Here is a 72,089-nt window from a genome sequence, read left to right as displayed (position 1 = left end):
TTTGGAGGAGCATTTTGGAACACATTCTGTAACAGTAATGCTTACCATGGAGGCTTCAGAGCTATCATGCATGTTTCTTTCTTTTTTTTTTTTTTTTTCTTAATAAAATTGTGCTAAAATGTGAAATTCTTGGGTGTAGTGTACTCCTGCTGGGGATTTGGGAAAGAGGAGGCTCAGAACTCTAGGTGGTGAGAGACCATATTCAGAGCTAAGAGGGCCCATCCTCTTTGCTGTCGCATTTCTTATTGGCATGATGGGTTGGTGGCATCTTCTGGGTACAGGTTGGGCAGACAGGGCACTTGTGTATTGGGTGTTCTACAAGCACTATATCTCCATACAGATACAGAACAGCCTTGAGAACCCATGTGAGAAATGATTTTATGTGCCCCCCTGTCATCTGTTTCCCCCAAGGGTATTTCAGAGGTGCCTCCCCATCTGGGTCACAGCTGCCACTATACATTTGACTGCACTCACTGTGAGGCCTCTCTACAGACCCCAGCAGCTAGACTTCCAAACTCTGGGCCTAGGTATTCACCCATTGGCATAGATCTTCCAGAAGACTTCACCCAGAATATTTTGCTGCCAGGGGCCTTCCAAGGAACTCTGCTAAAGCTGGCCTTCTTGGAACCTTCTTTCCCTTGGGGTTTTAAAAGTTTCAACTTGAAATTATACTCTGGATTTGAAAACCTTATCAGATACATCCTCAATACTTTTAGATAACAAGATACATCCTCAATAGTTTTTTGTTCTTATTTTGACACATGATGTGGTGCAGTTGCTGAAGCTTGTCTTGAATGTGTAGTCCTTTTGCCTCAGCCTCCTAGGTCACTGAGATTATAAGACTGTACTACCCTGACACATATTGCAAGGTTTATCTTTACAATTAATTTAATATTCAGGGAGCTAGAGTACTGTTTATCAGTGATATTTTACAAAATATCAAAATGGAGCCAAATTTTTGCTCCAATGAAATAACTGAAAAATAACAATCATGTAAAGTAATTTTAATGAATATATGGCAAACGATTCTGCTATGCTAAATGTGCTAAGGCCTTTAGTATCTAACTCTGGGAAGAAAGTGGATTCAATAAGTTGTATAATTATAACATCTATTTGATAAGACTCAAAGCAAGTGATGACATCAATTTGCATCAGAAACATTACACCCTGTAGTGTATAAGAGAATAGAACATCTTGGTTTTAAATCAACACATGAGATGGTATTTCATAGGTTTTTAAGTCCAGATATAAGAGTCTAATCCCTTGGATTGACATTTATGTTTGTATTTGCACTTGGTATTGGTCTCCTGGGTTGAATTTTCACCCTGAGCTCTTTTCATATAGTCATAGTTTCGCATTTTTATTTCATCTCAAAGGGCTCCCTCTCTCCCTCCCTTTCTCCCTTCCTTCATTCCTCCTTCCTTCTTTCCTTCTACCTTTCTTTCTTTCTTTCTTTCTTTTTTCTTTTCAGAAACTGCACACAAGTTTGATAAATCCCAAGCTCCAGGATTACTACTGTGACTTCTATTGCCAATGCAGTTCCAGACACTGACTTCTTCCTGGACTCAAGATAGTTTCTTCTTCTTGAATCTTTTCCTCTGCTACGTTTTCTTCTGGTATTCTAGAGTTCTGTTCAGTAATGTTCTCCGCGCCCCCCCCCCCCCCAAGGTTTCACCCAATTCTGACTGCTGATATGTTCTTGCCTTAAAACTACATGAGTGTTTCTCCTAGAGCAGCAAAGTAATGATGTTTGGGGCAGTGTGAACCTGGAAGTTGGAAAGGAGAGTTCAGATTACACAGGGTATCCAGAGTTCATGACTGTTATGGTGCTAAGTGGAGCCACAAAGAGATGTTATGAGGTCAATTTGAAATCATAATTGAAGATTCAGCAAAACAACAGATTGGGATGAGTAATAGTGAAGAAAAAATGGATGTTAATGACGCAAAGAAGAAACAAAGTACATAAGACTGGATAATGCTCATAATGCTTTTGAACACACTAATTATTGATAATTAGATAGAATCAATGACATTCACCCAAAATTAATTAGAAAAATGCTGAAAATTACAGAACTCTTTTCAAATTCCCTCAGACAAATATATAATATTACTATGCTTCTTTAGTAGGAAAGATAAGGCTAGTCTCACTAATGTTAGACACAAGAAAAGTAAAAGAAACACACATTTAAATGGCATATTAGAAAGTGTTAAGAATTTATTACAGGGTCCAGGAATGTATGTCAGAGTTGGAGCACTTGCCTAGCATGCATGAGTCCCTGGATTTGATTCTGAATTTATAAAAAAGAAGAAGGAATTGTCATTATAACCCATGTCATTAAAAAGTTGGCAAAAATACATTTCTCAATACTGGTTGTTTGAATGAGTTTGGCAGGATAGTTGAATATGCAACATAGCCATGTATACTATCAATTTTAAATATACTGTTTGACACAGGAATTCCACTTTAAAAATATTTTTCCATAGATTCATTCCCAGAAAACAAGAAACTCTATGAACAGCAACAAAAACAAAAATAGTGTTCTTTCATTATACAAGATAAAAAAGATCCACTTAGTTAGAAAAAAGGCAACCTTTAGAAATAAAAATGGAATTGATTGTATAGAGGTTCTAGGTCATATTAAATATCCTTATAAATCCAAGAGGTAGAGAGTATTAGGGATTTCTATATCTATGTACATGTTTATAGTAATGAAAACATGGCTTCCCATTGACATGGAATCATGCAGATTTTAAATCCCTAAACAAAAATAATGATGCTACACAATTTTACAGATTTTGTGTAGGAACTTTAATCTTTCACTTTCATTTCTTTCTGTGTCTTCCTGGAAATTATTCTAGTGAAATGAAATTTAAGTAATGGCTTTTTTAGCAAAATATTTGTAGAATCACAAAAACTACAAAAATATTGAGATTTTTAGTCTGCAAAATGGATGTAAATGATATCAAAAGGAACTCAATTAAGAAGCTTATTAAATTATGAAATAGATGCAAAAGATACTGAAGATTATTAAAAGACAAACTTTTAAACCATACAAAGATTAGTTAAGGTTAGTTAAAGATTAGTTAAGTAAAAGTGTCATAGTACAGTTAAATGGAGTTCTAGTCAGGACATACCTTCTTTTCTTCCTGGTACATTCCCTAACTCAGACTAAAGCACTTGGCCTCTCCCTGTGCTACTTGTCAAAGCTAAGCCTTCCTCAGGCTGAGGAATTGGAAAAGAACCTGTAGCCCTCTGCCCCTTGCAGGGACCCACCCTGAATCTTGGCCCCAGGCACACTTGTAACTTTAGGGATTCATTTCTGCACTGAAAAGGCTATCAATACATTAAATAAAAATCCTTTCCCTATGATTTTAAGTCAAGATGTTAATATTATATATAAGATGATATATTAGGTATGAGAGCTAATTGTTTTCTTTTAGTTTTACAAGAAATGTAAACAATTTTGTAGGCACCTAAAGTAGTATAAGGCCTTAGGTACTTTGCCTAGTGGGTGGGTGAGTCCTGCTTGGTATCCTAGGGATTTGTGTTAGCAGCAGCTGGGGCTCTGTCTCTAGAGAGTTCAAATTATAAACCTACTTCAAAGCAGAATTCACTTGGTCCTGCATGGGTAAGATGAAGCTTTGTAAAGGAGCCTATGCTTCTGTGTGTGTTCTTAGACTCCCAAGGATAAAAACTACTCCTCCTTGGATCTTTGTGACAAAAATTATGACAGTAACATCCACACTGACTTTTTTCTCTCAAACATAGAGATTTCTTCATGTATCATATTTCTTCATGTATCATTTTCAATTCAAAATCATGAGACTCTTGATTGTATTTCAGAAAAACAATACCATAGAGAAAATAAATGTGAACATAATCTCCAAGGAGATTCTTGCCCTAAAATTAAAAAAAAAAAAAGGTGTGGGGGGGGTGCTGGGGTTGTGACTCAGTGATAGAGCACTCACCTATCACATGTGAGGCTCTGGGTTAGATCCTCATCAGCACCTGAAAATAAATAAATAAAAATAAAGGTATTGGGGCTGGGGATGTGGCTCAAGTGGTAACACGCTTGCCTGGCATGCGTGGGGTGCTGGGTTCGATCCTCAGCACCACATAAAATAAAATAAAGATGTTGTGTCCTCCAAAAACTGAAAAATAAATACTAAAAAATTCTCTCTCTCTCTCTCTCTCTCTCTCTCTCTCTCTCTAAACAAATAAAAATAAAAATTAAATTAAATTAAAAATCCTTTCACTATGATTTTAAGACAAGATGTTAATATTGTATATCAGATGTTATATTAGGTATGAGAGTTGTTTTCTTTTAGTTTTACAAGAAATGAAAACAATTTTGTACGCCCCTAAAGTATTATAAGGCCTTAGGCACTTTGTCTAGTGGGTGGGTATGTCCAACTACAACTAAAATATAAATTTTAATTTTTTTAAAAAAGCATAATTCCTTTCAACGTAAGATTTTGAAATAGAGTTAGTGATTGTGAAAGTCAGTCAGCTTTGTGTACTACCTCTATGCAATTGACCATTATCAATCCCTAAAATGTCTGTAATTCCAGCTACCCAGGAGGTTGAGACAAGAGAAACACAAGTTCCAGTCTAGGCTCAGTAATTTAATGAGGCCACAAGCAACTCAGTGAGAGTCTCTTAAAAGATAAAAACAGCAGAGGATGTAACTCAGTGTTAAGGTACCCCAGGTTCATACCCAAGTACCAAGAAAAAAAACACAGTTTAATGTCAGTTTTTCTTTTCTTTTCTATTATTTTATTTTGCCAGCATTATTTTTTGTCATGTGCTATGCTATGTATTTCTTTTCATGATTTTCAATACTGAAAGTATAAGTTGTATAAAGACTTCTAAATAGTTCTGATTTTGTTTTCTGCAAATTTAACCAAAAGAAAGTACATTATGACAATGCTAATTATTTGGCTAGGCAGTGTGTGTGTGGGGGGGTGTAAAACAATGAAAACTTTCTCAAAAATGAAAAGATGTCCTTTTGTACAACTACTTTTGTAAAATATAAAATTTCTCAATGTCTGGAAATGTTGGGAAGTGGCATATGTGGTCACGTCTTATTGTGTTTCTTTTTTTTTCCTTCCCCTTGATGGTGCTGGTGATTGAATCAAGGGCTTCACATATGGTCAACAAGGCCTCTACCCCCCAGCTCTATCTCTAACTTTTTTTTTTTTTTTTTTAGACAGGGACTTCCTTATTTACTGCAGCTGGCCTTGAACTTGTTTCACTCCTCCTTCAAACTCTAAGTTGTGGGAGGCCAACCTTACAGGTGACTGAGTTACACTCCCCAGCTGGGTGCTGAGGCTCTCAGTCACAGAAATGGGTGTGTTTTGCTACAGCCCCATGGTTGAAGCTATGCTCACCTGTTCCTTTGTAATATAAACCCCTTGCCCTGTTTAGGATAGAATCTTCCATGGAAGTGCCTTGTGTGTGTCCCTTCCTCTTACTGTGTGCCCTTGGGTGTGGCCTACCCAGGTGTCAGTCAACCTGCTGACAGTGGACATCATGAAGATAGACTCAGCCCCTGAAACCTGACCCCTTACCTCATTTAAATAGCTTCTCCTCAATAAAAGGGGAGAAGCTATTCAAGCCCTAAAATTAAAAAAAAAAAAAAAAAGGTGGGGGGGGCTGGGGTTGTGACTCAGTGATAGAGCACTCACCTATCACATGTGAGGCTCTGGGTTAGATCCTCATCAGCACCTAAAAATAAATAAATGAAAATAAAGGTATTGGGGCTGGGGATGTGGCTCAAGTGGTAACACGCTTGCCTGGCATGCGTGCGGTGCTCTCGCTCTCTCTTTCTGTGGACCCTTAAGGTCAGAGGAGCCGTCACAGCAATGCCAAAAAAAAAAAAGGTATTTGTGTCTCTTGTGTGGTTATTTCGTGCAGCCCAGTTAGCCCAGTTCAACTAGAGTGACCCCTGAGCCTTTTAGTCACGAGAACAGAAACCCGGCACTAAGTCCTTGGGACTACAGGACTGAGCCACTACACCTAGCCTCCTGCCTTTATTTATTGTGGAGCCTAATCCTCTCATTGTCCCCAAATTTCAAAAAAATCAACAAGGAGAGGGAGAGGAAGAAAAGCCGATTTAGACTTTAAGACTTTAGAAGTAAGGGTGATCACATGGAATGTTCTCTCTATATCTAACCACAAAAACACTCCAACTCCTCTTTGACCCTCTACTCCCATTCCCTGTCATGGACAATTTACACTCAATTAACCTGATGAGAAAAAAAGACAAACAGGACTGATCCCACTATTCAGGAAGACCTAGCACATAAGCCCCTCTAAATCCAAATCCCTTCATCTAAAACCTACTGGATTTCAGGAAACAGGAAAATTCAAAAGTCCATGTCCATGCTAATGAAGGCATTTACATCTCTTGAAGTTTAGCCCAGTGTATAGTAATTTATCTTTTTATTTTTTGAGACAGGATATTGCTCTGTTGCTCAGGGTGGCTTCAAGCAAAGCTCCTGTCTGAGCCTCCTGTGTAGCTTGGACTACTGGTACACATCATGGCACCCTGCTGATGATAGCTGGCTAAAGTAACCTGAGCCAACTGACCCTTGCCATGTGACTCCACTGTCATGATGGGCAAAAGGTGCAACTTATGCAGTCCAGGGGGAGAAATAAATAATGTCCATGTGCTTCTGCCATTTTCAATGCTTTATTCACTCAAATCATTCAATATAATTTTATTCTATAGGTTCTTAATTAAGGAACTGACAATCCTTAATGTTAGCACTTCAATAAACATAATCAACTCACAGCAAACAACTCTAGATTAATTCTAAGCACTAAAATCACACTTAGTCATGACAGGCTCATGATAGAAATTCCCTCTCCATGCTAAGCTTAAGTGTCAGATCAAAAGTCTCAAGCCTTGGGGCTTAGTTTCTGACCATGGTGATCAGGTCAGAAACTAAGGCAGGCTTCTCCTGGGGTGGAGCTGATGGCTGCCTGAGGAGGTGGTCATAGGGAAAAGTCCTTTTCTCACTAGAGTGAAGAGGCTGCTGTAGAATTTGAGAGAGATGAGAACAAGGCAGGGGATCAGGCAGATGAGAAGAGTTGGGATGTCATTCTAGGTCCTCATCAGTCTCTCAGGCTTGTGTGCATCAGGGTCAGCTGGCTGAATGTCTGTTCATTTGCTCCATCATTTATACTAAATTTCCAGGTTTCTTACCACCCTTTCAATCCCTATCAGCTGCCACCAGATTTCTCAGTGACATCATTTGCTCTGGGGTTAAAGCATCTGGTCTGTTTTTCCTAACCCTGATTTTTTTGCTTCTTGATCTCATCAGAGTGAGTGCTACATGGGAGAGACTCAACTCTGAGCTTGTCAGGGTAGGGAGAAGTGACTAGTTTGTGTCTGAGGGCCATACTAGAGGGCTCTGTAGGTAGACATGCCTGGTGAGACTGCAGGTTTCAAGCTGGAGTTTTAAAATGGAGTTGCTTAGGCTAAGGCCTAAGGCCATCCTTACACCCACCACTGGACAGAGCCCACCAGGGCAGTATTCTGTAACTGCCTGGACATGTCTGATCTAAAGCTCATGTCTAGGATTCCTTGGTTGTCAACTCACAAGGCCCAAGACTAGAGATTTCATTTGGTTTTCTTTCCTAGGTAATGTAACTGGAGACATTTAAAGGACACTTATTGATACTGGTTCTCTCCAGAGTTCAAGAAGGTCATATTCAGTTTTGAAGAAACATCAGCAAGTGACCACCAAACTACACACTCTGTTAGCACCCTACCCTCAAATCTTCAGAGATGCCCTTGGGTTCAGCCCACAGCTCTGACCTGGGTAACTGTCTTCTTCTTGCCCCAGACCCACCTATAAAGCTACCCATCCTGATTCACCCCCTCAAAATCAATAGACAACCAGTGAATAAAGGAATGGGTTTAATTATCATGAAAAATTCAATCAGATTAGAAACCATGAGAATTCTCAGTCCATCTAAAAGAAGAGTTCCTTGTCAAAATAATTATACAATTTTTTTTTCTTATTGAAGAACGTTTAATTCATTCAGGAGAGAAAGAACAAAATAAGAATGATCAGCACAGCCAAAGCTCCTATGCATGCAGGGCACAGTCCCAGTGCATGAGTCCACAGAACAGTATGAGTTTCCCCACTGAGTCCTTCAGACTCCTTCCAGGGCATTGGCTGATGGGTATTGTACTGCAAGGCATCCTCCAGGCTGGGGTTCCTTTCTATTCTGGGTTCCTCTGGGATGTAAGCCTCGGTTTTCAGCAGCTTCCAGGGATGAGCTGGGCTCGAAGAGGCAGCCTGAGTGTTTGTCTGTCCAATAGCCCAGGCACTGGCACCTCCTGGGAGGTTCAGGGCCCATTGGGCTGCACTGATGGCAGGGCTTGCCTCTTCTTGAGGTGATTGGAGCTCCTGAGTGGATTCAGCCATTGGCTCCTGGATGCTCAGGTCTAGACCTCGTTTTTGGCCCCTCTCAACTCTCTGCTCCTGTGTAACAACATATTCCGTTAGTACACTACTCTCAGATCTCCAAAGACAGCTCCCTGTTCTGTGTAGGCCCATTGAGATAGTTAGCTTACCAAAAAATTCACATCTCCACAGCTCTGGAGGCACTCGCAGGAGTGGCGGCTCAGAGCAGAAAAATTATCCATTGCCCAGGCCCACTCCTGTTCTGGGTTCTGGCCTGGTGGCATGTTGGTCTCTGGACATGTCCTCCTGGGAGTCAGGGATCCTGAGGTTGACAGAGGGACTGCCATAGTTTCAGCTTCCCTATCAGGCCAAAGTGTGTTCCTGGACTAGGAAAAGGAGCAAATGTTTCAGTCTGGTATGGACTGCACCTTTTTATAATGGTCTGTCTTGTAGCTGACCTCAGAAGACATATCCAATCACTTTCCTGGGACATTCATTTGCATCACAAATTGATTGAAGAACCTGACAGGATTAAGGTGCAAATGGCCTAATCCTGAAGGTATTGTTGAAATTCCTTGGTTTTGATTGAATTAGGTAGTGAAAAGGTGGGTGGGGGTGGGTGGCAAGGCAGGCTCCAGTCCTTGGCAGTTTCAAATCAGAATAAAAATTCTCTCCCTATTTCAGATAAACATAGACAAATTAGCTGGGCATAGTGATGCACCCCTGTAATCCCAGTGTCTTGGGACACTGAGGGAGGAGGATCTTGATTTCAAAGTCAGCCTCAGTAAGGGTGAAGTGCTAAGCAACTCAGTGAGACCCTGTCTCTAATAAAATACCAAAAAAAAAAAAAAAAAAAAAAAATAGGCCTTTTGATGTGGATCCATTCTCAAGCGCCCCTGAGTTCAATTCCTGGTATCCAAAACAAAAACAAACCAACCACATAAAGTAATGACTGTGTTCAATCCTGCATCCCATTTTGTTTTTTCCAATCATGCTTGTGATTGAATCTTAGGCTTTAAACCACTGAGCTTCTTCTTAGCCCTTTTTATTTTCTGTTTTGAGACAAGATCTGGCCATGTTGCCTAGTATGGCCTCAAACATGTGTTTTTCTTCCCTCAGTCTTTTCATTTGCTGGGATTACCTGAATGGTTATTGAACCCAGCTAATTCTCCCCATATGTGCAAGGATTGCCTAGTTTTAGAGACCAGACTCAGTGGTGCTGGATCATAGTGAAACCGCTGTTGACCGGTGACGAGTTCTTGCTTCCCCAATGTTGAAGAATAACACCAGAAAGCACACGCCGAGGCAAGGTCAGAGTAGAAATTAGAAATTTATTAAAGGACAGCAGAAAAGACTTCTCCCGGAGGAAGAAGGGGACCCAAGAGGTGGGAATCCATGGAAGGGCTGTTCTTTCCCCTTTTTATAGTTCTTTCAGTGATGGAATGTAGGTTGGAGGCCTACAGGTGGGCTTAATTATCACCTTTTGGGATGGGCTATCTCCAAGTCTGTTGGGGCTGTTTCCTGGGCTCCATTAACATTTCTTTGAGGTGGACTTTGGCCTAGGGCCTTTTCAGGACTTCATTAACATTCCATGAGTTGTCCTGCGTTTTCCCTGAGTCATTCCCAGCATGGCCTCCATTTTAGATTTCACTCGATATTAGACCCGATTTACCTAACTACACTGACTACCTAACTTTAAATCTGGCTTCAATAGTCTTAAGACCATGAGCTAATTAATTCATCCTGGAACTGGATGGAGAAGCTAAGTTTTAAAGCAGTCATGGCTAAGTAGGGAAATGAGTAAGGGGAGCAGGTTGTATTGAGAAAAGGAGTCCTATGGCTATTTTGAATTGTAATTTTTCTTTTTTAAAAAAAAAATTGTAGATGGACACATTTTCTTTATTTCTTTATTTTTATGTAGTGGTGAGGATCAAATCCAGTGCCTCACACATGCTAGTGAGTGCTCTACCACTGAGACCCAACCCCAGCCCCTAGAATTGTAAATTTTCTAATCTGTGCCTAGATTTTCTGCATTAAAGTGCATCTAAATTTTCTAAAATTTTCCTGTAAAATCAATGGAGTTAATCCACAGTCAGCCCTCCCCCCCCAGAATCCTAACCTTTTCTAATGTAAATAGGAGTATTTTATTCTAAGTTGTTCCTCTTTATCTACTTTCCTTTCTTTTTTTTTAAAGCAATTCATCCCATTTCTATTTTATTTATATGTATATTTAGCCAGCTCTGCTGCAGTTCAGATATAATCTGAGTGACTCTGGAGCCTGCTGCAGGAGGATTTAAAGTTCAAGGCCAGGCTCAGCAATTTAGAGACAACTTTTCCTTTTTCTTTTTGTTGTTGTTTGTTTGTTTATGTTTCTTTTTTGTGCATGTGTGTTTTCATGAGTTTGTGTGCATTTTCTTCTTCTGGTTTAGGAAACAATTCTTTTTCAGTAGGGATCATCTCAATGGGGCAGGGGAATTCATGTATGGGTTAATCTGGCCATGAGCTCTGTAAATGTGACAGTATATCTAGGTTCTTTACTCATTAGATACATTAAATGACAAAAAAACTCATATCCAAATCCTCAAGTTTAGCATTACTCTTCCATATTTAAAGATGTCTGCCAAAATTGAGCACTCTTTTTGGTCTATGGACCCTATGGCAGCTCTCCTCTTTCATTTAGACACACCAATCAACTCTACCATTTTAACAGTGGAATGGCACACATTTTTTTTTTTGTTTGTTTTTGTTTTTTTTTTTGGTTACTGATGACTGAAACCAGGGCTACTTAATTCTTAGTTAATCCCCTGGTCTTTTTAAATTTTCTTTTTTAATACAGGGCCTCACTAAGTAGCATAAACCCTCAGGAGGTTGCTGAGGGTGGCCTTAACTCTGGAATCTCTTGTCTCAGTCTCTATTGCTCCTGGGAATACAGCATGCCAACCCACAGTGTATCTTTAAAGTGACATCTTTCAGACACTTGGTGGCCCCTTTGGATATGCATACCCTTGATGACCTTGGCAGTTTCCTTGTGTTTTAAAAGTGAACACAAAAATTTGAACCTCATTATTTTTAAGATTTTGTGGGGTTTTATGTATCAAGACAATAGTGAACCATTTTCACAGATCACCTTGGACAAGTTATAGGAAGAGAAATGATTCATTCTATAGGTGATTATATTTTCATTTGACGTAAAAAGTTTCAGGAAACATATCTAATTTTATTAAGTATGAATTTTTAACATTTTGTTTTTATTTAGTTAGTTATTTTTTGTTGTAGCATTGGGAAGTATACCCAGGGCCTCATGCATGCCAGGCAAGAACTCTACTACTAATCTGCAATCAAAACCCTTCTTTGTGAGTTACTAAGATCTTTTTCTGTACATTTCACCTGCAGCTCTGAACTCTGACACAGTAGCCTCTGATGTGCCTTAGCACACTCTACCTCTCCATTGTCCTGCAGTGGACATTTGTATTTCTGCTGTCCCCTATCACCACACGTAATTGTCCCTATGCAACTGTGGGAGAATTTACCTAAGGCAGGTGCCCATAAACATAACTGTTTCCTCAAAAGAGTATTACCTGAACTTTTCTGAGAATTACCAGATTGTTTTTTAGGGTGAACGCAGCATTTACTTTCCAACAATAGCGTTGTGCAGTACTGCATGCACACATTTCCCACAAACACTTGAAGTGACCCAGTATTCTGACATTTGCTGGGGCCTTTGTGGCTCTGAAGAGGTTTGCTTTGGGCTTGATGGCCTCCTGATCCAGTTTTTTTTCTAATTTCTTAAAGTTTCTTTTTGTGAGTCTGTTGCTATGTGTTTTTGAGATATTCTCTGATGTTCAGTCTTTAATTTATCTTTGCTTTTTGATCAAATTATGAGTTATCCTCATCCCTCATGCTTAAACTAAGTGTGTTGAGTTTCTGTTCCTAAAAGCAAAAGGAACACAATTGTGCCTTAACATTCCTCTTCCTGCCTTTTAGCCTGTTACAATCCCTTTTATTTTTAACAAGCACAAAAAATGGACTTAGGTTTCATTCATAAAATATACATTTTCTCCATAAAAAAGAATTAAAATATTCTGTTTTCAGGATGCTCTTATCAAGTTAGTTTAACATTTTTATTTCAGCAAAAATAATGCCTTTCAAAATTTTATGGTTTTTTACAGTTTTCCTTTCATATAAGCTTTTCAATCAAGGAATAAATTTTCTAAAAAGACATTTTTATATTTTCTCTATATATTAACTGCATTAACACAGAGATCCAGAAACCAGAAGCAGAAGTTTTGCCCTCTAAAACCTCCTCTCCCTGGGGGGTATTAAACCATATCTAAGTGACATTAGTCTGAATGGAGCCAGTGTCTCAGAGAGGCTGTGCTGGGCAGGGGCAGCTGTGTGAAGGCATTTGAAACTGGAGACTTCCAGGCCCTTCCTTAAGTAGAGGCAGAACAAAAGTACTATCCAAGGAGACACACCTCCCACTTAAGGAACTCCTGCCACACATTCTTTTCTATACTTGGATAGATTTGTTTGAGGCCAACAGCTGCGGCTCTTTTGCATTGTTCACCTGGATACCTTCCATACCTCTGCCCACCAAAGCAAGAGGATCCCTTCCCTAAGGCTCTGATATCAAGTCCATAGCACAACTCAGAATCAGAGCTTTTCCCCCACCCCATGCAGAACTCCTCCATCTCTCTTCTCTCTTTATTCTGACTACTGTTGAACAAGAGAATCAAATATTTTATGAGGGCCTATAAAAACAATATCTCTTGCTTATTAGTAAGTAAACAAAGAGACATGTGTGAGAGAAAAATCTTACATTTGTCTGAAAGGGAGAATACATAGAATCTCTCAGACTGAATACTCAGTACTTGTAGGACTTAGTGATCATGGCCCAGGGTTAAAGATCAGCATGTTTCTGGGAAGCCTCTCTCCAGGAATACATGGATGTGACCAAGAGAAGCTGCCAGATCAGGTGACTTCATAGTTGCTTTGCAGCATGGCACTCTCCTGAAGCTGAATTTGAGTTCTTCTATGCCATGGGCATAGGGTTCCAGGTAGGCAGGCAGGAGGAATTAGGCATGTTTCTTAGTATCTGTGCTGTAGGCAACTGACTGTGTCAAGAACAAGCCCAATATAGCAGCCACCATGGCCTAGAGAGCAGTTCCCAGTAGAAATGTAGGGGAATAGCCATGGCCTAGAATCTTCTGAGCTCAGTATCAAAGCAATTGGGATCTCAGTGTCATCTCTGCAGAATTCAGAACCTGCTTCACACAGGAGTAAATGGTCCATGATTTTGGCCTCTAGATCAGGAGAAACAGTGTTAGGCCTGGGGGAAGTGGCAAAGGATTGAATGGCTGCTAAGCATTCAGATGCTTATATATGGTTCTCTTGCACAATCTTTTTTTTAAAATTTTTTTTTTGTGTGTGTAGTTGGGTACAATACCTACTTTTTATTAATTTATTTTTATGTGGTGCTGAGGATCGAAGCCAGGGCCTCACATTTGCTAGGCAAGCACACTACCACTGAGCTACAACCCTAGCCACTCTTGCACAATCCTAATGTAGAGTTCATTATGTTGGGTGATGATGGTACTCTTGGAGGAAAATTGCTTCAGAAGGCTGGGTCTGATGAACTTCAGTGGAAAAACAATCATCTTCACTTGACTATTCTGCATATCTAAGAAGAACAAATCAAAAAAGCAAAACAAAAAGAAAGGAAAGCAATCATCTTGAATGAAATTATAATAAATCAAAATGGTATCATTCATTACTTACATTAAGGTTAAAATATTTTACAAAGGGTTACTTATTATGAAATGCCAGTCTCTTTGTTTCCTTTACATACGTGATATCCTATGTCACATAGCATTTCTTCAGTGCATGTACCTTCTTCTTCTACAAAGGCTTAATTCACTATTCCAAATCAAACCACAGGCTATGCTCTAGCTGAGAATGAAATTTAGGACCTCTTGGGGAGAACTGTTTTGAGAGAAGATGGAGATCAATTCTTCAGTCTTCACTGGAATTCTCAACTTCCTGTTTTGTTTCTGTACAGATAAATTTCTACATGAAAAGGACTAAGGGGAAGAGTGAGGTGGTGGGAAGGAAGGAAAGGGAGGGAGGGCAAGCTATATATATACAACCAAATAACTAAATATGGTTCAGATTTAAATTCTTGTCTCAATTTATAATAGATTTAAGTGACATTTAAATTTTGTAAGCCACAGGTGGTGGTGATTGATTAACATGTGAGTGAGAACAAAATTGTTCATTTCAAAAAGTAGATTTTAGATATTAAGAAATCATATAGGTCATTCAGGCACAGTTGTCTCATACACCTGTAATCCTAGCTACTAGAGAAGCTAAGGCCGAAAGAGTAAAAGTTTGAGGCCTGACTGAGTAACTGAAAGAGATCCTGTCTCAGAATGATAAAAAAGGCTGGGGATGTATCTTTGTTCTAAAGTGATCCAGCTTTAATGCTCAGTACTGAAGAAGGTAAAAGGAAATGTAAATAAAGTGACAGTTCCTGAGACATAATACAACTAACAACCATTTTTAAGTTATATTTACTTTTATGTGTTGGTACTATTATGCTAAAAACATAACCCCAATGAAGAACAAATGCATAACTGTGGCCCTTTAAACATCTCCCTAGTGTAAGGGGATTTTTCACATTCTTGTACCAGATCCACTTGATATTTATTTTCTTTTTGAGATAGGGTCTTACTAAATTTCTCAGGTTGTCCTAGAACTTGAAATCCTTCCACCTCAATCTCCTGAGTAGATGGGATTACATACATGACTCACTGTTGCCTGGCTATCAGATTCACTTTGAAATTGTCAGAAGTACATATATTTAGCATCTTACAGGACCACAGTCTACTGTGTTTAATGATCCTTTTACTTTCAATGTCATAAACTCTGCATTAGTACTAACTTCAGCATATACAGAGTGCTTACCTTTTGCCACATGTTATGAAAATAGCTATAAGTATGGCATGTTCCCTCTCAAATTTGGAATCTTAAAAAAATTTACTTTAATGTAGAATAGGGATTGTTAGGGCTTGGGAAGGTGTGAAGAGAAGATGGAAGAAGAGTGAATGGATGCGATCAATACACTCCATATCTATATATGGAAAGATGACCAAAATTCCTCCTCAATATGTACAGTTTAATATGTGCCCATAAATAAATCAATTATAAAAGCACTACATAGGCAAAGATGAAAAAATCCATTTTTTTTTCTCTCTCATAGGAGCAGGCACAGAATTGTGCAACTCTAGAGCTCCACATGGAAAGAGTACAGGGTTGGGGGAAATTCCCCAGCTTGGAAAGCCTTGAGGAGACCAGAACCCAATCTAGTTTACTAGGGCTGCTGAGCAGAATTCTTAAAGGCACAGACATGACTTCCACATAGATAGGATTGGAGATTCTGTCTAAGCACCTGCCTGGTCGTAGATTAATAGATGCAAAAGAAGAGAAAGAAAGAAGAACCTGTTGGAGGCCATAAGTGTCCCCAGAGGAATTCCCACAGCATGCTCCTTCTTCCTTGGTCTCTGAAACTCATTTCTGTTTCTGATCCACTGTCCCATGCTGCCATCCCCACACAGGAGCCCTGCAGATTCTCAACTTCCTCAGTTGGGTTGGAAAGGCACAGGGTGGAATGGTGCCCAGATCTTGAGCCTAGAATATGCCTTGGCACAGGAACACTTTTCTTTTGGTGTCTTTCCTTTTCTAGACATTTAAGAAGTTTTGCAAACTAAATCAACCTTATTTGGTCTATAATAACATAATGATATTTGTCTTAATTGGCTTTATGGATTGTGAGGGAATATTTCTTGATGACATTTTATCCTCACTTCAAATAAAGAAAAAAATAAGTAGTCATTTCATGAGTTAATTCAGTTAGTTGTTAAATAGGAGAGTAAAACACTCAGTGAATGGGAAAACATAAGACCTTTTTTTGTCCATTTGCCTTTAGGTTAAGCCTTGACTTTTGCCTTCCCATTCTGAACTTATCTGTTACCAGCACTAGCTTCTGCCTTGGGCCCTGGCTTCAGTCCTATCCCTATCTTTCAGAATCCCTTAAGTGAGTTCATGCCACACCTATCATTGAAAGTACATAATTTGTTATGGAAAATTGAGATTTCCCATTTACCTTGTTTTATTTAGAGTGAGAAAACTAGAGGGCCATTATGAAAGGCAGAGGGTGGAACATGACAAAGAGCCCCTCTCAAGAATGAAGGAACTTACTTCCATGCAAGGATACAAGGTGGCTGCATCCCTGCTCTATGTATGCATGGTCCACTCCCCTGCCATTTGCCACAGTGGAGCTCTGGACTGTTCTGATGCTGAATGCCCTTAACTGTCCACACCCCATCAAATAGAGAACAAGGACTTTGGGTTACTTCCCCCTTTCAGCAGAAAGTAGCTTGGAGATGTCATTGCCCACTTTCCATAGAAATGGAGGCTAGAAATTGACAGTGGAAAAATGTAACAGGGGTTCATTTGATGCTTTGACTATATCCCTTGGAGCTTTGAAATTTACATGTTGTTTATTCTTTTTCCCAACCTTCTTCCCCCTGATTTTCTCCCTAGTCTTTTCCCTTACCTTCTTTTCCCTGATCTTCTCCTTGCTGATCTCTCCTCCCTAATCTCATTTTCTCTGAATCACCTCTTAAAAAGCTCCCTGTTCCTGCTGATGGGCAGGATTACAGTCTTTGGGATAGGAGTCCCCTGTGTTTCTCCTTTGCTAGCACAGCAATAAACCTTCTTTTCCCTTTTTCTAAAAAAAAAAAAAAAAAAAAAAAAAAAGGAGGAGAGACAATTTTGATCCTCAATTGAATCATTTGGATAAATGGACTCTACTCTTTCCCTGCCATTAGATGTGAAAAGACAAAGACTCTTGATCTCCCATTGCTAATTACTGTTCTAGATTTATGAAAAGGTGTTTTAGAAAATAGAGAAAAATATCTTAAGCCATGGATAAAGTAGGAGATAGTGAAAAATCATAAAGGGTATCTTTTAATCACTAAAGGCCACTGAAATTAAAATGATGTTACTGAGAGGGAAGTTTTCACTGCCTAAAATAATACTTTATTTCTCAAGTATATCCAAGCATTTGAAAGGGCAGATGTTGGAGCACCAGGATACTGACAACAAGCATTTCTGACTGATCCAAAGCAGAAATCAAGAACACAGAGTTTCCTTCATACTTCTCTTCCCTTTTTTATAGTGGGGGTTGGTGTGCTGCAGCAACCAACTGCAGGGTCTAGTTTGTGAAAAGAAAATAGAAAAAGCTTTGCCCTGTAGGCCCTGGTCGTGTTGGCTGTGGTTTTTAGTCTGCCAGTACTCTGTGCTGTGGTCCCTTTCTGTGGGCTTCACCAGAGGACTGGTTAGAACTGCACTCAGGTTCCACCTACTGATTCAGAATCTATTTTTAAAGTATGGGCTGGAGATTCCTTTTTGCATTATAGTTTGAGGAGCACTCTGAAAAAACGGGTCCTGGGAGTTCAGGAACTATTTTCCAAGGGTGCGAGGTGAGGGGAACCTGGCTCAGTACCTCCAAAGCAGAGGGCATCCTCACTGCTCCGCCCAGAAGGATTCTGTCAGCCAGAGTGCAGCCCCCTGCTCAATAGCTGCCCAACTGCCCTGAAGACTGGGGCCAACTGAAGCCAGTGTGGCCTCCTGGAGACACAGTAATCTCAGGAGACTGTGTGAAGTACAAAGAGGTGACCATGTTCGCAGTTCCTGAGGCTGCTGAAGTCCAGGACCGCATCTAAGATCTAGGAAAGCTGTGCTCCTCCTGCCACAGCCCAGTGGCAGTCGGGGAAATCTGTGGTCCCAGATCAACCACTACAACTATGTGGCTTGGGCAGAGCCCTAGGACCACCTCCTGCCACCCCACTGCCCAATGCCTGCCTGCGACCTGATGGCGGGCTTCCTCCAGCCACTAGGGCGCAGCCAACTGGAGGCACATAGATCCTTGTGTGAAAATTAAAAAAAAAATTAATATGAATGAATATCAGGTTGTTGTTTGCTTGTTTGTTTTTTGTGGTACTTGTCCTAATGGGGAATGTGGTTCTCTACCACAGAGCTACACATCTTGCCCCCTCTTCCTTTTAATATTGAGGCAAGGCCTATGTTTCCCAGGCTGACCTAGAACTGGCCATCCTCCTGCTTTACTCCTTCCAGCAGATGGGATTACAGGCCTCTGTGCCACTGTGTCCATCTATATGAATTTCTTTTACATAATTCACATCTGTTATCTTCACTTCAGACCAAGGAATTTCTCTAACTCACTTCTTTATTTATATCTGCAAGTTTATGGCACAAACAAACCAAAACCAAAGTGCTCAGCATGGATTGTCTACCATGTGCTTTTCAAATAGCTGAGGGGCAGAGATTAGACACTTAGCTCTCTTATCAGGATTGTCTGTATTCTGCCATTCATATACACTAACAAATCATTTAACAGCACTGTGATAATTACTAAGAAAAAATGGAACACTCCACACATAGAGTTCTGCCCTCAGGCAGTTTACTCTCTCACCTACCACCATCCCTTGAAATTTTTACTTCCTGTAAGGCATAAGGATCCCCTTTCCAAGTCCTTTTTTTTTCTGATGGCTGCATTGGCATCAGAGGATGATGTTATATCCACAGGCTCTTGTTCTATATTACCCTACCTGGCTCCCCATTTATTATCTCATTTCTAACATAAAAATCAAGGTGTGGGAGGAAGCTGGGAATGAGGTGAGGCACTGGAGTTAAATGAGGTCATTAGGGCTGTGGTCCTAGTGATGGAACTCAGATGCCGCAGCTTTTTTATCCTTTACCAAAGAGCAGGGGTAGGATTGAGCTGAGATGCAAGAGCAAGTTGGGAGCTGGGATCAGCACCATTCTCCCAGTCCTTGGCCATCCTAACAGTGTGTGTGTGTATTGGAGTTGGGAGAACTTAATTAAGCCTATTGAGGATGTGTGGGGCTGGGATGGGGGAGGCAGTCAGGGACTGCTGTTGTATTGGCTCCAGGCTTGTCTTCAATATAGATGGTTTGAGAACATAGGAAGAGAATCTAACCTTGTAGGAGAGTTGTAGGAGCTTCTAGGAAAAGGAACACAGAAAACAAAGGTAGAAAAATAGAAAGTTGGAAAACATGGGGGGAGTAAGGAGACTCAGAACTCACTACATTTTCCTGGAGCAGTATTTTCAGCCCTTCCTATCATCAGAATCATTTGGGGAGCTGAAGAAGAACAACAAACAACCCAAAACCCCAGAAAATTCAAAACTTAAGACATTGGTTGGGGTGAGAGTTGTAATATTTTGGGTAAATTTTAATGAACTCTTGTGAGCACATTTTCTCATTTGATACACTAGGATTACAGATTTCTTCCGAGTGAGGGTTAAATAACAGCATATGCAAGGAAGTTCTCACATTCAGTTATGATTCAGTGTAAAACTGAATGCTAGCACAGCAGCCTGAATCCAACACTTACTACAGGGTTGTGTTATTATATAGATTTACCACTGGCTCACATACCAGTGACTGGAGCTCTGCCATATGCCTGCATATGCTGGAGAGAAGCAGACCCTACACCCTGCATCTGCTTCTTGCCCCCAATGGTGATGATGCTGTCACCTTGTTTTTCAGGTGACACCTTCTCTCTGCTGGCTTCCAAAGGGTGAATCCAAAGGCTTCCACAGATTCCATGCATCCTAGGTGGGTTCAGCTGAGAGACTGCAATTGTTATCTGGGAACCCAGTGAAGTTCACTCCCTCTGGCCTGCTTACTGTGATCAGATGGGAGTGGCTCCTCCTGGATATGTGGCTGGCAGTACAGGTGTTGGGTAAGCAGGTGGGCAGCCTTAGTAAAGGAGCAGAAGGCCTTGGGTGAGTGGGGAGCCAGACCACATCCACAGGTGAACCATCCCAGAGAAGATGAAACCCGCCTTTCGCCTTTTGGATACAGTGGCCCTAGGGGAAGAAGAGACTGTGCTCAGGGTGGGTCTTCAGGTGTAAGCCTGGGCAACAGGGCAGGCTTTGCCCCTGCACCTGCCTCCTTCCTAAGAGCAGCTCTTTAAGCTGTGTTCTCCAGTTTCATTTGCCTCAGTTTACCTTTTGACCATTCTGATGCCTGATGCAACCGGTTTTTCTTTCCACAGGGGCCCACGGAGACTTCAGCAGCACCCTTCAGTAGCTAAAGGAAAAGAGAAAGGACTCTTTTAGGTGTCTTAGCGCTTTCCCCTCCCAAAGCAGTCCGGAGTATACGACCTTCTGATGCCGCCTAGTGGACAGCTAACGTCAAAGCACCGGGAGGCCAGAGGCTCTGTGGAGCAGGTGAAAAGCACACCAGGAATGTGGATTTTCTAAGCGGGGATATTGTCGCTCAGCCTGATGACAGTTTCCAACTGAAACAAAGTTCTGAGGGATCTTAAAATACTTGCCTTCTTCCTCTCCATCATTTCCTTTATCCTTCCAATGCAATTGTGTAGGGCTCTGACCATGGATGGGAAATGAACATTCAGGTAGTTCAACAGTTAGAGAATGCAGTAGGAGGAAAGTTCCCTATAAAACTAATCAGTCTAATAAAGTTAATGAACCCTCAGAGCTTCAGAGAAAGCCCATAGCCATGTGTTTTTGTAACTTACATACTTAATGTTTTTCAGTCTTCCTTAAATAGATTCCTCTAACCCTCTCCCAATTGCAGAGCTTCCTCCTCCACAAAATCTGGATACACCTCTAGCTGGATTGGTGAGTATCACAAGTGGATCTGGGAACTTTGAAGGATATGGCTGTCAAAAAGGTGCTAGGGAGAGGGGAAAGAGAAAGAAGGAACTATAAAGACCTGATGGGGAAGGAGGAGGACTGGGTTGGCTTTGGGCTAAAACTCAGAGCTTATTAAGACCTGAGAAATTGCCCCTGTGCCTCAGGCTCTCCTTTCTGTCTCTTCCTGCTTCTGGATTTGCCCACTTGATCTTCTTGTGCCTACCCAGGGCCACTACAATGGTGCCCTCATGGGTAATGTTGAGTTGCAAGAGATTTGGCTGGTGGCCCAGAGTAAGTAATCTGGGACTAGGTTATTGTTTTCATTTCTTCTTTAATTATTTTTGATGCTAGGGATTGAACTCAGGGGCACTCCACCATTGAGCCACATCCTTAGCCCTATTTTGCAATTTAATTAGAGAGAAGATCTCACTGAATTGCTTAGCACCTCACTTTTCTGAGGCTGGCTTTGAGCTCATGGCCTCCTGCCTCAGCCTCCTGAGCTACTGGGATTATAGGCATGTGCCACTGTGCCTGGCTCATTTCCTCTCTTTTGACTTAAATTGTTTGTTATAAACATTTACTGACACTTAATAAATTAAGCTCAACAAAGTCAATTTTTTTTCTTTAATCTGCAAACTTTAGAACTTTAAAAATATACATATGCTTTATTATGTATTCTGTATATTTGTCTTTTGCTACTATGTTTTCTCCAAAAGTAATGCCAGTTTTAACTTACCTCTTGTATTTGATCAACAGATGTAGACAGTTCAATAAGGTTAAATGCCTCATTTTTTCCAATGACATCTACTTTATAATATCTGATTTCCAAAATTTGTTGAAGAAATTTTGTCTGGCTGGGCATGTTGGTAGACACCTGTAATCCCAGCAGCTCAGGAGGCTGAGGCATGAGGATAGAGAGTTCAAAGGTAGGCTCAGCAATTTAGCAAGGCCCTAATAAACTTAGTGAGACCCTGTCTCTAAATGAAATACAAAAAATGGCTGGGGATGTAGCTCAGTGGTTGAGTGTCCCTGGATTCACTCTCCAGTATAAACAAAGAAAAAAAAATTCTATGTGATTGCAATGTCATAGATATTCTGTGTTTTCTTATAGTGAAATTTAAATTTTCATATTTAGGTCCTTATTTTTTTGCTTATATTACTTTTGGGTATGAGGTAGAGATGTTCACAATTTCATCTCTATATGAAAATTAAAAATCCCAATATTATTTCACTTATTGATATGAAATGTCTCCATTTTACACAAAATATTTATATTTGTGTCTGCTTAAGCCCATATAATATTTCTCCTAATTAATTGTCTTGCCAAAAAGAATAGAAACACTGATTAAAGGGGATGGATTCCATATTTGCTACTCACTCTCTTGGAGTGGGCACATCATAGGTCAGGTGTCATTTCTGATGTCATCATTTGTCTCCACACCTGTCTCACTGATCTGACTAAAGGGCAGTGATGTCCTTCACCTCCACATTGCCAGCATCTGGCAAAATGCCTGGAGCTTCACCATGTGCACAGTTTGTTGAAGAGCAGAGAAGTTGGCATGGTAATAATGGAGATGATTCCTCAGCTGATGTCTACTGATCCCAATGGAGCTAGACACTGACTACCACTGCGCTCTCCTCTACTGCCCCTCTACTTTGTGATTTTTTTTTAAAGAGAGAGAGAGACAGAGAGAGAGAGAATTTTTTTTAATATTTATTTTTTTAGTTTTCGGTGAACACAACATCTTTATTTTATTTGTATGTGGTGCTGAGGCTCGAATCCAGTGCCCCGTGTATCCAGGCAAGTGCATTACCGCTTGAGTCACATCCCCAGCCCATGTGATTTTTAAGTCTGAATTCTAAGACCTTCCTTGAATCATCTCCAAGTGTAGAACCAAACCCATCTTGGAAGCCCTGAGGTCTTGACTATAGCTTAAAGATCCTGGTTCATTTTTCAGCCCTTCTTTGATGAATTGGCTCAATACCATTTTCTCACTATCAGTGTCCTGTTTCTTGTAAACAAAATTGGATTTGGCCATTTGCTCTGCATTGACTGCTGTGAGGATTTGTGGGTAACTATAACTAATATCTTGAGCTAGGGAAACAAGCATATTGGAAGAGCACTTACATGGGTGAGTACCTGAGTTCAACCCCATCACTGCAAGAAAGAAAAAAAGAGAGTGCATTCTCTGATTGGTTTATGGAAGATTGAAAAATTCACTTTCATTCAGAAAAGTGAAATGGATTCTAGAAGCATGAAAGACTAGTCAAAGTGAAGCCAGAATTAGACAGGTAGTCAATATAGATAGGTAAATTGAGTTAGGTCACACCAAGGAGACTAATTTTGAGTGAGTCTGAGCAGTTGGACACTGCCTCCTGAGGGATTGAAATGTTAATTCCTTCAGAGCCCTTCCTCCACCCTTATCAAGAACCTACCCCTGCTCCATCCTGTTGCCAAGGTAACCTGTCCCAGTAATTGCTCCTCCCTACAGGGAACTATAAGGTTGTTAATGTGTCCTTGGCTACTCTATCCTGCACTTCCCCCTTCAGTCCACCTGTTTCCCATCTTTGGGCCATCCCATCAAACATTCCTAGACCTAGTCACAAAGGCAGGAAGGAGAAAAATAGGGGGCGGGGGCGCAAGCAGGGGAACAGGGCTGGGGTTGTGGCTAGCATGTTCAGGATTCTGGGTTTGATCCTCAGCACCACATAAAAATAAATAAATAAATAAAATAAAGGTATTGTGTCGAGCTATAACTCAAAGATAAATTTTTAAAAAAAGGCAGGAGAACAAAGGAAGCCTAGGACATACAAAAATGGCAGAACACCTCACTTCTTTGAATACCAGGATACCAGCTATGGCCCCCTTCTCTCTTGAAGGAGAAATCTGTGTTACACAGATTTTTAAATAAACCCTTCTTTATATCCTTGCCTTGATGTGAAAGGCGAGTGACTCACTGGAGACAGAGATTCAACCAAGAGATTTTATTGGGAGGCTGCCTGAAGAAAAGGAGAGGCAGAGAGCAGAGAGAGGAGAAGAGGAGGGCCAAGAGAAAGAGAGCAGAGAGCAGAGGATGAAAGCAGAGACTGCAGCAGAAGAAGATAGTGAGAAACTGATGTGACTCCATTTTTTAAAACAGCTTCTACCTCAAGGCCTGTCCAGAGGGAGGGGGCTTGACCCTTGTCTTTGGAAAAACCCACAGAGTGCTCCTAGGCACATACCCACCCTGCTGCATTGTTTGTCTGCAAATAACAGGAGAGATCTGTGGTGCCAGGTGTCCCTGACTCAGGCTAGGTGAGGACCCATAGCAACCCCCTAGCAACCACCAATCAGCATGAGACAGGGAAAATACTTGGGATGCAAGATGACTCCCCAGTCATCTCAGTGGTTGATAACATGTTAGGAAAACATCGTTTAGCATATATAACCCTCACAGATTAAACAAATCAGTTCAAATGAATCCCCCTCTTGTACTAACCAATACCCTTCCCCAACTTGTTCCTGCCAGTGAATGTGCTAATCAATGTTAAAAGTTGTTGTTTGACTTTCCCGTGGTGTGGAATGATTTGCTATGTGATGTTGTGACACATAGAGTATCCCCCCAAAACCTATAAAATCTCACTGAACAAAGGACAGGGCTCACTCCTCAGGATTGCTGCATTGGAGAAATGGTTCTAAGTCCAGGCTCGAGCTTGCAATAAAGACTCTTGTGTGATTGCATCAGATTCAGCTTCTGGAGGTCTGTCAGGGTCCCATGAATCTGGCATCACAAGGCAGAGAGAAAGAAAGTAGAAGATAGGAGAGAAAGAAGAGGAAGAGGGCAGAGAGGAAGAGGAAGAGGGCAGAGAGTGTGAGCTTGCAAGCTTTGGCTTAAGAAGGGTTACGTACGTGATGTGGTGGGTGCTGATTGGAAGGGTGACTCAGGAAAAGAGAGTGGACACTGTGTCCAGTGTGGATTGGTCAAGAAAAACCTTTGAATTTGGTGCTCTTCAGCTTGGCACCCTTCAGAGAGGAGGGGAAGGGTTAAGTGATTCTGTAATGTTCTCTGGAGACTTAACTTCAGCAGGGAGTCTCCTACACACCCAAAATGATGTGCTTCTCTAATGTTCAAACTTCAACATGTGAGGAAGCAGAACTTGTCACTAGTAACTTGCAATATCACAAGGACAGGCTACAACTGGTAAAGAATTTTTTTAAAATATATTTTTAGTTGTCAATAGGCATTTATTGATTTATATATGGTGCCAAGAATCGAACTAGTGCCTCACACATACTATGCAAGTGCTCTGCCACTGAGGCACAACCCCAGCTCTGGTAAAGAATTTTTAAGAAGCAGCAGCAATCATTGGTAATAGCCAAAGTAGGGAATATTTGGTCATTTTTTTGTGGTTAGGACAATACTCAGGATTTTGTCTGTGTTCACAAGTGATTATAGAGTTGTCTTGTATTCATGTTGACTCACTATTGGCACAAAGGGTCTTGTCTGATGTTGATGTTCTGTGAAATTTTTCAGTAGGAGAGCACCAAGGGCTAGCTCCTTGCCATACATTTGAGCATAGTTGAGTAGCACCCAGCTAATGGATCTCAGGACTGCTTTTTTCCTTTTAATGTGGTCTGCCATTATGTTTCTTAAGGTAAGCCTGAGTGTACACATTGGAGAATGAACTCATTTTGTGTCTGAAGTAGCAAAAATAACATGCTGTGGTCATAATGTGAGTTAAAAGTACAAAGCTTTAGAGACTTTAAAGAGTCTTAGAAACTTTATGCTTGTGACAGAGGTCACTTAGTTTACAGTCTACACAGGTCATAGATGCTGCCCTGTAATAGATGCTACTCCAGTCATAAGATTTATTCAGGTCATAGGGGATACTCAGCTCATAGAGTCTACAAAGTTTATGGAATATATGGCTATTTGGGCCATTGAGGCTACACAGTTAGTAGAGGCTACTCAGGACACAGAAGATATGCAAAATATTTGGGAGATTCAGTTTATAGAGGGTATGAAAGATATGAAAGTAGTATTCAGGCCACAGATATGGGTACATCCTAAAAGCTACACAAGTCATAGAGGCCATTCAGGAAATTGAGATTACTTGGTCCCTTGAGAGAGCAGATCACAGGTTTTACTCAGTTGTGTTAGACCACTCAAGAGATAAATGATATACAGTTATACAGGGTACTCAGGACACAGAAACTATGCAGATCATCCAAACTATGCAAAAAATAGAGGAAACACAGGTGATCAGGGTTACTAAGATTCTTTAGGCTGCACAGGTAAAAGAGTGTTTTCTTGGTCATAGAAGCTACACATGTCAAAGTGGCTATCAGTAGAGGCTAAAGGGGTCATTTAGGCCACTGAAGCCATAAAGGCAACATAGGTCATAGAATTACACAGAACACAGATGCTATCCAGGTCATACAAAATAAGCAGGTCATAGATATTACTTGGTCATAGAGCCTATACTGGCCATGGTGGCTATGGACATCTTAGAGGCTACACAGGTGATAGGAGCTTCACAATAGGAGCTATGCTTGTCATTGAAGATTCATGGGTCATAGAAGTTACTCAGATCATAAAGGCTACATAGGCCATGGAGGCATCGTAAATATAGAAGATACTGACATCAAAGAGCAAGCCATGTAGGCCATAAAGTCTATGAAGGTCACAGAATAAACACAGGAAAAATAATCTACATGATAAAGACTACACAAGCCTTAGATGTCTCAGCTCATAGATCCTACACAGGTCTATTCAGGTCTTTAAGGCCATACAGGCATAAAACTTACACAAGTCTTAGAGGTCCACAATGGCATAGAGGTTATGCTTATCATAGAGGCTATGCAGATGTTAGAGGCTTTTTAGATTACAGAGTTGATGAAGGACATGCAAGGTACAAAGATCATAGGGGCTATTAAGTGAATGAAGTCTAATAAGGCCATACAGGCCAGGAAGGTCAAGTGGGCTACACACATTACAAAAGACACACAGATATTAGAGGATATGTAGGTCTTAGTGGGTACAAAGATCATAATTGTTACTGAGGTTATGTAGTCTATTCAGGTCATTTAGGCAATTCAGGTCATAGATACTACAGAGGTCATAAAAGCTATACAGGATGTAGAAGCTACTCAGGCATAGAGATGAAATTGATTAAAGGGGTTTCTCAGGTCATAGGGATTATGTATGTCCTAAAAGTTAGGCTAGCAATAGAAGAATTTCAGTTCCATAGAGCTATATCCAGAGCTATATTCAGAGGCAATAGAGACTACTCCAGTCAAACTCAGGCCATAGAGGCTTTGTAGATCACAGAAACTAAGCAAGTCATAGAGGTGATGCAGATCATAGATACAACACAGGCTATAGAATCTACTCAAGATATTGAGGCTACTTGGATAATAACTAAACAGGTCAAAGACTCTCAGAACATTAAGACTACTCAGGCCATAAAGGCTATGCAGGTCACGAAGGATTAACAGTTCATAGAGGCTACTCAGTCATCGAGGCAATGCAAGTCATAGTGGCTGTTAAGTCATAGAGGCTACTATATTGTTTAGGATCTCCAAATCATGAAGGTGGTTCTTGGAAGCAGAACAGACAATAGAGGCTACTCAGGGTCTAGAGCCTACAAAAACTTTATAAACTATTAGGTCATTTAGACTACCCAAGCCATAGAAATGTTTCAGGTAATAGAAGCTATGAAAATAACAGATGATTTGCCTGTCATAGAGGCTACACAGATCATAGGGCTAAGCAGGGCAGAGTCTTCTCAGACCATAAAGCCTATGCAAGTCATAGAGGCTATTCAGGTCATCATGGCTGCTAGGTCATACAGTTTACTCAGAACATTTAATCTATGCAAGAATATTCAGAGGTTAGATGATTAGATTATTAGAGCTTTAACACAATTATGGATTAATCCACTAATATGAAATAATTGGGTGATAACTGTAGGAACATAGGACATGGCTAGAAAATGTGGGTCATTGGGAAGTGTGTCTTAGGGTTTACATTTTGTCTCCTGCACAGACCTCTCTCTGTTTTCTGGTGATTATGGCCTGAGAAGATTTCCTCTGACAAGGGATTCCACCATGATATTCTGCCTCTCCTGGAGCCCCAGAATTATTGAGTCAGCTGTCTATGGACTGAGACCACTGAAATAATGAACCCCCAAATAAACTTGTCCTCTACATTGTTCTTGTCAAATCTTTTGGTTACAGCATTGAAAACACTGACTAAAGTGGAAATTTTTACTGAGAAATAAGATTATGTCTGTGAAAAACCTGATCATGTGTTCAAAAGCCTTTAGAGATGGTTTGTGTTGGGAAGAATTTTGAAAACTTTAGAGATATACGAGCTGGAAAAGTTTCAGAATGTTGTAAGTAGATCTTAATGCGTGATTGTGGTGTGAGCTCCAAAACTGGAATGCCAATAGAATGCTGAACAATAAAGACTGAGCTCAATTATGGTATTATGTAAAAATGTGGATGTGTAACCGATGTGATTCTGAAATCTTTGTAATGTTTTAAATAACCAATAAAAAAAAAAAAAAGACTGAGCTCACAAGGTTTCAGGGGAAGAGGAGTCAATTGGAAATTGGACTAGGGGCCATTCATGTCATTTCTGGTTAAGAAGTTGGCTATATTTTGCTTCTTTGCTGAGTCTTTTTGCCAGGCTAAATTTAAAAGTGATATACTTATTAATCTCATGGAGGTAATTTCAAATCTGTACAGCATTTAGATGGTGGTATGGTTATTGCTGGACACTTTTAATCAAGTTTACTGTGTGTTAATCAGGAGCAGAAAGCAGAGCAGAAAGATTTGAAAAACTTGGAGTTTGGCCATGAAAGTTTGACTAAATTTGTGTTATTAAAGAAACACTTTAGTCTCTAAAGAAATATTAAGTATTTTACGCAGGAACAATGGAAGATGTGACTTGAGGGGTTCTCAGAAATTACTAAGACAATACCCATCTCAGGCTTAAGGTTGTAAAGGTAAACATTTCTTTAAGAATAGGTAATAGAGACCCTACTTGCATATGGAGGCAGGTTAAGAAGTTTTTTCACCATACTCTGTTGTCCAGGCACTCAGCAAGAGCTGCCACAGGGATCTCAGAAGGCTTGTCTATTGCTCAAAATGGTGGTAGAATTTGGTGTCAACCACAGAGTGATGGTTCTAAGGGAATGCATGGGGCTGTGGTTTGGGAGTCATAGAGGCAGGCAATGAAATTTCAAAAGAAGGCTTGGGAGGCGCCAAGCAAAATGAAAGAGAGTTCTGATTGGCTGCCCTGATATGGTGATGCCTGAAGATATGAAAAGGAAGATATACAAAGGAAGCCAAGATTCACTCAGAGAAACCTGAGATTAAAAGATGCCAGTAAAGAGGGACATCTGCCTAGGAAAGCTACTGTAATTGAGCAGAAACAAGACTAGACTGAGGTCATGTGGGTTGCTACCAGCAAGGCCATAGGAGTGGAGCTACACGAGCACTTTGAAGGAAACATCACAATGACATATGCCCCAGATGCTGGATATGGAGATACAAACTTGCTTGCCCAGCTGGGTTTTAGTGTTGTTCTGGTCCCATCCTTCTCTATAGAAAGAAGTCTCCTTTGTGACACTGAAATATTTATTCTGTGCCATTATATATTGGATATATGCAATTTGCCTTTTTTTAAGGAGCTGAGAGTTTGCCTTCTTTCAGTAGACTTTGGACTGTACATTTTGGTAATTCTTGAGATGGTAAGCTCATGGAGACTCTTGGAAATGAACTAAATATATTTTGCATTGTGAGATGGGGATGAGGTATTGGGGACCAAGGGCAGCATGTTATACTTTAGATGTTGGGTGTCCCCCTAAAGCTCCTGTGTGAGACAACCTGGGAATGGTCAAATGTAACTAAATGAGTACTTAAATACACTTATGTATCAACTGGGTATTAACTGTAAGAATATAGACTGGCTAGAAAAGGTATGTCACTGGGGGTATGACTGTGGGATTTATATTTTGTTTCTGATGAGAAAATCTCTTTTTCTTCTTCCTGGTGGACATGTCCTGAGCTGCTTTCCTCCACCATTAGATGCTACCATAATATTCTGCCTCACCTAGAGCCCAGAGCCTTGAAATCAACCATGACTAAGTCTGAATTCATTGGCTCCAAGTAAACTTTTTGTACTTTATGTTGTTCTTCTCAGGTCTTTTGATCACAGTGTTGAAAAAGATGAAAAAAAGGGTTTCTGACACTGGCACTTTTATTTTGTTAGCTTCCCCTATGATGGGTTAAAATTTTACTTTTGCTTACTCTGCCTACCCCAGAAATTCCCACAGACATAGTTTCATTAGGGCCCTACCAGCCAGCTCTGAACAATCCATCTATTCCTCAATCTGACCAGCCAAAAATAATCCTCATGACCCAATGTGGCGTCCAATGAACCCTAAGGAATGAAAAGGACAAAGACCATGGATGGGCATTGTGCAGGTATCCATGCATGTACTCTGGAAATCCTGAGAAATGACTATGGACAAGGCAAACTCACTGCCTGAGATATATAGTATTGGTTTTTCCACAAATTTCTCCCCTTTGTTCTTTTTGTTTCTTTCTTATTGTGATGCTTAGAATCAAACCCATAACCTCATGCATTCAGTCAAGCACTCTAACACTGATCTACATTCCCAGCCTTGTTCCCCCTTATCAGGAATGGTGTAAAGCTACCTATAATTGGAAAATTTACATTGTGATTGCCCTCTCCTTTATGGTTAAACTTTACCTCAGGCTTTTCTATGTCTTTCAACAGTTCCAGATGAGAATGTGAATTGTATATCCTAGCCCATCCTGGGGACAATTCTTGCCCCAAACCAGAAAGTATTTCCTTTTTACTGAAATGTCTTGCTCACTGTGATGCCAGGAAGACCCTTAGACTACATGGATTACACAAATTTTCATCCTGAGTGTCCTCTGCTTCATTGTAGAAATGTTTAATCTCGTTTCCCTTCAATTCTCCTTGCATCAAGACCAGGGCATGGCCTTTTGCATCCTCTCTGCCTCACTAACTGTGGTAAATCATTCTCATTACTCTAGCTAGAAGGAGATTCATAGAAGGCTTTTGTATAGCAACAAAGTGCCCAAGATATTTCTGACATTTTTCGAAATCTGGGGCAGGTATTCATGCATGCATAATTCTGCTATCAGACTCAACTCGGGTCCAGACATATTCATAACCTGAGAGAAAATTTTTTTCAGTAATACTATACTCCTTTTTTGTGTCACAAAGAGCCTCAGGTAGCATATACCAGGACCTTTGCCTCTGTATTTCCTACTGATGGGATAAACCATGAAGTATGGATTACCACTCTGCTTATAGCATTAGCCACATGGCAAGGAACTTGCCTCAGCATTCAGCTTCCATGATTTGCACATATGATCTCCTCCTAATTATTACAAGGGAGGTTAATTACAAGGGAGGTTAATTCCAGCCATCCAGAATTGTCCAAGAAGTAGTATTGTGTACATTTTGGACATTAAACATAGTATAGAGATTTGCAAATTTATACTACATATCATACCACAAACCTGGGATCAGGAAAGAGGATTTCCATTGTCTCATCATTGAGGCAGATGAACCCTAAGCATTGTAGAAGTCTAGGACTCTATCTACACATATTAACCCAAAATCCTGAAAATTTCCCATGACCAAGGAAACCAACTCCCTGGAATATAGTTATGTCCAGGAATTTATTTCTCCCTACTTCTGTTATGAATGGCCTCAGACTGCCTACAGATGACAAATTTTTATTTGGATTGTCCCCTGCTCCTTGGGTAAAACTTACTTGAGCTTTCCTTATTTATTCAGCATTTGAAGAAGAGACATTCTCTTATTGGGGACATTCATCCACAGTTTGACCAATTTATTTAGTCCCTCTTTAAGCTTAACTTGGGTGTCTTCAATACCCAAATAGTGGGCCAGAAAAGCCCTCAGAAATGTTGGATTCTGGATGGAAAGCCTGAAAGGGGAAAAGCTCCGAGCCTGTGCACTTTGAATCATATTTACCTGAGGGTCAGATCATCCATCCACTGAGAAAAGCAGCTCTCCCCCTGGAAAATTCTCCTCCCTGTTTCTGTCTGGAGTTTTTTCAGGCACTGTACAACTGATCATTTTGATACTGGTGTCTTTTTACTTCTTTGTGATACATTTATGTCAGATTTATCAATTATACTCTGTTGTTGCTACAGGTGAAGGCTGTCATGTGGCTCTGGGTTCCCCAGAGAGATCATTAAATCTGAGTCTGTCCAAGAAAGGGTATTTTCAATGCAATTATGTTGAAGTAGGGGGAGCCAGAGCATGTGGTGACATGGGACCCTGTTACCAACATCTCAGTCTTTGTCCCTAATGCCAATCCAATAATGAGAACACAACTTGAGAAAAGGAAAAAGAACTATGATTGCTTTCCTTGAAAAGAAGAAAGGGGACTCATGTCTCAGAGGCTGGGATTCTGACTGACAAGGAGATCAGAGAAGTTTTCAAAAGATTATTGAAGTCTAAATTCCAAGTGTGCCTAGTCAGGGGTCATGATTTACTTGTAGTATTGAGAGAGCTGTTTCTTAGGGTTTCTGGTGCCATCCCTGACATCTTAATAACTTCATTCCTGTTCCATGTGTGCTTAACTCAGCCTATGATGGGAAAAAGAATAATCTTGCTTCACCCAAGATTAGAGATAGGGGAGGAAGAAGAGAAAGGGAAATAAACTATGTTAGTTTGAATATAAACTGCAGCCGAAGAGCACAGTGATTATCTTCAAAGTCTAAAATGGACACCTTCTACTTTCCCCACTGTCAACTTCTGCCTCCCATTTCTATGAAAATATAGGGGACTGCATCTCCAAATTTCTTCCTGCTAAATCTTAGTGAACTATATGTTCTTAAAATGAAAATTTTCAGGCTTCCAGGCTACTCTGCAACAGAATTTAAACTGGTGATTTTGTATGATTTGGGAAACTCACAGAAATCTGGGTAAGAAATGTTTAAATTGCCAAGACACTTATTAATTATCAAAATAGAAACTCCAGCTGGGTGTGTTCTTACATGCCTGTAATCCTATCAGCGTAAGAGGCTAAGGCAGGAGGATCAAATTCAAAGCCAGCTCAGCAACTTAGCAAGGCTCTTAGTAACTCAGTGAGACCCTGTCACTAAATCAAATATTAAAAAAATGGCGGGGGGAGGGGGTCTGGGGATGTGGCTCAAAGTGGTAGCGCGTTCGCCTGGCAAGCGTGCGCCCCGGGTTCGATCCTCAGCACCACATACAAACATCTTGTGTCCGCCAATAAGTAAATATTAAAATTTAAAAAAAAAAAATGGTTGGGAATGTGGCTTAGTTAAGTGCCTCTGGGTTCAACCCCTAAAATGAAAAAAAAAAATAGAAATTTTATTGTGGAGGGTCTGGGGCTATAGCTCAGTGACAGAGTGCTTGCCTGGCATATGTTAGGGACTGGATTCGATCTTCAGCACCACATAAAAATAAACAAATAAAATAAAAGCTGTCCGTATACCACTACAAATATATATGTGTGTGTGTGTGTGTGTATACACACACACAAACACACATATATTTTAAGAAAAAGAAATTTTATTGTGGAAAGAAAAAGAGACAGTGTAGCTGAATGCAATGAACATATCTTTTGAATGTTGTATGCTGTGAAACACACAAGCCATCCACTGTCCTGGTGCAGAATGAGGACTTTAAGAAATACTACCATAAGTGGTTCTCTTTAAGAAAAGTTTATTATTTGTCACACCAGTTTCTTGAAGGAGCCTATGGTGAGGGAATAAATACTGGCAGTTCCAATTTACCTGAAAATATCTGTGAACTTAATACCATATATTATTCAGAATTTGCAATACAAGTTTGTCTAGTATGTCATAGAAAAAATTGAGATGTTATAGTGCATTTGTTATTTGTGGGAGCCCAGATCAGTGTGGAAGACAGACCAGCTCAGGGGATGAGATTTATGTTGCTGGGTGCTTATAGATCTTCAAGTGATCTCTGTTAATATTTTGGAGTGAAGCTGGGACCAGGCCAGAAAGAAAATAAATTTGAAAATGTAAAATTCACTTGAATTTCAGGCAGAGTGGCCCAAAACTATAAGTTTAAACTCTTTTGTCTGCTTCTGGCTAACTCTATGTAACTTGGAATCAGCCTCGCCTTGCAAGAATAAGAGGTTGATGGGAAACTTCTGGAAGGCAGGGGTCACCAGAAGTGCTTTGTCTGATTGGAAGAACAATGGAAAAGGGAGAAATCCTGAGGAAAAACATTCAATTCATTTGTTTATATAGTTTTTGTATGATTTTGTTGCATTGATTTCTAATTTCATTCCCTTGTAATCTAATAAATGCAAGGAATTATTCAGTTTTTGTATTTCCTAAGGGTTAGTTTGTGGTCTAAAATATGTTCTATTTTTTGGAGAAGGTTCCAGGAGCCACTGAAAAGAAAGTACATTCAGGTCTTTTTGGAGGAAATATTCTATAGATGTCTGTTAAGACCATTTCATTTATAGTATTTTTCAGACCCAAAGAGTCTTTTCATAGTTTATGTCAAGATGACTTATCTAATGGTGAGAGAGGTGTGTTGAAATCTCAAATTTACTGTACTGGCATCTATCTGAGACTTCTATGTAGTTTCTCTTTTATGTAATTAGTTGAACCCACATTTGAAGTATAAACATTTCTAATTTTTAAATCTGCTTGTTGTATTGTTCCCTTTACCAATGTGAATTAACCTTTGTCTCTTATTATTTGGGGGTTGAAGTCTGCTTTGTCAGATATTAGAGTGGCTACTTCTATCTCTTTTGGGCCTCCATTCCAACAGTACATCAATTTCTATTATTTAATTTCAGCCTGTGACTGTCTGCCTATAGTGTGAATTTTTTGCAAACAACATATTGTTGGTTCATTTTAAATCCATTCTGCCATCCTTTCTCTTTTAATGGGAGAGGTTTATTATGTATTACATTCGAATATTTTTATTTATTTCTAATGTTTAACTTGGTTTTGCTTGTCATTTGCTTAACTAACCTTAAAATGGGATTTGTTTATTTGTAATCTCTGTTTTTTTTTTCTGTGCTGTATGAAGTTTCTCTTTAACTGTCTTCTGTATTGCCACTTTAGTAGTCATATATTCTTTTAGTTTCTGCTCATCTTGGAAGGATTTTATTTCTGCATTGATATCAAAGTATATCTTTGCTGGATACCTCAAATTTTGTAGACAGTTATTTTCTTTCAGTTCTTAGAATACATCATTCCAAGTATCCTGCTTTCTAGAGTTTTGTTGAGAAATTAAAAGTGATTGGCTTGGTGAAGTTAATTTTTTTCAAATTTATTTAATCCTTTAAGGCTTGCTTTTAAGCACTGTTGTGTGGGATCAGATGGATTTCAGACGAACAATATTTTATCTCCAAACCAAGGTGCTCCTTTCCTAAGAAATTTGTGGTATGTATCAATGGAACTCATGGTAGCATCCCTTTTGTGGCCTGGAAAGTATTTTTATATATTGAAAAAAATGCATGAAGAAGATGATAGGAGCAGGGGAACGCTTTGCAGTGTGTTAGTGCTAGACACACAGCACTATCTTGTCCTATCAAACCCTGGTAAGTGTTTCAGCACATTATGTACTGAAAACATGAAGATAAGCTTTACACATAGGGTGACTGCATCTGGGAGTAGAAACTCCAATTATGAAGAAGGGCAATGGCATGGGAGGCCAAGCCTAGGCCTTGATTTGTTTTTCATTTTTATTCTTCTATTCTGTTTCACTGGTCTCCATGTCTATTGTGGTACCAATACCATGCCATTTTTGTTACTATAGCTTTATAGTATAATTTAAGAAGAATGCCTCCTTCTTGACTTTTGTCACTTGCTTTGGCTCTTCAGAGCCTCTAATTTTTCCAAATAAGTTTCATGACTGATTTTTTATTTCTATAAAGAACATGATTGAAACTTTAATAGGAATTGCATTAAATCACTATAGTGCTTTTAGTTATATGGCCACTTTGAAAATACAAATCCCAAGGGGCTGAAAGGCACTTTGGCATGGTCTTACTTCAGAAGAGGTTCAAGTAATTGAAGAGGTGACCTCAATTTCTTGGCATTAGAACCTGACAGAACTAGAACTCTGGTAACCATTGTATACATTCTAGAGGTAGTACCTTCTTCTAGTTCATGTGAAGGGAGATACTTTAAAGAGCAAAATGTTTTCTTGATGATTCCAAATTTTCCAAGCTTGTAGCACAAAAATTTCCAGAGAATTTCCAAGAATGACTGGAACAGGTTATCCATGTTGAAATTTTGACCCAGCTGTTACATTTGTACCACTGGACATGGCTGTCAGGGTGGACATGTAAATATTGGATAATACTTTTTCTACTCAGATATTTATTCAAAGACCTCATTCTATAATCTGGTGTCATCACTGGATGGAGGTCTATGAACACATTTATGTATATTTGATCTGGGACTAAAAGTTTTCAATGGGAGTCAGCTGGAATAGACAGCATTAAAGATTGTCCCCACATGTCAGACAATCTCTCTGAAGAGTTCCAAGTAGATCATCAGGGATTATTTATTAAATCTGCCTCAATGGGGAAAGATCAAGTACACAACACAACCAATAATGATATCTCTGTTTTTAAGTAAGAAGAGTCTCCAGAAGGAACTCTATAAGTAGAAAGTTGAGATATAATACAGAATGGGGCCAGGACAGATACCAAGTTTGGGAACTTCTCTAAACTCTGTCCTAACTCTTTACCTCTGAAGGACCTATATTCCTATTCCCAAAGGATTCTAGACTCTATTACTCCTCTGGAAATCTAACAGGTGAAAATCTCCAGTTCACATACTTGTAGAAAGATTAGAAAATATATTCTTGCATGGTTTTCAATTTAAATGGGTAAGGCATATTTCTTCACTGTTGCTATTATTTTTGTTTTGGATAACTGTCCCAGGTAGCCCATGTAGCAGTCAACTCCACTGTACTTTTAGTCCTTTTATAAGACTTCAATACCAGAAAAGTATTTACCAAAAAAAAAAAAAAAAAAAAAAAAAAAAAAAAAGAATGATGGTTTCACAAACTCTTGTACATATTGTTGAAAATGTACCATATCATAAAACAAATCACTATGGGCCCACCATGTAACATGCTGTGTTCTCACATGTTTTTATGCTATTCCAGTAACAAATGCCATTTCTTGCAGCAGTTGGGCATTATGCTGGTAGAATCATGTGATTCAATTGCACTTTCATTTAGCCATTCTTCAGAGATAGAAAATGTATGTCCTAGTAAGCTGCATCACTGTAATGGCCTGTCATAAGTCAAAGCCACAAAGGGGGTTAAAGGAGAAAAATTTGTTGGTCCTAATTCTAGAGGCTATATATCAAAGTGCTTGCTGGGATGATTTCCTTTGTGGCCCACTCTTTGTCATGTAGATCGCTTTCTTCTTTCTCTATGTTTGAGTGTCATTTTTCTGTGCTTCTCTTATCTTTATTGCAACTCTTATAAGAAGAAAAACTTAACTAGATTGAATCTCACATAAATTAATTAGGTTAACATTAATCCTGTTTTTAAGAAACCTATATTCAAATGGAGTCACAGTCTGAGGTACTGAGTATCTAGAACAACAACATATGAGATTAGGGAGAGGACACAAGTCAGCCCATACCATAAAATAGTCTTCTTCTTCCAAAGACAGGCTCCTGGGAAAAAGAATACTGAGCAAAGGGATATGCACATGTAATATTATAATATAGTCAGATTATATCACATAGTGCTGTTAAAGTTGCATTGCCACCAGAAATCTCTGATGGTAGCTGTTTCTCTGCAGCCACAATCCCCTGGGTGTTGGCATTAAAAACATAATTTTGTTTGGATTAATCTCTTGTCCATGTGGCAAATACAATCACCTTGTGCCATTTTTTTTTCAATTTCCCAACTGACAAGCTTGAGTTACCTTTCAGTTGATTATGAGCCATTTAGACTTCTTTCTTTCCTGAATTATACTCAGATTCTGGGTCCTGTGATACGCTCTCTTGCACCTTGTATTCTCCAAGCATTTGTTCCTATGAGGAACCTGGGTTGACACTGCTTAGGTTCTGAAGACTTTCTATAACATCAAAGGACAAACAATTTTGTCTCAATACAAAGGGACCTACTGGGGTATCTTATTTAGGCTCTTTCTTTAAAGTGGGGAATGAATAATATTTCTCCACACTGATAGTTCCTAGCAGGAGCAAACCAGACTTCTAGGAGCTTCTAGGAGGAATTTCATACAGTTATGTCTGTGGGCAATTCTCAGTTCTGACACATGCTGCTGAGAAGCCATTGATATCTAGAAGTCTCTCTTTTCTCATGTCTAAAATGTGGTGTTTTTTAGAGGATATAGGTGGGTAATGGCTTAATGGATGGTATTGATATAAGTAGATGCTTTGGCTTCACAGCTGAAATCTACACAGTAACTTCCACATCTTGGAAGTTACTGTGTAGATTCTGCTTAAACATTGTCTGACACCTATACCAATTTTCTTTCAGAAGCTTACAACTTTGTCATCATGGGCATTCCTGTCATTCACCTGCCCAAGTACATCACCTCTTCCTTGCCTAAACTCGTGATTCCAATTCTCCAATGATTCATGGTACCGCCAATATGTCCCTTTTTTACCTTCTTTTACTCCATGCCTCAAATAAAAAAGTTTTCTGCTACATGCCTCTATAGCCTGTGTTCATTTGTGTTTAAAAACATGGAACTTGGTGGTCCATTACATACCTCAAGAGAAGCTTGTTCTATAATTGATAAACTCTTTTGAAACTAAAGTATACCAGGATCAATCTATATTTTTTATGTTTAAAGGGGAGTTGAGATGAATTCTAGCTGGTGTTTGCCAATGATGTTAACTGAACTCTGATTCTCTGGATCTTGGAATGGGAGCCCTAAGATGACTCAGATGTATGAAAAGGTTATGTCTGTGTTTTAATATGTAATACATGGTTCTGAATTTTATGTACATGCATCATAAATCCTGATATTTAAAAATAATCATTATTTTTCAAGTATGAAGAGAATATAAGGAATGTTGCAAGAGTCTTATGGTCTGTTGGAGGTATTTTGGCTTTGAATTGAGACTGAGTTCATACTTCAGGATACCCAGCTGCTTGTTAGTTGTGGGGCTTTGATCACAGGAGGAAGCAGATATCATACCCTGGCCTAAGGTCTAAGGCCAAACTGCCAATGCAAAGTTCACTTTAAATGCAGTAGAGTTAAGGATGTGGAAATATTGAAGGATATGTGTCCCCCACATTTGGGACCCCATCTGCCTTTGTTTGTTCTCTGATATCTGCATGGAAAAGAACCATGACCAACATCTAGTGGGCTTATGCCTTCTATGGATTCTGCCCCTGTGTAGTCCTGGATGGGTGCCCAAGGAGCCTCCAATGCTTACCCAGAAGGATGTTGACCCCCTGAGCATAACCATCTTCTGGACTTGGTGATACTAGAGACTGGGGGATGCCCTACCTCTATCCTCACCTTCTACATCTCACCATGGGTGGCTCCTTATCCATTCCTTCTCATCCTCTAGGCTTCCTCCTGGCTTACTAGGTCTCTTTTCCTGGACCCAACCAACAAAAAACATATCCATTTGTGCAATAAGACCTGGTCTCAATATCCTTTGGATAACAACTATGAATGGCCATTTATTGGCACTCTAGATCCCACTATTATCAGGGATCTTTTCAACTATTGTGAGCATTAGGAAAATGGAAGAAGATATCATATGTTCAGATCTTCTCCTGTCTTCTAAGTCCTCTCTGCAACTCTTGCTCTCCCACAAAATTCCTCTTAGCTCTCACATCCCCTTTCTTCCTAATGAAGTTGCCACATCAACTGTCCCCTTGGCCCCTCTGCCCTTCTTTTCTCCTGCCCCATGTTCACAGGCTGCTTCTGCCCACCCGTATCTCTGTGTCCCTCTCAAGGTGCCTGGGATCAATGGTTTAATCTGGGTTTACGTACCTTTCTCTTCGTCAGATCTTCCACAGATAGAAAAGTGGCTTAGGTCCTATACTTCAAGTCCTACCACATTATATGCCCTTATGACCTTGTCTAACACCCTCCTGTCAGAGGAGTACAGGAAAGTTTTGGAGCAAGCTAGAAATTATGCTGATGAGGTACAAGAGATCTCTCTGAAGCCAAACCTGATTGAAACCCTAACTGGAATTATAATTTGGAATAGTAACTAGTAAAAATCCAATGCATTGGGGCTGAGGATGTGGCTCAAGCGGTAGCGCGCTCGCCTGGCATGCATGCGGCCCGGGTTCGATCCTCAGCACCACATACAAAACAAAGATGTTGTATCTGCCGATAACTAAAAAATAAATATTAAAATTCTCTCTCTCTCTCTCTCTCTCTCTCTCTCTCTCTCTCTCTCTCTCTCTCTCCCCTCTCTCACTCTCTCTTAAAAAAAAATGCATTACTTGCTTCAAGGCATGACTTAGAAAGACAGCCCATAAGGCTATCAATTATGAAAAGCTCCAGGAAGTCATCCAAGATAAAAATGAAAACATTCCAGCATTTTTAGGTCACCTGATGAAGACTTTATTTCAATATATTAATCAGGCCCCTGAGACTCCAGATGGAAGACAACTACTAATGACTTACTTTTTCTCCCAGAGTGTCCCCAATATTAAGGCCAAACTAAGGTGCCTCAAGAAGGGGTCTATAACTCCCAAAGCTGATGTTCTCAGAGTGGACTTTAATGTTTATAACAGGAGAGATGAGAAGGCCCAGAAGCAAAAATATCAGATGCTCGCTCAAGCCATCCAGCCAGCCTCAGCATCTGTCTCTGTATCCACTGGCCCATGGAAGAATCCCATGGGACTGCCTGGACCCTGTTCTAAATGTGGTCAGATGGGTCATTGGGCTCGTAAATGTCCTAAGCCTTGCAAGCCTCCAGGCCCTTGTCCTAAATGCCATCAAGAAGGGACACTGGGCCATTGACTGTCCCTAAGCCCATAGAGGCCCCCAGCCATCCAGCCCAAAGACAGCTTTGTTTGTGCCTTAGGCTCTCTAGTTTTCACCCATGCCTTTTGGTCATTCCACAGTGCCCTGTTCCCCTTGTGGGTAGGGACATCCTCACAAAGTTGAAAGATATGCTTTCCTTCTCTCCTCATATATACTTCCACCCAGACTTGCCTGCTGCTCCCCTGATCCTCACCCTTACCTTAGGACCATCCCCTATTCTGTCTGCCAGTGACTTCCCATTACCTTCTTCTAAGGTGGTCCCTACTTGTCTGGGATGTTTCAAGTTTTGTATTGTCTCACACCACAAGACCATTCACCTTCATCTCAAAACATTTTGCAGAGCAGCTTTTATCACATTCTCCCATCAGTCTTGCTCTCCCCTCTAGGAATATGAGCTGATTTGGGATCCTGACCTGAGGGCCCAGGACAATTACCTATCTTCCATTCACCTAGCACTGTTTTTCTTCACCCACACTCAGCCTCATTTGGGTACAAGACTTCTCTCTAGAACTTAGATCTTGGCCCAGCACCAAGGTTCTCGCCCATCTTTTCTGTTGGGTATGTGGGAGACTTCCCAGTGAAGTTAGTTTTCCATCTTGCGAGAACATCACAGAATCCCTTACTCCTCCCTCTCCTCTCCGAAGCACACACCAAGCTGAAGAGTGCCAAATTCAAAAGTTTTCTTGACCAATCTCCACAGAACACAGTGTCCACTTGCTGTTCCTGAGTCATGCTGCCAATTGGCACCTACCATGCCACCTACGCAATCCTTCTTAAGCTGAAGATTGCAAGCTCACACTCTGCCCTCACACTCTGCTCTCTTCCTCTTCTTTCTCTTCTCTCTCTACTCTATTTCTCTTTCTCTTCACTCTCTTCCTCTGCTCTCTTTCTATCTGCCATTGAAAGGAAAGTCACCACAACACTCGGATCAACCAAAAGATCTTTATTACAGCAGTGCAACAAAGAGAAAAGAAAGAAGGAAAGAGAGAGAGAGAAAGAAGAGAAGAGATGAGCAGAGAGAGAGCAAGAGCAAGAGAGAGAGACAGAGAGCACATGCAAGAAAGACAGAGAGCAAGAGATAGAGCGAGAGAGACAGAGAGAGAGCAAGAGAGAGAGAGCAAGAGAGAGGGGGGCCTGGCAGGAGGGAGTTTTTATAGCCCAAATCTAATGGGACCTCTGGGTCTGCAAGCTGCCTTGTTGGCCCAAGGGGGGTTGAGTGCTCAGCCTTGAGCGGGACTTGACACAAACAGGTGATAAAGGACCAGATAGAGGGGGGTTTGAGTGTGTGGGCTATCTTGCAGCCAAAATCTGTTCAGCCTGCCATGCAGACAACACAGTTCAGCCTGCTCTGCACACAACAGCCATCCTTCTCTCCCCTCTCTGCTCTCTACCTCTCCTTTTCTTCCCCTTCAGGCAGCCCCCCAATAAAATCTCTTGGTTGAATCTCGGGTGAGTCACTCACCTTTCACCTTCTCCTTGGCTAGTTCACTCTTTGGTCTTGGTTCTCAACTGCTCACCAGAGCTCATGAAAGCCCTGGCCAGGCAACCAAGACTCTCTACAGGCAAAGCCCAGGACTAGGGAAGTAGCAAGGTGACTCCCTCTCTCAGTCCCAGACACTGGGTCTTGAGGGGATTGGTTGAAAAAACCATTGAATTTGGCACACTCTTTGGCTTGAAGTCCTTCAGAGAGGAGGGTGAGGGGTAAGGGATTCTGTGATATTTTCAATAGAAGGAACATTAACTTCAGTGAAGAGCCTCCCACACACACCCAACAATGGAGAACTCTCAAATCCTATCTGATTCATGGCTACTTTCTTGCCCACCTAGTCCCACTCCATTTGGCTCCTGATCTAAAGGTCCATTGACCAATTCAACCTTCCAATCTTCATAACTTTTGCTAGCTCTCAGAAAAATGAAAGAAAATCCCTTATGTGCAGGCTTTCTCCTTCCTCCATTCAAAGCCTTCCTTTGCTCCCCTTGCTTCCCTCCTCAACTTCTACCTGCCACTAAAACTCTGGATTCCTCCAGAGACCCTATTTCTAGACAAACAAAGGACCTAGAATTCACCTACATTGTAAAACCCTAGGCACAATATTCCTGGCCAAGGCCACACTGAAGCTAACATTGAAATACAAAGGACAGACTCAGTAGGCTCAATAGGAGGCATAGGGGGAAAAAGCATTTAACTTTACCCTTGCCTAGCAAGGTAGACTACAGCCTCTTATTAACAAGTCAAAGAAACTCACCTTTGGGGCCTCACTCACCATCCTGTTTCCCCATTGCCTAAAGGGACTTCTCACCTACAAGGGTTTACATGTCTCACACCCTGTTGCATTTTATCTCTGCAGGTTTCCCTAGTGGAAGATCCCAGTATTACTTTCCACTTGTGTTCATCTTTAAAATCCGCTGCTCTCTACCCTCACTCCTCAGGACTCTTTCTACCTCTTCTCCTCTTACCCTTTCATGCATTGAAACTCTGGAGGAGTTTCTTACACATTTCTCCCACATACAGGTAGGTCTCTTGTTCCTGGCAACATACACATGGTTAACAGTTGGCTTCTCCTTTCTTCAGGAGGGAGTCCCTTGGGCAGGGTGTGCTATAGTCTCTCTAACCTTGGTTGGTTGTGGAAGCAGCTCCCCTCCCCAATAATACATCCAGTCAGCAGGCTGAACTCATTGCCCTCATCAGAACCTTCACTTTGGCAAAGGGAGTCTTCCTCATTGTCTACACTCAAAGTCCACTTTCCACATACTCCTCTCCAATGTTGCTATTTGAAAGTAGCACGGATTCCTTATCACCAAGGGAACTTCAATTACTAATGCCCCTTTTATTGCTGATCTCCTTCAGGCCTCCAACCTTCCCACTGCCATTGGAACTGAAGGATGGCAGTTAAGTAACCCCCTTCTCCAGTGGGCACTTCCTTCCTGACCTCTTTCCTTGTCATTTACCAATGCTTGCCCCCTGCATCATTAGATTTATTCAAGACCAGGTTCAAAGGATCTCTAACCAAACCATGAACCAGCTTCTGTTACAAGACTTTCAACCCCTCAAAAAAAATTGAGCTGTCCAGTGCAGCATTGCCCAGCACCACCTGACCAGCACCACCATTGCCTCAATGACACCCTGCACCCCTAACAAGGGTCCATATGCTGCCCCTTCCCAGCAGAAAGAAGCTATAGAAGGTTGATCTATGACCCTGTCCCTTAAGGGACCCAATAACAAACAGAAAAGTGGGGAATATAAGGTTCTTGCTTAGAATCTAAGTGGCCATCTTAAGTGACAGCTGCCATCTGAAGAAAAATTTTCACTTTCCACCCAAAGGCCTTTCTGAGAAAGGCTCACCACTCCCTCATACCAACCCCACCCTTAACTGCCTACATTAGGACCCACCTGGCTCTAACCCCTGGCCACCCCCATAAAAGTCTCTAACCCCAAGCCTGTGTTGGCTATCTCCCTCTATGGAGAGATGGACTTTGTCAGCTCTGACAAATAAACTCTGTGTGTATCTCTACCTGATCTCCATCTTTCATTTCTCACTAGCCTGTCCCCCGGTTCCTTGCTTTCCTTTCAATGTCAATGCACTGTCAGTTGATTTTATTTGCACAAAATGTCATTTGTGAATGGAACAGAGACTGCCAGCTATATTCTTTCATCCTGGGCATACTACTCTATTATATTTATCAAGCTGCCTTGTAGTTAGTTCTAATCATATGATTAAGCTTTCTAAAACTAAAAATGAATGGAAGAAATATGTGCCACTGCCAGGAATGTGCATACAAAAATTCCATTTTTTTCATGCTACTTTTTTTTCTAGCTTTCTGGAATGTTTTAACTCAAGGTTGCCAACATAGTTCCATGCTCTTGATGACAAAATTTTCTTCCATTCCAGTCTATGAATCGCGAACCATTTCTACCTGCTTCTATGTTCTAAATTTTGACTTAAGAGATTCCTGTTAGTGAATATTGTCTCAGCTGCTGATATGAAGTCATTGTGTACATTTCTTTTGTAAGTGCAAATAATCTTACTAGATATAAAATAGGTGGGCAATTATGGTAGATGCAAATATTTATCTTTTTCCTGCCTACTTATGTGTCTTATGTGTTTGTATCCACATGGATGTCAATAGGCATATGTTCTTGGCATGTCTCAGTTTATACTCAGTAGCATCTTGAGCATCTTGAACATGTATTGATTTTATTGAAGGTGCCAAAGTCAGCTTTACTCTCCATGCCTCTGCAAGTGACCATTAGGAAATACACAAGTCCAAAATATCATTGAAAATATCAGATCATCCTCAGAAGTTTTTGTAGGAAATATCAGATAGTTTTCAGAAATATGTGCTGCAATTTTGTATGTTGTGATTGGCTCCAATCTGTCTCCTACCACCACTGAAGAATAATACTATCACATAAGCATGATTTGTTTAAACTTATTCTGTATATTTATCATCATTATCTCATATCCCTTAAAAAGCCAAATCATATCTCAATTTATCCATCAGAGCCAAACAGTGTTTGTGTGTTTCTCCTTTTTTTCCTTTACATTTCACATAGGTTCTCCAGGTTTCTATCTTAGAGTCTGAGACAAAACAGTTTTTACTCCTGAATATATAAAGTCTATATAATTTCAAATACATCCCTGCATGGCCAGTTTTAAATTGTTTAAATTTCTTTCAGGATTTACTTCATTCATATGAGCCACTGTTAGTGAAGACTAAAAGGAAAAATTACTATTAGAAAATATATAACATTATTTTCCCTCAGTTTAAGTAGAAAGAGTCTAACAAAAGAACATTGACAGATACACTCTGACTTTGGTTAGGTAACCTGGATCCAAAGCCCCAGAGACAAAATCGGGATCATTGAATGTTTTCTTTTTTTTTTTTTTAAATATTTATTTATTTATTTTTTAGTTATTGGCGGACACAACATCTTTGTTTGTATGTGGTGCTGAGGATCGAACCCGGGCCGCATGCATGCCAGGTGAGCGCGCTACCGCTTGAGCCACATCCCCAGCCCTGAATGTTTTCTTTACTATCAAAAACATTGGTCCTGGGCTGGGGTTGTAGCTCAGCGGTAGTGCATTTGCCTAGCATGTGCAAGGCACTGGATTCAAGTCTCAGCACCACATATAAATAAATAAAATAAAGGTTTATCAACAACTAAAAAATTTTTTTAAAAAATTTTTTAAATTGGCCCTCAGGATAATCTCAGACAGTAGAATAATACTGCTTTCTCCTTTCTTTCCTCTTTCAGTCTCTTCTTTTGTCTTTTAATTTCTCTCTCATCTCCTCCTTTTCTACTGATTAAAAATGTTCTTCTGATTATCATAGGTCCAAAGAATATGCCAACACTTACCCCTTGACTTATTAGCAGGCTGGGGAATGAGTATCTTCCTAGATGTTACCTCTTTTGCCTTCTTTTCATGGTTCAACTCTTTGGAGGTTTACTCAGATCAGGTAAATTTTTCTCAGAAGCTCAATTCTCCAAAATTTAGCTAACGATGACTAAGAATGAAATCCATACCTGAAGGAAAAAAATGGAGTGATGCTATGTGTTCACTAAATCTCTGTACTGAGCAGAGCCCAACACAATATCTGGGTTGTTATGAGACCAGCTATCACTAAGGCCTCAACTATGTATTGTGACCTATTGATGACATCACAAAGTCCAAGAACCCAGCCAATATTCATAGTACTACAGCATTGATAAAGCTCATCAGCTAATGTGATACACTTTATATAGTGAAAATGCTGTCATTAAGTTGAACTTTCATACTTCGCACTTGATACCAAAAATAGAAGTGACATGAATTAAACATTTGTATCTTTTGGACACTGAACTGCTTAATCTCCCCAGTGGTGTAAATATGGCAGTACACAAGAGGGTCAGGCTTAGCACCATGTTAGGGAAGTAAAGGCTGTGTCTCATAAGTACAATCTTTAGAAACCTAGGTGACAGGCATGCTGGAATGTGGGTGTGAGTCTGAAAATATCTCATCTGACCATACCCACCCCCCAGATACATAGAAAATAGTTATTCTAATTGTATCAGTTTCCTACTGCTTTCATAGAAATTTACCAAAATTTTATCACTTAAATATAAACATATCACCTTCTAATCCTGAGGTCAAAAGCCCGGTATGGGACTTGAGGCCTAAAATCAAGGTTTGAGCAGGCTGCTCCTATCTGGTGTCTCAACTTGAAAAGCTTTTCATCCCCACCCCCCAACCCCCACAGGTTTGAAAGCTGCCTGCAATACTTAGCTCTTGTTCTTGTTCTTCAACAGGCATTAGTCTTATATCTGCTTCCCTGGTTACAGGTCCATTCTGATTGTACCTCCTTAGCTGCCTTTCATAAAGGACATTGTGATGGCCCTGGCTATATGCAGATAATCTAGGAAAATCTTCTCTTTTAAAATTTATGACTTCATCTCATCTGTAAAGTCTCTTTTAACATGCAAGGTCACATATTCATAGGTTTCATGGATTAGGAGGTGGAAATTTCCAGGGCAACTGTTGAAAGAGAGGTTTTTTTCTTTAACCTGTGTTACCAGAATAAAATCACAGGATTTCAGAGAGAATTCACCTATATTCAAATATAATAGTTTGAAAATGGAAACTAAAAATTTAATAAAAGTTTGTAATGAGTGACACAGCAAAGACATAAACATATTGAATAAAACAAAGCAGAATACAAAGAAACAAAATGCATTTGAAAACTAAAAGTTAACAAGAGGAATAAAATGACAATTACAATTTTTTTTCATGCTATAAACTTAGGCAAACTATTTAATTAAAAAAATTCCAAGACAGATAAGAGGTCAATGTAAATAAAAGAATATAGAGAGTTTTGAGCTCTGGAAAATAGAGATGCTAAACAAGTCCCTAACTGAATATAAAACCTAATTAGAATCTGAAAGATAGAAGGGAGCATAAAGTCTAATATTTGGTAAATAAACTTAGATAAAGTAAGGTGATAAAAAGAAACAAAAATATAATTTAAAGAAATCTTTCTCCATTTTTTTTGTATTAAGAATTGAACCCAAGGGGACTTAAACACTGAGCCACATCCTCAACATATTTTATATTTTATTTAGAGACAGAGTCTTGCTAAATTGCTTAGGGCCTTGCTAAATGGCTGAGTCTGGATTTGAACTTGTGATCTTCCTCCCTTAGGCTCCTGGAGTTACCAAGATACACCATTTTGTCTGACCAAAAAAATAAATAAATAAATAAATACACAAGTCATGGATAGAACAAAGAATAATTATTTTTCTGATCAAAATAGGTTAAAAACTTACCTTTGTAATATAGGCAACTCAAAAATAAATGGAAAAGTCAAGAAAGAATGTGAGTTAAAATTTCAGTGCAGAAGACAAGTGAACTTGGACTAGAATTATCATGGAATGCAGGTAGAAATGGGACAGGGTGGGAGTTGATGTATCCAATTACATTATACAGTTTTCTAGGAATAGTGTTCCAACTTCAGGTCCTTTAAGCCCTGGTCAGACATGAACCTTCAGACTCTTCTTCAATCTTACAAGGTACTCCAGGACTATGCCAATTCCCCTGTTATATCCACATGATGTATCTTGGCTTTTATTTCATTTTTTCTCCTATCTTGAAAACTCAATCCTGGGATGAAATATTATTGTGTTGAGTGTGTGTATTATCACTTGTTCAGCTTAAAAGTGTCAGAAATTTGGAGGAATGTATATGTGTATATCTGATCTCACATGATACTGGGTTCCCAGTGTTTTTTCCAACCCAAAGCCCATACATGGATAATCATAAGATTTTTAAGAGCTAACACAATTATCAATACTTTAGTGTCTATGAACTGTATTTGAAAATGCATCCAAAATAATCAACTTGATCATGAAATTCAGTAAACTAAGAAATGACTTAGAGAGTCTACTATATAAGTACAGTAAATGACTGGAATGATCACTAAATACTTTATATATTAAAAATGAGAGGAGAGTATGGAAATTATGAATAGAGAAAAAAATAAATTTTCAAAGGTTTTAGAAAATGAAAATAGCTACAAAAACCTGGAGGTGTGCACAGAGGAGGAGATTAAGATATGTTAATATCTTCATTGCAAATCTCAGGATTAAATTTATGCTTCCTTGAATGATGTAAAACCACACTCTTTTCAATACCTTAAAACTTTTTATCTTAATTACATGGAGAATTTTAAATATTAATACACTAGTGTTTATTGTTAGATTCCTTCCAGTTTCTGTTTTTCCAACAAATTCAAGAATTATTAAATTCAATTTGTAATTTAAAATATTATCATTCAATTTTAGAAAATAAATTCTGTTTCACTTTCCATCATCTCTTTTTCTCACATGCATTAAAGAACTTTACTGATATATAATTGATATGCATTAAAGAAGCATATTTAATTATACAATTGAATGAGTCTGATTCATCTACCCATTTTGCCTTCTATTTATAGGTAGGGATAGATACAGTATTCCTTTGTGATAACATCTAATTCATGTTGAGCATGGTTACATTTGAGTATTAAACACAATAACAAGTTGAAAGCCAGCCTCATCATCTTAGGGAGGCTCTAAGCAACTTACTGAGACCCTGTCTCTAAATAAAATATTAAAAATGTTGAAATGTGTTTTAGTGCACCCCGAGTTAATCCCTGGGGGGGGGGGAGAAATTCTTTGAATTATGTTTTTCTTTCTTTTCTTCATCTTATATTATATAACTTTATTTGCCAAATATTAAATTTTATGCTCCCTTCTATTTGTAAAAAAAAAATCATTTTTATTTTAATTTGTTATATTTGAAAACAGAATGCATTACAATTCATATTACACATATAAAGTACAATTTTTTGGTATCTCTGGTTGTACACAAAGTAGAGTCACATCATTCTTACATGTACTTAGGGTTACGATGACCATTGCATTCCACTATCTTTCCTATCCCTATGCCCCCTTCTCTTCCCCTCCCTCCCCTTTTCCATTCTAGATAGGGCAAAGGGGAAAAGGGCTTCCTTTTATTTCTTTTAAACTTTAATTAGGCTATTTATTCAATTATGCACTTGTTTAGTATCAGAGCTCTAAACTCTGAAATTTTTTTTACATTGATTTTCCATTTTTTCTAGGAGTTTTTTATTAAATTTTTTGCATGATTTGTATGGCACAAAACATTATTTTGTAATTGTGATTTCATTCCTTCTATTAATGTTTAATTTTTAAGTGACATTTTGTTTCTTATATTCTTCTTTGTTTTATTCATTATGTTTATATCGCTGTGTCAATTCATTCCAAACTTTTGCTCAAATTCAGGTTTCTGCTCTCACAATATTATATTTTATTAGAAATGAATTCTCTCTGAAACACTGCTATTTTATCTCAGCATAGCAGGATGAAGATAGAACCCTCTACTCTGACAGCCACTCCTCTTAGAACCCATGAATTGTGGACTGGCATGGCAGAAGAGACTTTGCTACCATTGGTCTATAAGTCTATTTTGGTGGCAGTACCATGCTGTTTTTTGTTACTAATGGTCATAGTATAGTTTAAGGTCTGGTATAGTGATACCACGTGTTTCATTTTTTTTTTTTGCTAAGAGCTGCTTTAACTATTCTGGATCTCTTAATTTTCTATATAAATTTCATGAATACTTTTTCTACTTCTATAAGGAATATAAGGGATTTTGATTGGAAGTGCATTAAATCTGTATAGTGTTTTTGGTAGTATGGTCACTTTGGCAATTTTAATTCTGTCTGTCCAAGAACAAGGTAGATCTTTCCATCTTCTAAGGTCTTCTCTCATTTCTTTCTTTAGCATTCTGTGGTTTTTATTGTAGAGGTCTTTTACCTCTTTCATTAATTGCCAAGTATTTTATTTATTTTTTGATGCTATTGTAAATGGGTAGTTTCCCTTCAGAGGATTTGTCACTGATATACAGAAATGCCTTTGATTTATGGGTGTTGATTTTGTTACTTTGCTAAATTTATTTACTAGTTCTAAAAGTTTTTTGTGGAATTTTTTTGGTATAGGTATAGAATCATATCATTAGCAAATAGTGCTAATTTGAGTTCTTATTTACATATCCATATCCCTTTAATTTATTTCATCTAATAGCTCTGGGCAGTGTTTTAAGAACTATGTTAAATCAAAGTGGTGAAAGAACTATGTTAAATCAAAGTGGCATCCCTGTCTTTTCCAGTTTTTAGAGGGAATTTTTTCAATTTTTCTCCATTTAGAATGATGTTGGCCTGGGGCTTAGCATAGTTATATTTAAGTTGATTGATGTGATGAATTACATATTAAAAATAAACACAAAAATTACACATAATAAATAAATAAATGTATGTGTCTATCTACAACTAAAAATATTTTTTAAAAGGAATGTTTGCAGGAAATCTAAAGTCAAATTTAATCATGTATATTATTTCTCCTCTTCATTGTTATTTGTTACCCTAATACTGAACATTATACCTTCAATACATTTGAATGTATTCTAATGTTCTAAAACATTAATTAGAATCATTCTTCATCTCTTTATTTTCCCACTCTTAGATTATACTTGTTCCTCTTAACTCCTAGTCTCCTTCTTACATTATATTATCTGCTGCTAGTGCAAGTACATCTCTTTTTTTTTTTTTATTCTTCATCTTGGTGTATATTATTTCTTTCCATCTTTTCTTTCTTCTTTCCTTTCTTTTGCCCAATTCTTCTTTTTGCCCTTTTCAGTCCTTGTTCAATGTTTTAACAGTTTATTATATTCAATAACTAATTTTTCAATTTTTTTCAGAACTCTACTATAATATTATACCTGGATTACAGAACATTGAAGAACAATATCAACAAGTTTTTCTTTTTATTAAGGATAAAAAGTACATGGCTTGACTCACAGTGACTGTAGTAAATAGGGTTCAATGTTTCCTCAAATGATTTTTAATTTGTTATACATGAAAACAGAATGCATTACAATTCATATTACACATATAGAGGATAGTAAAACACACACATTGAATTCAGGTATCAGTATTGAGTTATTTGTCCAACCCAGGGCACTTAAGAAAAATCTTACAAAGTAATCCCTTCCTTAATTGAAGAAGCAATAACTATCTCAATGGGGTAGATATGGAATAAATATGAAGAAGACTTCAAATGGTCTATAGCACTTCAGCAACTGACTCCATTGAACAAAGGTTGAGAAAATTTTAGAGAAAAATATTAAGAATTTTATAGTTAAATTTGTTCAATGAGATAAAAGATGATGTGAGGAGTAAAATTAGAAAACACAGAAAGAGTCGGATCAAAACAATAGAAATGGAGATCTGAAAAAGAACCAAATGGAATTCAAGTCAAAATTCTTTAGAAGAGACAAAGAAAATCACCTCATATTGGTTGAGGACATCATCCAAAAACAACATATACCGATTATAAATATTTATGCCTCAATAGTGCATCTATGTACATAAAAAACTCTTCTTGATACTAAGAATCAAATAGACCACAATTCAATAATACTAGGTGAAGTTAGCACAACTCTCTCACCACAGTTTGATTATACTGACATAACCTAGTATAGTATAATGAAATTTAACTCCTCTTACCCTGCACAAAACTCAAATTGAATCAAACACCTAGGAATTAGAACAGAAATTTTGCAACTGCAAGAAGAAAATGTAGGCCCAACACTCCAATATGTCAACACAGGATGCGACTTTCTTAACAAGACTCCTAGAAGGGCTAGAAATAAAATTAAATTCAATAGGTGGATGGCATCAAATTAAAAAGCTTCTGCACAGGGCTGGGGTTGTTTCTCAGCTGTAAAGTGCTTGCCTAGCACATGCGAGGCCCTGGGTTCAATCCTCAGCACCACATAAAAATAAATAAGTAAAATAAAGATATTGTGTCCAACTACAAATATATATACATATATACATACATATATATATATATATATATATATATATATATATATATATATATGCGTGTGTGTGTGTGTGTGTGTGTGTGTGTGTCCAACTGCAAATATATATATATGCTTCTGCACAGTAAAGGAACAGAATCATTAAGAGAGCCGAAAGAATGGAAGAAATCTTCACTTCCTGCTCTTCAGGTAGGATGGTAATATCCAGAATATAGAAAAAAAAAACTTAATAGCAAAAAACAAATGACACAATTAATAAATGGGTAGAACTAAATGACACTTATCAAAAGAAGAAATGCAGACAACAGATGCATGAAAAAAAATGTTAAACATCTCTAAGAATTAGACAAATACAAATCAAAACTACACTGAAATATTTCACCCCAATCAGAATGGTAATTATCAAAAATACTAGCATTAGGAGCTGAGGCTGTGGCTCAGAGGTAGAGCACTCACCTACCATGCATGAGGCATTGGGTTCGATCCTCAGCACCACATAAAAATAAAATAAAGATATTGTATCCACCTATAACTAAAAATAAATATTTTAAAAAATACTAGCAACAATAAATGTTGACCAGGATGTGGGGAAATGATACACTCACAATTGCTGGTGGGACTGCAAATTGGTACAACCACTATGGAAAGCAGTATGGAGATTTCTTCAGAAAACTTGGAATGGAACCACAATTTGATTCAGTTATCCCACTCCTTGATTTATATAAAAAGGACATAAAATCAGCATACTACAGTGATGCAGCCATATCGATGTTTACAGCAGCTCAATTCACAATAGCTAAACTTTGAAGTCAACCTAAGTGCCCTTCAACAGATGAATAGATAAAGAAAATGTCATATATATACACAATAGAATGTTACTCAGCCTTAAAGAAGAATGAAATTATGTAATTTCTCAGTAATAGGATAAAGATGGAGAATATCATGCTAAATGAAATAAGTCAATCCCAAAAAACCAAAGGCTGAATGTTTTCTCTGATATGCTAATGAACTCTCAATAAGGAGGGGGATAGAAGTAATTCAGATTAGACAAAGGCAATGAAGGGAAGGGTGGGGGAATGGAAATGGGAAATATAGTAGAATGAATTGGACATTACTATCCTATGTGCATATGGTATTACATAACCAATGTAATTCTACTTCATGTACAACCAGAAGAATAAGAGGTTATACTCCACATATATATAATATGTAAAAATACATTGATATTGGGGCTGAGGTTGTATCTCAGTGGGGTAGATTGCTTGCCTATCCTGTGTGAGGCACTTGGTTTGATCCTCAGCACCACATAAATAAACAAACAAATAAATAAATAAACAATTAAAAATACATTGATATCAATTCATGAATATACATTCATTGATATCATTTTATCATATAAATTTTGATATAGATTAATCAATATCAACTCATTGACGTAGATTGATATAGACTTGATATATATTAACTGAAATAGATTCATTGATATTATTTCATAGATACAGATTCATTAATTTCTATTAATCAAAATAGATTCATTGATATTTTATTGATGTAGATTCATCAATAAAGGTTAATCAATGTCAATTTATAGATATTGATTCATTGACTTAAATTCATTGATATCAATTCATCAATTAGATCCATCAATGTAAATTCATATATATCAAGTCATTGATTTAAATTCACTAATATGGATTCATTGATAGCACCTCACTGATATTGGATTATTGACATAGATTCATTGATGTAAATTTATTGATACTGATTTATCAATTAAGAAATGGGGAAAATTTAAGTGACTGATTATCAGCCTTTAAAGATTCAACCTCACTAATGAAATAAATACATGAGCTGGGCATGAGGGTGCACATCTGTAGTAACAGTGACTCTGGAGGTCAAGGCAGGAGGATAGCAAGTTCAAGCCCAGCCTGGGCAATTTAGCAAGACCCTGACTCTCAAATACTTTTACCTAATTCTGAAGATAGGGCAACCCAGTGTGAGAGAACTGGTATAAAACCGACTTTTGTTATTGTTTACACCTGGAGCATGGGCTCTGTGAACTTCAGGGATCTCTGAACTCTCAGGCAATTTAAACATGTGTTTGTGTTTATGGGCTTCCTTTTCTTTTTGTTTTTGGGGAGATCACCTGAAGGTTTCCAAAGGGGTCTAATATTCATGATTATAAGATTATTTAAGGGGTATGGAAAAGTTGAATAAACCTATGTCAATTGAAGCTTGAGGATCATGAAATTAAAGATGTGCCTTTGAAGTATTTTACTTTGGAAGAGAATCGAGTCAGGTCTGCCTGGAGAGTTATAGCAAAACTAGACAGGAAAACTGGAGAATAGCTGAGAATTCAATTGATACAGGCCCACAATATAAAATAGGGTAACATTCAAGTATAGAATATTTAAAAATATTAAAAGTTACTTAGCAAAATAAAAGTTTTTTTCTCATTCACATAAAGATCAGTGTGGAAATTCCTAGTCAGTAGGCAGTCTTGTCTGCCATCATTCAGAGAACCAGGCTCCTTGCATCCTGCCTGCCTCTGTCTTCTTGTATGGTCTTGGAGCCCTCTATTAGAACCCTGTATCTAGACAATCCACAGGGGAAGAGAGAGAAGGTGTGGGGTCAAACAAAGGAAGGACATCATTTCTTCCCACATTCCTTTAGATGGATTTCAGGGACATGACCAAATCTAAATGTAAGGGAAGTAAGAACATGTAGTCTAACTCTACACTCAACAAGGCAGAAGAAATGAGTTTTGGTTAACACATAGCATCTCTACCCACTTAAATGAAACAACAGTATCAGGAAGCAGCTGGAGGTAAAAAAAGACACCCTGCTTTAAACACCAAGATAAAGTCCAATGTCATTGGCAGACAAGATAGTCCACAGATGAGGCAGAGTAGGCAGTCTTATAGGAATAGGAAAGTGTACAAAGGACAGGATGGTCACAATGACATTACAACCTATGAGCAAAGTGCTCAGAGTTTCAGGCATGGAAGAAGGAGGAGTTTTGGGAATCAGTCACAACTAGTGGAGACCTAGTGACCCAATAGGTATTTAGGAAGATTAGGAGTAGGAGTAGGGAAGAGGAACAGGGTAAAGCAGGAGCTGGGATGGAATAACCAAGCTCTGGAAAGATCACAGACATGGGGAACAGAGCACAAGTGTGGATAGTCAGGACAGGTTATCTGTGAGATGGCTTATTCATGAATAGCATGTCAGACAAGAGCTGGTCAGGTTCCTTTTGCCCAGAATCAGCATCAGTCCTGGAGTAACACAGAGCCTATTGACAGGAGTCAGCTGTAAGGATAGGCATAAGGGAACAGGTAAGACCTGATAAAATCCATCAAGTGTTACAGTAAGTTTTCTCAGCTTCTTGGTAACCAAAAACAGCCCTAAATAACCCTAACTTCCTCCCAAATGTCCTGGGATGAAACAGCATCATTGAGTCTGTTCAAACCCTCTAGAGCACAAAGCAAATGCCCATTAAGAGGATGGAGGACCTGGGGTGGTTTATTTTCTTAGAAGAAACAATAATAAAAATAATGTTCAATATGTGCAAGGCAAATTCTTAGGCTTTTGACATGTTTAAGCATTTAATCTTGATTAAAAACCTATGATTAAGGTTCCTTTATTACCCCAATATTACAGATTAAACACTGAGCAATGGAGGTTTAAGTGATTTATCAAAGCAAGCATTAGAGCTGGGATTCAAAGACAAGTTACTCCAGAGTGGATGATTTTAGAAAGGCCACATTTGACCAAAGTTTCATGGGAACCTTTACTCACTCAGTGATGAAGATGCATCCTGAAACTCTTTCCCAAGTATCTGATCTAACATTTTGTTGTCAGAAACCTACCCCATCTTTGTGCAATGAAGACTGAGTCTCCCACCTCCAAAAAGAAGATATTAACAGTTTCCTGATGAGGCCATACTCTCAAATAATTTAAGCTATCTGCACTAAAAAGTTTTGAAGTAAAATATGTCACAAAGGAATGATTGCAGAAAGTCAGGGTTAGAATGAATTTCAGACTGATCTACCTGCACTAGGAAACCACATTACTCAGCATAACTGAGTCAAGAGGGTTATGACTCAGAAACCTGACAATGATACAACTGCTCTAGTTCTTAAATGGCTAAGAGACAATGATAAAATGGCTCAATTTCATAGGATTTACTTTTTATGAATTGAGGAGTCTAGTATCTTGTCTAGCTAATCAAGAATTATGTAGTAATTCCATCCATCCATCTATCCATTTATCTGTCCATGTATTTATTCATTTGCTAAAATATTCACTCACTCAAAAATATCTACTGAACCAAAACTTGTTCTAGATCCTATGTGTTTCTAATTCTTTCAAACAGGATTCTTTCTTATGCCTCATTTTTGAGATTTTGTTAAGCTCAGAGCATGGGTTACAATTATAAGTTAATAAAGTTTATATTAAATAAGTTTCGGGAATCATAATCAGAAGTCATTAATCATGGCACAGTTTGGAGGTTCCTGCCACTAATCCAAAGTAAAGCATTTGCTTTTTACGTTGGAATTCTAAGAGGATTTCTTAGAACCTAATTATGCTTCAAGATGTCTTTTCCATGCTACATGCAAGCAAAATATGAACAAGGCTCGGTCAACAGTATGTTGTTTTCAGAATGAAATAAGTACACAGTTTTCTTTCTTTTTTAAAATCTTTATCATTTTGTTTTCTTATTTTTATGTGGTGATGAAGATCAAACCCAGTACCTCACATGTGTGAAGCAATGCTCTGCCACTGAGCTACACCCCCAGCCCCAGTACTCAGTTTTCTACAAACAGGGTCTACAAGAGTTATAAGGTTCTTGCTGTCCTCAGTGAAAAGTGCGTCCCCCATGACAAAGACATTTATTCTGAATTACGACTGTAGGCTTGCAGGAGAACAGAAAAAAAGCCTAGAGAATGTCTCATGGCCTTAAATACTGACTGGCTTGAAAGGCTTTTTACTATCTGATCATCAAAGTTATATGCATAGCCATGAAGAACTCACTTGGCTAGCAGCATGTCAATCCTACAAAGACTGGACAAACAGAATTCCAGGATGCTATTTCCATTTTGGTTTTCCAAGTCATATAGTTCTAATGGATGATCTTCTAATGTTACATGATTTACTTGTTTTCCACTGAAGACCATGCACACCACAGTGTTGACACAGCCAATTTTTACTTGGGCTATAATTGATGGAAAAATAAAAGTTTTCTAGCAGGTTAGAAAAGAGTCAACTCATTGCTCTTGACTAGATTGTTTAAACAATCAAAGCAAGGTGACAACTCTTCTTCTTGGGTACTTGAGCCACTGTCAGTTGAAATGTGATGTTTTTATTATAGTATATACTTAATTAGAATCCTGAAATTGAGCTCAGACATTCTCTTGTGCAAGAACACTGTAAAACAAAACTGGCTGAAAAGAGGCAAGAGATGACTCTAGGCCTTTTTCCTGCTCTCCTGCTAGGCCTAGATGTCTCTAGGCCTTTTTCCTGCTTTCCTGCTAGCTAGGGTGGTAAAGAGGCAAGGCATCCAGTTAATTCTGCAGAGGGGTTCTGGGCCAGTGTTTTGTGGGGAATATACTGCCCTCCAGGGAGAGCTTGGAAACTTGCAGGAGCAGTTTATGGTTATCATAATATCTGAGGTTGCCAAAGGAACATAGTGCTGAATTGTTTTCTTTTTCTTTTGGTACCAGAGATTGAACCCAGGGTCCTTTAACTACTGAGCCACATTCCCAGTCCTTTTTATTATTATTATTTTTTTTTTTTTGAGACAGAGTCTTGCTAAGTTGCTTATGGCCTCATTAAGTTGCTAAGGGTGGCATGAACTTGTGATTCTCCTGCCTTAACCTCCTGCACCACCATATCTGGTTGATATTTATGTAGGTGAAAACAACACCTTTTTATCATTTTCTGAGTCTAGATAACAACTCTGACTTACACATTAAGAATCATTTGCATGGTGCAGACATACACTGAGTATACTAGTTTTAGTTCTATCATCCACTGGCACTCTTCCTTATTTTTTGTCTTTTGCACATGGAATAGCTTCTAACATTCTTACTTGTCTCACATCCAATATTTCATTATCTGTATAAGCATCTGACAATTTTTATATATTTTCTCATGAAGATGTGCATAATTGTTATATTGAAAGTCATATTATTAAAAATTGCTTTCTTCTTATTTCTCCAGTCTCAAACTAGTCCCTGAAGCAAGATTTATCTGTCCTACAATAATCTTTCTGCTCAGTCCTCCTGCCCACACTTGTTGTGTTTTTTTTTAAATATTGTTAAATTCTGAGAAATGCTAGCATTGTTATTGTGTAAGAGGTAGCTTACAAACATCTGCCTGGGCTTAAAGAAATAAAACAATTCAGTAATATTACTGAAGTAAAAGTAAATTTTAAACCATAATATATAAAAACTGTATATTCATATTATATAAAGGATCCCAGGATAACTTCTTCCAGAAGGACCTTAAATTTATATTTCTTTAAACAATTTGAAAAATTATTGTTATTCTGATCTCACTCTGAATTTTAATCTATATAATATACCATATTTATTTTAGTTAATGTGCATATTATTTGTCTACAAGTTTTGCTTAATTTCTAATTAAATTTAATTTAATAGGCACAGTCCCTAATAGAACTACATTTTTTCAACAGCTTATGAAAGCAGTGTGGATAAAAAAAAAACCTAAAATATCTAAAATGAGCCATAGAAGACTTGAAAGTATCTTAATATTGATTTCAATTATGCAGACAATTTGCACAATAAACATTTTTTGGCCTTAGTATTATACTTTTGCCGAGTCATGTATTCAAGAAAAAAAACAATTATTGTTATGTAAGATGTAGAAAACTTGAACATATTCTGGAATATGAATTGGTGAGAAATTTTTGGCTATGATTTGAGAGACTTTTACTAGCTACCTGTGCCCTTCCTTCTACTCAGCAAGTCTATTCATCTAAAGTCATGCTCACACAGTAGCTTGAAAATACATGTTCAAGTCTTTTCATTGTACCTTTGTTTATAAAAAAAGGAAATTGTAAAAAATATAAACCTAGCCTCAATTATATATAATTAAGATATGAAAGTCCTTTATTTCAATCTTAACTTTTACCCTACTCAAGTAATTCCTCAAGGCCCTCTCTCCATGCAGTGCCTCAGAGGGAATGTGAGCCAGATCAGCAAAGCCACACACACCAGCAGTCTTACCCAGGGCTCAGGTGTCTGAATCTTCTCATCTTCAGAAAAGTGGGCTTTTAGAAATCTTCCCTCCCAACTTATCTTAATGAGAAAGATTTTCTTGAGCTCATTCCTGCCTTAAATTTCATCTGATACTTTTTTTCATGCCATGTATTCACAGAGAGTAGAGAGAATGCATCAGACCTTGATTCTTACCTGTGTGTATTAATTTATTTCAGAGACATCCAGGTCCTAGTATAGGCTCACATAGAGAAAATATTTACATGCTGACATGATTTTAATTATACCAGGTTTTGAACAGAGGCTCTGAAATTCCATGCCAGCTTTGAGTCCTGGGAAAGCAGAGTGGCCACCTGTAGCAACTTCCTTGAATGGTGATATCACACTTGTACAGCTTGGTTCTGTATCGTAGCAAACTCAGATTCAGGGTTTGATAAGTAGAAGAAAATGCAAGGCATGGTGGGAATATAGGCCATCTTTTATTCAGAGGCAGCCATAGCAATTAGCCAGTCCCCCCACTTCAGCTTCAGCCCCTAGCCAGTTCCATTTTAGGCCCTCCTCACACTCATTTCCATAGGCCCTTTTTATATGCAGTCGAAACAAAGAAGGCACATTGCCAACAGGTTACATGGGGTGGGAAGGGGATGCTTCCAAGTTCATGTTTATGACCTTGAGTCTATATGCTGAATCACAGTGTTTCTGACCTTGATTAACCATAACAGCCAATTCCTAGCCCAGTCTATATAACATAGCCCACCAGAAATCTCAGCAAGGCAGCCTAACTATAGTCATTTCTGGTCTAGCCTCAAAAATCTACCTCTTTATGATTCCTCATTGTATAATCTACACATCTGAAGTCTTCAGCAATGATCCCTTTGCAAGGAGAGCAGAGCCCTGTATTCATAAAAATGTAAGCTGCAACAATATACAACCTAAAGACAAGCCCCATCCCTTATGATTGCTGAAAATAATTGCCAGTTTCATCCCATACTGAGGTGGCAATTAAAGTCTTTCCAGCTACATTCAATTGTTCAGGGATAGACTTGATTCACCAGGGTTGTTCAGCCAAGCTTACAAGCATTTAATGCATACCCAGAAGGAATCTTAGTTCACAGTGGTGTTAGTAAGGACACACCTACAGATGAAAGAACAAAGCAGTTACAAGCATTAGCACAGATAAATCACAAGCGTCTGGGAAAACCCATGCCAAATTTGAGTCCTGGGAAAGCACACTGGCTGCCTGTGGCAGCTTCCCTATGGTGATATCACACTTGTACAGTTTGGTCCTGTACCCAGCAAGCTCAGTGTACACCATCACCAGGGAACTCATAATAGGTCAAAGGGAAATAACAAATGCGCACTTAGAATTTGTGTCCCACCTGTGGTACTTGGACCAAGTCATCCAGGGGGTGGGGCTTCATTAGTTATCCATGGCATTACAAGGAAATCACACTTCAAACGTGTTCCCTGTGGGGTTTACAGGGCTACCCAGTGAAGGTAGGAGAACTTTTCTGTCCAGAGTTATGTCCAATACACATTCTACCCCCTAGTCATTGCAGGGGGAGCAGGCAAAAGAACATTCCCTCATTTCCCAAACCCAGTCTTAAGTTCAGCATCCTTTGTTGTCACCTGGATGCATATTGGTGCTGCTATGTGACACAGCAAAGCTTCCACAGGAGCTGTTCCTTCTCACTGGGGACCCTCATTCAGAGCTTTCACAGCTGACCATAGGCACTGTGTCCACCCCCTTTGTGGAAGGTGTGTGGGCTGCAGACCTAAGTCCTTGCTTAAGCAACCCATTATATCTCTCTATTGTGTCTGCAGCCTGTGGATGACAAGAAACATACAGCTTGCATTGAATCTGAGTTGCCCATCACTATACATCTTGACCTGTAAAATGTGTACCTTAGTCACTTTCTATTGTGATGTACTGGTTATACAAGGCTGCCAACACGGGGTGCAAATCATAGTGCACTGACTTGCTTGACCACTGGGTCAGGCAAACAACAAGCCTATAGTCATATCCACTGCTGTCAAGGCAAACAATACAGGGTGATTGTCAATGTATCATTGTGTCAAAGTGATGTATCTGCATTACATGTCAATCTGGAAATCCAAGGCATGGTGGGTGTATACACTCTTGAGCCCAAATCACACATGCCTGGCAAGCCTCTACCAGGGCATCCCATATTAAAGGCAGACCCCACTCTTTGACTACATTCTACATCATCTTCGTATCTGCATATTGAATGCCTGGCAAGCCTCTACTAGGGCATCCCATATTAAAGGCAGACCCCACTCTTTGACTACATTCTACATCATCTTCGTATCTGCATATTGAAGGCAGCAGTGTAACTAAGCCACCAAGTTGGTGGGAGGCACCCACTCTAACTAACCACTGCACCCTAGCCAAAGCATCTGCTTCATCATTCCTTGGGCTAATCATGGGGAGCATAGCCCATAACATGCCCTATAGTTACCTGTTCTTCATGGCTTTGCTCCCAAGGCTCTTAACACAGAACTTGTCCCCAGTACACAACACATGGGGAATGCTTCATTTGCTATCACCATTTAGCTCAGCTCACTGGCTTCCTTGTCTTATACCTATATCAAACCAGACAGTGCCTGTTTCCAACTCCAGAGCCACTGCCATTCACATGAGCAGTTGTCCACCACTGGAATCATTAGTGTAATAAACTTACTTCTGAGGTATGGGCTTGTTTATGGTTCACCTACATAGGTAATAAGCCCTAGCACCTCTCTTTTTTGGCTCATGCCAGCTCCTAATAAACTTGGGCTCTCTTGGCACCAACTGGCTCCTGGCACATTTGGGCTGTCTGGTTCCTGCTAGCTTCTAGTATACAGGGCTCTCCTGGCTCCTGCTGGCCTCCAGCACATCTAAGTCAGAAGTTTGTGCAGGATCCATAACATGTAGCACATGGGGTGTCTTGCCCCTCTTGGCCAGCAGCACCTTTAAATTTCACAGACATTGTTGTAGGGACAAAGGAGGCAATGCACCGAAGACAACAAGAAACAGTTTTATTTGGCTGCAGCCAGGTTCAGAGGGCATAGCTTTTGCTGTAATCAATTAATCCCCTGAACCCTGAGTTCAGGGAGTTTCAGAGTTTTATACCCAGCAGAACTGTCTGATAAAGGCTTGGGTTAGAACCTCCAGAATGGCTATTCCAGCCATCAGAAAATCTCCACCATCCACCTTGGAGAAAATTTTCTTTTTCAGTCTTAAATCACTTACTTTCATGTTGGGAATATGTTGGCTCCCATTCTGTTAGCTACTCAACCAGGCAGAAGGGCAGCATTTAAACCTGGGACTGGATTTTCTTCCCATTTCTTGCAGACAGCTAACTTGGCCTCTCTGATAACACTCTGGCTGCCTTGAGAAACCACAGAGTTTCCCTTTTAATGACCTAGGCAATATACAATCACAACCTTCCTTGGAGCCCATAGTGCATCCAAAAGTTTAAGAATTTCTTGCCCATACATCATGCCCCTTTTTTTTTCTCTCCTGAGTTAATTAGCCTACATGAGGCCCTAAGAACATGAAGGGTAGCTAATGCATATTTTGAGTCTATGTAAATATCCACAGACTCCTGCTGTCAACTGAGGTGCTTGAGTCAAAGCAATAAGTCTTACTTTTTGTGCTGAAGTTCCCTGAGGCAGAGGCTCTGCCTTGACAGTAGAGTTCAGAGTGACCATTGCATATCCAGCAAAACATACCTCATCTTTTATAAAACTGCTTCCATCTGTGAAGTACTCTGCATCAGCGTCCTTCTGAGGCTGATCTGTTAGGTCTGGTCTGCTGGAGAACGCTTCATCCATGACCTCAACACATTTGTTTTACAGGTCCAATGGGCAACAAATTTGCTGGGTTTAGAGTTCTGAAGACCTCAACATGGATACGTGGGTTTTCACATAACATGTCCTGATATTTGACATTCTTTCAGTAGTCAAAATAGTGTCCTTTATATCCTAACAATGTCAAAATTGAATGAGAAACTCTGACAACCAGTTCTTGTCTTATGGCCAGTTTATCAGCTTCCAAGACAAGAAGAGCTGTGGCTGCAAGGACCCATAAACAAGATGGCCAGCCCTGGGCTACAGAGTCCAGTTGTTTGGACAAATAGGCTACTGGACGGTGCCATGTCCCCAGCATGTGAGTCAAAACTCCCATAGCCACTCCAGACTGATCATGCACATACAGAAAGAAAGGCTTTGTGAGGTCAGAAAGCCCTAATCCAGGTGCACTGGTGAGTGCTTGTTAATGTCCTCAAAGGCCTTTTGCTTAGTTGGCCCCCACATCAGAGGATCTTGTTCTCCCCCATTTGTGGCTACATAGAGGGGTTTTGTCATGACTGAAAAGATAGGAATCCATATATGGCTGAACCCAGTAGCCCCCAAGAATTCTCTAGTCTGATGGCAGGTTGAAGGGACTGGAATTGAGCAGATCTCCTCTTTCTTTTGAGGCCCAGTGGTTGTTCTGTGCTGTTGCTGAGTCAGATGGTAACCAAGTTATTTGACCTTTGTCTTGATAGATATGGGTTTTTAAGTCAGAGCCCAGTGCTGTCCCAAGGATGGTATACTCAAGCCCCTGGGAGAAAGTGTCATTTAGGGAATGGAGGCATACACAGAGCCTCTGGCACTTTAAGATGCAGGAATTTTTTTTTGTTATCTCCTAGTGCAGGATCTTGGCTGCTGGGATTCTCCAACTCTTAAATCTAATGTAAATCTTAGCAGAGACTGATGACCTGGGACATCATTTATATAAAAGGTACCTATGTCAATCTCACCATGGGCCGTCTGCCAAAGTTGGAGGGCAGGTTCCCTGCAGGTCCTGGTGTGGCAGCCACATTGTGCCCACCTACGGGTTGCTCTTTGTCTGCATGGCTTTCTCCTCCTGCGAGGTGGGAGCCTGCTCTAATTGTCTATAGTAGCTTCCTCACTTGTGTTTTTGTTCAGTATGCCTGGGTGCATGAGACTCTGCGGCCCTTCCTGCTGGTGGCTCACAGCATGTGGCTTGGAGCCAGGGTGGCATGTCCTTTTTGGAGTGAGCACCCAAGGCCCACTACTGGTTCATTTGGGGGTTTGCAGCAGCTGAGCCCTCCTGGGGTGCTGGGTCTCATGCATCAGTTGAAGTTGTGTGTGTGTCTATGGGACCCCTGCCATATTCATCAATCATCAACTTCTGAGCAAGTGGGAAGAAACTGAAAGAAGGGGCTGGGGCCAAAGTCTTGGGGAAAAACATTTACTCCTTCTCTGTTCAAGTCTTAGCTTTTGAGCATGACAGTGGGTGCTTGCCCGACAGGGCCACTGGAGGCTTCCCCTTTTGTCTGGCATGCTTTTTTTTTTCATTATAAACATTTGGACCATTGGCTTTGTTCTAGTGAGACCCCCCCTTTGAGTGACCTCTGGGTTTGTAAGGAGATCCATCTTCGTTTTTATCTTTCTGGTCTGCCTGTCTTTGAGTCTCTGGATCTCGATTGATGAAAACTGTGGTGGCTACTTTAATCAGCTCACTGGCAGACTTCTTAGTAAAGTCCTCTGGGATTGTAATTTTTGGCAAATCGCTCTCTGAGCCTGTCCCACAAAGGCTGCACCTGTACATTTCTTCATTGACAAATTTGCACTGTAGCTGCAATGTTTGTATGGTGCCCCTCCTCCCCCAGGCACCTCTGGGCAGGGAGAGGGGCAGCAGTGGCAGTGGCCTGGACATTTAGCTCTGAGTCAGTTGGGCACATCTCTTTTGATCATTGCTGCCAGTTTCATAGGCCTTAGGCAGATGGGGGGCCAAGAGAAATGTTCAGGGCTTTGGAGGATGGGAGAGGGAGATGCAGGAGCAGCAGGAGGCTTATCTCTGCTCTGTTTGTCTGCAGATGCTCTTGGCTTAGGCTGCAGCTCAGGGCTGGCTCTGATTCCTTCTAACTCTTGGGCACAGACAGTGTGTTTTGTTCTCTCTCTTTTTTTTTTTTCTTTTCTTTTAGACTTTCTATGAGGGCTTCTTGACATCTCTTTATCTTAGACCTTCTTCTTTGTTGGGGCCTTGTCCTAGGTCTGGATAATGGGCTGCATCAGATCAGTCATGGCCCAGGGTTTCTCCATGTAGGAGAGAGTATGATTTTTCCAGCTTACGAGCTCAGTGGTGGAGAAAGGCTGGCACACAAAACTGTCTTCTCTCCCTCAGATATTTCCCTTCTGGTCAACAAGGGCAGGTCCTTTAGTCCCTTGCAGGGGCATCTGGAGAATTTTCATCTGAGTTGTGACTCTAGTCTTGGGACAAATCTCCCACTTTAATCTTGGGAAGTGAAAGAAGTATTTGGTCCTAGGAAGACTTTGGCTCTGAGGACATCACAGAGGAAGGAGTAGCCAGTATTGGGGGGCCATCATTTGTTGCCTCTAAGGACAAGGGGGCTGAGGGGACAGTCTCTTGTCCCAGTGGTCTTGGCAAAGATGGGTAGAGTGGCACATAAGGTCCTAGGTCCTCTTCTGGCTCACAGGGAAAACTGTTTCCTTTTTCTGTCTTTCCTAGTCAGGTTTTCTGTTTAGCTGGGTCTCTGCTGGGTCTTAGAGACCACTATGCTCCTGGCTAACATAAGCTTGGACTGTCCATCTAGACAGGCTCTCAACCAAGGGGGCTGTTTCTGTACTATCTCTTGACAGCAATCAATGTAAGAGAAATGGTTCAGGGGTTCCAACAACAATCAAAATGACTCTCTCATCTAAAGATCCTTCTGGTGGCCAGCCCACATCTTGGGTGAGCCACTCTAATTTCACAGAGTATGCAACCTTTGTGGAGTGAGTCTCACCCCACAGTTACCAGGAAAACCCTCCTAAAGGTTTCTAACACACATTTTAGAAGGCTCAGTTTCCTTAGTGTGCTCCCATGTTCCAACCTACATCGGTGTCGCACACTTAGAAAAAAACACACTTAGGACATCGTCCATCTCTGGCCACTCCCCTCACGGGGACTTAGGGCCCTCTTAGCCTTGCGGGTCGGTATCAAACCCCCACTTGGAGCTTTCACCTAGACTTTGGTTGGTGAAATTCTACCATAGACTGTATGAGGTGCCATGGAACCGTGGGTGAGGACTCTGCACTGGCATCGGCCCTTGGGTTGGATCAGAACCCTTCCCTTTGTCCCTTTCATTCACACACTTTCACACACTTTCACACAGACATGGCCAGGACAGAATTTCTTTACCACCCAAATTCCAACAATTGCAAACCAAACAAAAAAGGGAGTCATGGTTTCCCCTCTGCTCGCTGACCCTGAACAGAGAATACTTGGGTGACTCCCCGGGTTCCTTTCAGCTCCAACCACTTTGGAAGGTACTGGGGACCCAACAGAGGGTGATCAAGCCTCTCTTCCACCTGCTTAGGCCTTGAAGGGGAAGTCAGGTGGGCTGCAAAACCAAATGAACCCGGGTCCTACCTGTTCAGCTGGGTGGTGCTCCAAAACCCTAATTCTGGTTCCTGCTGCCTGTGGGTTCCATTGTGCTCCGGGTGGTAGCCCCAGGGCACTGGGTGAGTCAATCATCCTTCAGGCCAAGAGTGGCCTGGGTGCACCAAGGGGACTGCTGTCCCCCATAGTCTCAGTGAAGCCAGTCCCTGAAGACAAAAGAGGCAGAATAGCCTTCCTTACATCCTCTGTCCCATCTGGGGTGCCAAAAATGTTTTAGGAACAAATGAGGCAAGGCACTGAAGACAGCAGGAAACAGTTTTATTTGGCTGCAGCCAGGTTCAGAGGGCACAGCTTTTGCTATAATCAATAATCCCCTGAACCCAGAGTTCAGGGAGTTTCAGAGTTTTATACCCAGAGTGTAAGGGGAGGGGCCCAGAAGTTCACAGTCTGCAGCAGTTCACATAAAAGCAGCTTTTTCTTTCACTGTCTGGGCAAGTTAACCCTTCAAGGACAATACCTGAGAAGGGGAGAGCTTCTTCTCCCCTTTCTTTCCTCATCCTGCTAGCTGTTACCATGGAGCCCATTTGTAATTTATCTTGAAAACTGTAGACATCTTTGTGAAGTCACACCTCAAGGCCAGAGGCCTTGTTTGCACATTTCTTCAAAGTACTATACTGGATACATTTGGGAAAAAACTAGTAAGGGGGTGTCCAGCACCTGGAGTACTGGTATCTTCCTGGCCATTTGCTAAGTAAACAGGGTGACATGAAAATAGGAAGTTTATCTACATTGGACTCTTTCACAGAGACTCTTTTGCTGACAGTCCTAAAATCAGCCATGGTGAAGAGGGCTTTTCTGTGGAGAAAGGGGGTGCCACTTCAGCATAACAACAAATTGGCCAGGGGCTCTCTTGACCTCTGTCCAAATTACTTTCCCCAGTCCACCATCTCCAACTCTACTGGCAGAATGAGTTGAACTTGACTACTGGGCCAGCCCTGCTGGCAGCTGCCCATCAGAGCCATAGGCTGCACTGTTTGAATTTTCTCCATGACCACTGGCTGGGCTTGCAGGCGTTAACCTTTCTCCTCCTACTGGGACTCCATGAGCATGATGGGGGAGGCTGAGGGGTATTTTCAAGGTATGCAGATCCTCTTCTGGCAACCATACTCTGGTTCTCAAGGCCTCTTCCTTATCTTGTGACTCCTTCTTCTTGGCAATCTCTGGTAAAGCTGCAGCAGTTTTTGCTCTCAGAGCTATAAGACATATTTACCCCATGGCCCCAGCAGCTGTGCACGCAGCTCTTCAGGCTGTTACTCTGTCTCACTGATGCCACCACTGCTATCTTTGTCCTTGGCCATGGGCTGGCACCTGGGCACCACTGCTCAGTTCACAGTCTGCTTCAGCGGGTCCACATTTACTGCAGGGCAATCAGAAATCTTTTTTATGCTTACAAGGGACCACTCACCATATCCCAACTCTACACAGGAATTTGTGCTAATAGGACCTTGGCAACTGAGTGCTACAAGGTGCTCATTAGCCACAGGTCCCTCCTGTCCACCAGGGTTAAATCATCTCTCACCTGTGGAACATCCTGCCAATTATTATGCGGGGACTCAGACCCAGGAAATGGATTCAGCAAGTAGAAGAAGATGTAACACATGGTGTTCCTTGATTCAGAGGCAGCCATAGCCATTAGCCAGCTTCAGCTTCAGCCCCTAGCCAGTTCCATTTTAGCTCCTCCTCATAACCATTTCCATAGGCCCTTTTTGTATACACTTCAAACAAAGTAGTCACACTTCCAACAGGTTACATAAGGAGATGGGGGTATATGCTCACAATTTCATGTTTATGACCTTGAGCCTAAACCCTAAATCTGTTTCCTGAGTCAGAGTCCCTGCACAACAGCAGGGCACAACTAACAACAAGACTGTCTGCTTTGCAGCTTCCTTGCTTAGCTGGTGAAGTGTCTGTGGTGACAGGGCAGGAAAGAGTTGTGGTCCAAACTGACTGAGACTAGACACTAGTATTTTAATTTCTGTTTTTACTTTTGTCTTTTTAAAGTCAATCAGACATTCCTGTACCTAAAGTATAGGTATGGGAGTGGCTTCACAGAAATATTTTATGTAATCCCCTGCACACACACACATGCATACTTGACTAGTTTGGTGACAAGGATCAGTAATTTCCACCCATCCTCACTGACCTGAGCATAATAAAGACATAAAAAATCCTCACTTGTCCCTGACAAAGAAGATCTGCTTCTGTTTGGTAACTGTGCACTAAGTCATTTATTTACCATTGACCATTTTTGGATTTCAAAATTTAACTCTGGGTCCTAATGTTATGAGCCATGCTATCTGGGCAATGACCAAACAGACTCCATCTTGCCCTGAGACTCCACATCTTGTAAGAAATGCTTCTCCCATGGAAAGCCCCGCCTTTGTATCCATCAACAGTCGCTGAGAATAGCATGTTTGGCAACATAAAATGGCAATTCTTATACAATGTAAAAGTGTTTTCTCTCTTTGATTCTCATTTTTTTCTTGGACAATGTCCGAGATTGATTGTGTAGATGTTAGTAACCATTCTTTAGATTATATCCACCTAGGGATGTTTTGGCCCACTCCCTTTTCTGCTTATGATTTTAGATATCATGACATTTGTTTATGGTTTTGGATCATAGAAACAGCAACTTATGCTTTAGTATGGTTTTGGACTATAAAAAAAAGTGTACTAAAACCCTGGGAGGGGGTCAAAGGGTGTAGACTTGCAGCCTACCTTTTGGCCCACAAGCTGGTGGATCTGGAATGCTGGCTGGTGAATAAAGTTTCCATCTCCTGCTTTAAGATTGATTCAATGATTTATTGAAATCTCTCCTTAACACTAATGACTTTTGAGAGGCTGTATAACTGATAGAAGTTAAAAAATATTCAACAGTTCAATAATGTTCTGGGAAGCTTACCACTTTGGTGTTTTTTTTTCCCCTATGGGTAATACACTTATATGTGGAAACTTAGTTTTTCATTATTATACTATTACTAATTGATTAATTGATCATACAGCCATTGGAAAAACAAAGAATAGAGATCCATTTTATCCCCCAGAAGAAAAAAAGAAAGAAAGAACTGTGTGTGTGTGTGTGTGTGTGTGTGTGTGTGTGTGTGCATGTGCAGGGGTGCAGCTCAGTGGCAGAGCGCTTGCCTATCATGCAAGAGGCTCTGTGTTCAATCCCAGCAGAAAGAAGAAAAACAATGAGTGGTGAACAAAACACCTGTGTAGTGAGCACAACCAGCACATTCTCAAGACCATAAGTGTTCTGTATATGCTGCTCAATTTAATTGAAAAATCATTAAGTGCAAGAGAAAAGCATTATTTACAGATAAATTGCTTGCGTGGTATTGGACTCACAGAGCTTGTGAGCTTAAAAAAAAAATAGTTGTGAGAAGCTGGATACACTGGTCCACATACCTGTAGTCCCAACTACTTGGGAAGTTGAGGCAGGAGGATCACTTGAGTTTAGGAGTTGGAGGCAAGTCTGAGCAACACACTGAGACCCACTTTCAAGGATATACTTTTAAAAAACATTCATATAAAACATTGGAGATGTGTGATTTTGCCTTGGTCCTCCTTCCTCTCAGCTGAGTGACCATGGGAGCATATGTGATCAGCATGGATACAGCCACTCTGCACTTGACTCATTCCTTCAGAGCACATGCTTAACTTCATAATCCTTAGCCCACTTATCCCAGAATATTTCAAACAGTTGGTGAAAGTGACATGTATGATTAACCCTTAAATTTCCTGGGTAAGAATCAGAGAGCTGGGGCACAGGAGGATTACATCTTTAACCTGGGTCTACTGATATTTTTCATCATTTTACATTTATTGCTAAAATGTAGATAAAATTTTCAACAAATCCTTTAAAGGCAAAATAAAGCAACATTATCTGTTGAACAAATATGAAGGAAACACCATGTCCCAGACATGGTGCTAGGTTCATTTCACTAAAATGGTGAGTTGAAAATAGGTTCAGTCTCTCATCATTTACAGTCTAGTGGAGGAGACATCTAGATCAACTGTCAAATGAGATTATCAGCATTAGAATCCCATCATTCATTGAATGCACATTATTTCACAGGAGCACTGTCTAAAAATGAATGGGGAAAAGAATTTGACAAAATACAGCACACCTTCATGTTCAAAACACTATAAAACCTAGGGATAGTAGGAACACACCTCAACATTGTAAAAGCTTTATATGCTGATCCCAA

General features: G+C 39.8%; 1 long non-coding RNA gene across 1 annotated transcript; it reads right to left on the bottom strand.

Annotated features, from left to right (window-relative positions):
• Positions 1-20,135: 20,135 nt before the first annotated feature.
• On the bottom strand, positions 20,136-42,789 carry LOC143640433 (uncharacterized). The gene is made up of 3 exons (XR_013154926.1): positions 42,705-42,789; positions 20,540-20,621; positions 20,136-20,398 (listed from the first exon to the last, which is right to left on the bottom strand). It is a non-coding gene; the product is annotated as an uncharacterized LOC143640433 (long non-coding RNA).
• Between the last annotated feature and the right edge of the window lie 29,300 nt (positions 42,790-72,089).

This window comes from Callospermophilus lateralis, unplaced genomic scaffold (genome assembly GCF_048772815.1).
Source record: "Callospermophilus lateralis isolate mCalLat2 unplaced genomic scaffold, mCalLat2.hap1 Scaffold_2553, whole genome shotgun sequence".
NCBI classification, from domain to species: Eukaryota; Metazoa; Chordata; class Mammalia; order Rodentia; family Sciuridae; genus Callospermophilus; species Callospermophilus lateralis.
The sequence above is the reverse complement of the archived record's forward strand: the minus strand, read 5'-3'. Positions and strand labels throughout refer to the sequence as shown.